We start from the raw sequence: 72089 nt of genomic DNA, 5'->3' as shown, positions 1-72089 counted from the left end.
CACAGTAAAGCTCTGGGGGCTTTCTACATCTGGTAAGAATACCAGAAGGCTAGCAGCTTTTCAAATCTTTTCTACTCACCCTTTCGTGATGGAAATACTCCCATGGAAAACTTGTTAATTTGTCTGCATCTCTGCTTTCAACCTCTCTCCACACAAAGAGGGAAAATACTGTCTTGACTGCTCTCAGTTGTACATCATGGCTCACGCTCTCGTAGCTTTATTGTACCTTTTGCCTCACTCTGTGATTTTTCTTCTGATTTTTTTTTTTTTTTTTTTTTTTTGCCTTAAGATAATAAGAATTTTACAAATACCAGAGCTGATAAACATTTTTTCCTAGAATTAGGACTTACAAACTATCATGGTTTACCAAACAATGATACAGAGCAGTTTTCAGCATGAAAACTCATGAAGAAAGATTGAGGAGATAGGCATGTTCAGTCTGGAGAAGAGAAGGCTCTAGGACACAGCAAACCTCAGCACAGCACACCACATTATGGCCTTTCAAGACTTAAAGGGAACCTACAAGTGGTAAATAGGCTGACTGTTTACATGATCTGACAGTGATAGGACAAAGGGGAATGATTTTACACTACAGGAGATTTAGGTTAGCTATTAGGGAGAAATTCTTTACTCAGAGTCCAGCAATGCCCTCGCACAGCTGCCCAGATGCAGTGCCCCATCACTGGAGGTGCTCAAGGCCAGGTTGGATGAGGCCCTGGGCAGCCTCAGCTGGCAGCTCTTCCCAGATTTTTCAGACTTGCTCTTTACATCGTCAGCTGAAAGCAAACTGGGGAGAACTAGGGGAAGGTAAAAGAATATATCTCCAGAACAGATTAGTAAATTGCCAAAGTATTTATATAAAAATTCCAACAAAAGAACAGTAGAAGTAAAAATTCCATTTACATAAATCTATTTCCTTGTATTGTTGGGCATCTTAAATGTTCACAAAAATAAAATTTATTAAAATTCCTTTTTCTCATGCAGATTTTTCAAGCAAGTGGGGAGATAATGTAGACCATAATTCTTAAAAAGTCTTCTAACTGTATAATAAATCAAGCAGACTTGCTGTTGATTATGTCTATTTCATGTGCTGCAATAATAAGGATGCTGCTTTTCTTCAAGATCTCTTTTGGAACTTGCTTTTTCCTAGAATCCTTCTAAGCTATCCTCCTTCTCTCAAGGAAAATGTAGCTGTTCCTGCCTTCAATTACAAAGCACCACTAACAAAAAGAATCAATAAATAATTCAAACCCACCGCACTCATCAGAATCAAGTCATATCAGCTGAGCACTCATTTCGCATGTAGATAAACACAGATGTCTGCGTCATAGTTATATAACTGCTGGTTCTGGGACCTCATAATCCTCTATTTCCTGGTGAGAGAGAGAAAAAACGACTGCACTGGACAGGTATAATTTTCAAATTCACAAAAGCAGGAAAAGCTTCTAGAAGAAGCTTGACTGTCCCGTGTGTCCCTTCAGCCACGAGGTCAGATGTCCCCTCTTCAGTGGGGCAAGGCTCAGGAGGAAGAGTAATTTTGTAATTCGTATAAGGGAAATTGAAACTCTGGTATCAGCTCTGACTCACATCACATGTAAAGTCCAGTGCATTGCTTACTCTCAGTGACTCAGCTTCTCTGTGAATCAAGATACTGCTCACTGCCTCCTCCAGAGGCAGAATGGAGATTAAGTTCATTGGCACTTCTCAAGAGCTCAGATATTCTGGGAAGGCACATCATCTCGGAAACAAACTGGTTGGAATGACTAAGTTCTGCCTTTTTTATACACTACAGTAGAAAAAACATGCACTTAAAAAATGTGATTTTATTATTATTATTGTTAATACTAGGTTTGTAAGCAGTTTATTTACCCTATTTGCATCACACACAATTCATTAGTACAGAAAGGATTGGTTGCTGCATACAGAATGAACAAAGTGAGACCCATCTGTTCTGCTCAGTTCATCCATCTGCAACAATGACATGCATCGTATCAACTAAAGAGACTTCATCACTAAGGATCAAATCCCGAGCCAAAGTGCAGTGTGCCATTTTTAAAGGCACATACTGTGTGCTGAAAAGGCTACAGATGCATTTCAGAAAGCTCGGCCAGAAGCAAACAAAGCTATTTTCATAATCTCAAAATAATTCAACCAAGTTGGGCTTAAATGTATAGTGTATACATTGTTTGTTTCCATTGACTGTAGGCAAACATAAGCAACTAACAATAGCTGAACTGTGCTTGGCCTCTGCCTGAGTTCCTTCGGTGCAGAGCTCCCACAGAGCACAGGCACAGCTGTAGGGTGCTTAGTGAGGTGAGAAACAGCATTAGTCAGGGCTTGACGATATGGATTCCTGCAGCAGCTCCAAGCCTTTGCCTTTTCTTTCCTCCAGCAATGAATTTGACCCATGGCACAAACAGCTTTATAGTTATACCAAGCCATGCTGGCAGACCTCCATTCACATTTGAAGCACTAAAGTCCCACAGAGGGAATTGCTCTCTTCTCACCTCCCACCATCTCAGTTACAGCAGGCAAATAGTCACTTCACTTCAGAAATTGAAAAATCTGGGAAGTTTATAGCCAGATCAAGCTGTCAGACATGTACAAGGACAGGTCCCTTAGGCACAACTAATAGTGATGGGTATTTATGATGGGCTAAGAGCAAGCCAGCACAAGCGTCTGTCCTATAGCCATGACAAGCAAAACTGTATTTGCACGATTGCTGTCTTTCAGGTTATCATTTTGCATGTTGGGAACAACAAAATTAAGTCCTTTAGATACACTTGCACACTAAAGACTTCTAGAGCTGTAAAGCATGTCACTGTAAGACCAATGGATGGAGTGATATTTGTGGAATTAAGTATTTCCCCTCTTTGTTCTTCTGTGGAGTCTTTCATTATAAAGAGCAATTATAGTAATGAACATCTAGAAGCTACAAGCATGTTGGTGGTCATTTATTCAGTTGGGGAAACTGAGGAACTTGGTGTCAAATGGACTAATCATTTTAGTGGAACCCCACAACAAATCAACTGAACTCAGAATCACAATTAGGCCAGCACTGTGAGCAAGTCATGGCAAGAGCACAAAACAGAAAGTGGAGTGTCTCTTCTGTGTTTCCTATTTCACTGCCAGATTGGTCTCTGAAACAAGACCGTTTGGAGGAGGAACTCTCTTCCTAAGAGCATTTCACGTATAACCATGAAAACTTTTGGCTGCTTCTGTACAACTTATTTCATGCTCCCATGCAGTAATTCAGAACCAAGAATACACTACCTGAATAGAAAGTCATACATAAAAAGATATTCATTTCAAAAGAGATGTCGACAAACAAATTATATCACTTGTTTGAAATATTTTACAGAAGTTCAGAGTCCACAGTGGTGGTTTTAAGATCTTGGCACAAGCAAAATACAGCAATTTGTGACACAGCTCTTTCTCCCAGGGTTCATCTAAAGCTTAAATGAAATGCGAGTTTTGAGGTTTGGAAGCTCAATCAAAACTTCTTTGATTTTATCCTTACTCCATCTTTCTCCATGCTGGAAAGTATATTAAAGTCAGTGAGATAATATCAGCTGCTACAAGTCTAGTGTGGGAAGACAAAATATACCCAGAATCTTCATAGGATCAGGCTCCACACCATAGAAATATTGGTAAGCACTTGTGTTGATTATTATTGATTGCAATCTTCCCTCTTGTGAAGGTAGTAGCTGAACGGAAAGTGTAGAACAACTCACAGGAAAGAGAAACTCATAGATCTAGGTAGGTAAGCAGAGGGGGATGAGGAGTTAATTACAAAAATAAACTGTTCCTTATGGCTCTGCTTAGTGCCTTGGACTCTGAATTGCATCATGCTCACTGTACTCATCTTCTTGTATGGCCAAACATTTAATAAGTTTGCTGCACTTGCTAGTGATAATAAATAAATAAATAGTATTGTAATAATTAGTAATTTGTCATTAAATGAACACTCTTCCACTATATACAAGGACTGCTCCAAAAATAATGCCTCCACTTTTATGATGTTGGCTCATAATGTCAGAGGCAGATATTGGTGGTATGGCAGTAGCGGTTGAACCTTCCCACCAATATCCCATTGCACGTTGCTGTGTAACAGATGGCAGCAGAGGGGCAGTCTGACAGAATGGTGTCCAGCATGGAAGTGCTGATGAAGCAAGGTGTGGAACTGAATTCCTCCATGTGGAAAAAGTGGCACACTGACTTTCGTTGATGATTGCTGAATGTTTATGGAGTCCAAACTGTGGATGTGAACACAGAGAGGCGATCCATGATGTGTTTCAGCAGTGGCAACAGCAATATGAAAGACAGGCCACACACAGCTGTCATACCATGTGTCTCAATCAGCTCATCTGCACAAATTGGCAGATTATGACCAGGGCACTGTGCATGGCGCTTAATTTTTGCTTCAGTGCACTTAGAATGACGGTGGCAACACTGGAATATCACAGAGTTTGCTACAGGTTGATTCCACAAATGCTTACACATGAACAGAAAGAACTCAATATGCAAGCTCATCAGTACCTAATGAACCAAAACAAGGCTGAAGGCAACATTACTGGTGACACGAAATGGTGTCACTACTACGAGCTGGAGTCAAAACAGCAGCCCATGGAGTGGTGATATGTGAATACCTCAAGGGACAAAATGTTCAAGACTCAGCACTCAGTGGGTACAGTGATGTCTTTTGGAATGGGAAAGGTACGGTCCTTCTGAATTTCTTGGAAACTGGACAAACCATTAACTCTGGCTGCTCCATTGCAACACTGAGTGAGCTGAAGGCTGTGGTGAGCTTCCAGAGTCAGCCCAGAGAAGAAGTCATTTCTCTTGCAATGCAGTAACTCCAAGCCCCATACCACTTTGAAGACTGTGGAGCACACTGTCAATCTTGGATGCTCTGTCCTACCACAAAGTTTCAATTTGGTGCCTTCTGACTTCCATCTGTCTGCGTCAATGAAAGACGGACTGCAACATATTCCTAGCAACAATGTTGTCACAGTAGGTGTAGAACAGCAGTTCACCTCCGCTGACGCAGATTTTTATGAGCATGGCGTGCAGGCTCCTGTTGAGTATTAAAATGATTAAAATATGTTCTCATTTTTAATGGATGTTCGCAGTAGAGGCAGAACAGCTCCCTGCTTACAGATGGTCATGAAAGAAATCCTTGTCAGAGACAGAAGGGAATCCACGTCAAGGCCCTGAAAAACTGAAGTTGACCATTCCATTACCTGTACTGAGACCTGGCAGAATGAAATATCATCCACTGAGAAGATCTCGGGCTTTTTTTAATATTCTGAGACCATGCTGGTTTTCAGGCATTATAACAGGATCCATCAACATTTCTTCTGTTACTATACACGACTTCAATCTCCAACTTGTGATGTGTACCGGCTGAAGTGAGGGCTCAGTTCTGCATTTATGAGACTGAATTTTGAAATAGTAACTCACTCCTTTGCACTGCCAAGGAGGACCTGTAGTGCTTTATTTCCCTTCACAGACCAGCAGTAGGGATCTTACTGGACAATTAGGATGTTACTGCGTTTCAACTCTTCCAGCTGCAAATGGTGAATCTCATGAGTTGCTATGTATTGCTGCTTCACACACCACCTGGGTGGGGGAAAGCAACACTTTGTAGTTCCGAGAAACTGAAAACTACTTTTGAAGGAGTTATTCAAAGCCCAGTTGGCTTTTCAGTCCTCTGCCTGGGGACATGAAAACATTTCTGTACTTACTTCTTTTTTCGTTTTTCTCCGCCTCTATGGAACCTAGCCTTTAGAAAGCTAGGAGGTTTCCCGCTGACAGCTTTCTTTTTTTTTTTTCTTTTTTTTTTTTTTTTAGACTTAATTTCCTGCCCTTTTCTCCTTTGGCTGCATCAGGGAGGGTTGTTGGTGCCTTACAGGAGTCACCAGTAACAAAGAGAGAGACACGAATGCTAATTTTGCCAGCTCTCAAGAGTTGGTCAAAGAAGGTATCTTAAATAGACTGGATGTCACTCTCATGCTGCTACTCAAAGGATCTAATGGTTGGATTAGGTCTGTGAATATAAATTACAGAATTTCCAGCTTCACTTCACCACCATCCCTATCAAATTGCTCTAGGTGCGAACTCAATGCCAGATGGCTCCTCAGATGTGTCAGAGGTCCATGCAGAAAATTCATTTCATGGTCACTTCTTTGTTTTGTTTCCTTGAAGACCCTATTGACTCCTGCTCCCCATGGAGAAGGATTTTATTGAGGGCTTGGGAAAAGGAATGCCGTTTAGATGAAAATGCTGAAAGATCAGATCCCTGAAGAGCAAGCAGCAAACTCAGCTAAACCAGACATGCAACATGTGAGAGCGGGGATAAAGAGTACACTCCAATTTGCATTCCTTTAAATTGGTTAAATGTTAATGAAACTCAATCAAGACTCAGGGACATGATCCTAATCTGCAATAAAGTTAATTGGCATAGACAGAAAGGTTTAGGAAGGCCATGGGACTTTATTTCCATGTTAAAAAATATATATATATATATATTTATTTAGTTAAAGAAAGGTAAATCTGTGCAAATATTTACATGTGCTGGCTAAAATAGGAGATTGGCTTGTATTTGTAAATAAAAAGTAACAATGTGAGTAAAAAAGGGTAGCAGAGATCTAAACTGCATAAAGAATGTTCCCTCAGGGGTTTCTGCATTTCAACTTTATCACAAAAGATGAACAATCTGTGTGTCTGGGTCAGATGTGATCATAACAAAAATCCTGGCTGTAAAAATCATTACACTGACTTCACTGTCAATAAAGGTTTCTGTCTAAGAGCCAATGGGAGAAGTAGCTCCTAAAATCATTTGCTGGACTGAGCTCTAAATATTAGCTGCCTCATTCTCTGATGATAAACATGGCAGGGACAAGGCACTTCTCTGTTCTGTGCTGCAGTGTCTTCAGCTCTTTGGTGTTAAGCAGCATCCCACTTGTAAGTGCATATCCGCATGCAAGGGCTTGTGAAGGCACACTCAATTGTCATTAAAGGATCACTAGATGAAGAGCAGAATTTGGAAATTGCCTGGAGGAGACAGGTTCAAATAAAAGCTATAGAAGATTAAAAGGATTCCACACAGTTAATTCTTTTCTCTGCATATCCTGCAGCAAGCTCAGTGCTGCTTCGGGAGGTCTGGAAGTCCATGTGCTCGCTGCAGTGTTAAAGCTCAAGATGAGTTGGATGGTGGGCTGCTAAATTTGTGTTCACAACAAATTTTATGTATGCCTACCAAATCCTATGAAATCAGGAGGACCTGCAGACGGTGCACACTGCTGACAATTTTGAAAAGTGCAGCCAAAACAAGTTTTGATTTCCTCTTGCTTCATTTTAAAATTACACTTTTTGAGAAAATAGATGTTGCATAACTCCTGTGAAAGTAAACTGTATTTATATTTATGATGGCATACTGCCATTATTAATGTGGCACTAAATATGAATCTAGAAAAAAACATGCATGTATTTACATCTCTACCTACATCCACATCTATATCCAGGTAAGTATATGTGGACTCATCTAGAAGATAAAGAGAAAAAAATACCACTGGTTTTCTACTTATACTATCCTACATTTAACTGCATTGATGGCTGTCTTGTCACAAAATTAATTTTATTTTTTTATTTAGATGTTAAAAGAATAAGTGGCCTCATTAAAGTTGACTTACCTAATTTTTAATTATCCATTATTGTATTTAAAAACAAAAATTTTTGCCTAAATAAAGAAAACTTTTAAAATACATGCTTGGAGCATCATTTCTAATAGGTGAAATGATTTAACACGATGAGGTGATGATAGCATGTGTGACATGTCAGAAATAATTGCGTACTGGGACTGCAGGAGCCATTTCTACAGAAGGGATATTTAAAGCTAAAACCCTGCTGTCAGCAAGTGGAGGAGCCCTGATATACGCAGGATGCTGTGACACCATTTTAAACACTGTGTAATTAGGCTTGTCCTCAGCAGGGTTCAGCCAGGGCAACGCTTCCAGTCACTCGGCTGTTACTCTGCCTTCTATTAACACTAAAAGGGCTGAACTGGTTTGAGCAATACCAGCTGGAAACATGAATAAAGTCATGTTTCTCTCTGTGCTCTTCCCTGTCTTCAAGTACCATTGTTCTGACTAGCGGACACAGAAAAATACCCTGACAAATAACACTAGGATGCAAGGAAAACATTTCAAATTGTGCCAGAGGAGGTTTCAATTGGCTGTTAGGAAAGATATTTCCAAGGAAAGAGTAGTCAAGCACTGGAACAGGCTGTTGGGGCAGTGGTAGAGTCCCCACCCACCCCTAGAGGTACTTCAGTGATTCATGGACCTGGCACTAAGGGTTTCAGTGTGGAGACTGGTATGAGGTTGATGGTGGACTTGGTGATCTTGAAGGTCTTTTCCAGACTAAATGATTCTACGATTCTGCTACTATAATGAAGAACAATTATATATTGTTATTATTGGTATTTGTGTGTTAGCTGCAATACTCTTCACATGCAGTATATAGCATAATGCCTCATCTGCAACCAGGCTTTTGTGCTCTGAGGGAAGGCTGACAATAATGCAGACTGAGATACAGACCTTTAGAACGACTGCAAATCAAAAATCCTCCAGAAAAGTAGCCAGAGATTACACTGCTAATGTGATGAATCATAGCTTCTTGTCACGTAGATATCTTAGCTACAGAAGTGCAGACTTTAAAAATAACTATTGCAAGGACATTAACTTAATTTTCTCTTTACTTCTTTTTTCTTGCTTCTTATTATGTCATTTTATCCTGTTTGGACTGAAGGCTGAGGGATGGGTGATCAAGAGCTGGGCTCTGATGAAGTCACATATGTACTTAGATTTCTATCTACAGAGGTAAGCTGACATTCTACTTACACTTCAGCTGCTGAGGTGTAAGTATTCAACTGCCTGAATTTCTCCCGAATGGGATATGGCATACTCTTGGTGCAGCATCTGAAACTGGTTAGAGTCCAACTCCTTCAGTGTATGGGTGGTTTTTTTCATAGTTAATTTCAGAAACGTTGTTAGTAAAGTCTGGAATGAAAGCAATCATATTAGGTAAACTAAAGTGGGGTGGGAAACCTGAAAAATGAGATAGAGTACAGAGTGCATGGCTTCATTTCATTAGCAACTGCTCACTCCTGAATCAAATGCCAAATTCTTTCAAGAGCAGATGAAAGTCAGGCACTTGAAACTAGGCGTGGACAAAAAGGATGCTCAGGTTACAGTGCAATCAATGCCTTACAAACACTACAAGGCGTGCCCCAGAGCCTCTAGGGCTAATGCTGAGTGAGATGTGGATCTGTGGAGCTGAAGGAGGTTCTCATCAGATGCACACCTGTCAAGTTGGCATCAGCACGCGTTTTGCATTCATGTCACAGTGTGGATTTGGGTTGATTTTGTGAGCCTTTGCCTGCAGGAACACTTTCCATGCCCATACTGAGACCGCTACCTTGCTGCCCACTCGCCTCCATTTTTCTGTCTGATCAGCAGCAATCCTTGCTAGAAGGCTTTCTGCTTCCTCTGCTTGCCCTGAAAGGAAGTGTGTGTAAAGTCCAGGTAGTAGCTACTAGATGAGGAGCTGGCAAGCCTTGCATAGCCTCTGCGAAGGAACAGGAGGAGCCAAGGAGCATGAGCACTGGCACAGGAGTAAGTGCTTTGGCCCCCCCACTGTGCTATTGCAAAGGAAGGACTCATGGCAGCAGTAAGGCTCATCTTAGCACTCTGCCTCCACAACTTTTTCCATTAGAAGTTATTTGTGTGATTTTAAAGATCAGAGCAGGGTAAGATAAAAGGATACATGCGTCTCTTATGCCATAGCTTGTAAAATGGCTGTAAAAATATTACAAATCCATTACAAAATTATCACAGTGTTCAGCTTTGCATTTCCCTCTTCTCAAGAAGCCAGTCACACAAAGAATGATAATGAGGTATTTAAGTGAAAGACATTTCTCCTGAATTAATCTGTGTAAGAATGAGGTGAGGCTGTCTAGCTCCACATTTACAAACTGAAGAACACACTTAAAAAACTGGTTAATGACCATGACGTGTAAAGGTGGTGGACGCAATACTCTGTAACAGAAAGTGTCAGACTCCAGTTGTACACAACCAAATCCAGAGACAAAAGAATTGAAAACAAAAAGTGGAGCTCTTGCAAATGTTAATTCAGGGTCTAGCACCTCAAAGGATTCCTTGCCAACAGAATCTTCAGAAGCCTCTCTCAGTCACTGTAAGCAAGCAGGCAGCCCTTTCCACCTGGCACCTGGATGTGACACAGCTGCCTTGCTGAACTCGTATCAACCCGTGCCAGATCTGGAACCTGGTTGCTCATTTTAATCATGCTTCAAGCTGTAGATGTATTCTGTGTATCCGCTGAGTCAAGACTTTGGTTGGGCAGATCTGGGAAGAAGCTTCTGAACACAGAGAGCTATAGAGAACTGTCTGTGCCTTGTATATCTGGGCAACAGTGAAGTTGATCCCTCTCTCAAAACTGCTTTAAAACTCTAATCAAATTCCCAGTGGAAAGCTTCTGCTCAAACTCATTTTTCTTAGTGAGATAAGGGTTTTGCTAAAACGCATCCCTTCCCTCATAATACCCTGTGTATTCTGTGAAATTGCTGTGCTCAAAGAAAGCAGTTTCATGAGCACCATAACTGATGGAGCCAGGCTCCTTACAGATCTTCATCTTCTGCACAGTGGACTTTGAGGGCAAGAGGTAGCAAAAACTCAATTTGAAATTTGCCCTGTCATTAGAAAATTTGCCACTTTTTTAATGGATTCTTCAGGATCTTGTAAAATATATTGTATCTAGTACAGTAAATAAAACTCGGAAAGGCCTCCCCACTTGTCTCACTGCAACTCTGCAATATCAGCACTTCTGTAAGATTTCTCAGTCTCGCTGAGGAATGCAAGAGTTGTGCTGGGCTCCTGACATATCTGATCATATCCTGGTGTAGGGAACCTGCTTTGGCAGGGGGGTTGGACTTGATGATGTCTGAAGGTCCCTTCCAACCCCCATGCTCTGTTTCCTGCACCTGCAACTTTTCTGTATTCTTACGCAGATACAAGTAAGATAGCTGCCTTCCCCAGAACTTATGATTATTTCTGTATATTCTCGGATCTGTAGGGTGACTCTCCAGTATAATAGGTTTACTGGTTCTGTATCGTTTGTTGCAGATTAAAAGCTGAGCTGCAGCTTTCCTTCAGAGTTCTGCCTGGCCAGGGCTAGGTTTTCTCCCTGGGGATTCTGATGCCATTTGGATTACTGCTGGATTAATGCACTCATCCAATTCAAAGGCAAAGGAGACTAACTAGTCTAACTTTCACCTTGCTCCATGCAGTCTGATGACTCCTCTGCTCCTCAGCTGGGGTGAATTGTTACTTTTATGCTGAGTTACTCATGTTTCAAAAAGAAGAAAAAAAAAATAAAATAAAAGGAATCTCAGCTTCTCAGTTTCTCAGCTTCTCAGGAAGACTTCAAGAGAAGTTTTTGTTCAGTGATTCTTTGCTTCACTATTTACCCATGTATGGCATACCGACTCATGTTTGTTTTCATCACAGTGAAGAACACTTCAGGACAGCTGTACCTCCACCACAATTGCCCAGACTGCTCCCTGCTGATGGTGGTATGACACGGCCAGCTACTTCCCCAGCACCAGTCTGTCCTTGTGGCTCTTCACAGACAAAGGCTTGGCTGGCTTGGAATTTCAGATTTATATTCCCCTACTGTCTGGGAAATTTTAAATTATTGGTTATCGCTTAGCTTCTGTTCCTTTCTTCCAAGAAAAAAATCAAAGTCACTTTAAAGTTTTATCTTGCCCAGCAAATGAAATGGATTCATACTGGCAAATCGGTTTTAAAGACAACAGCATCATGGATTCTAGATTCACTGTATTTCTAGGGACTGCTTAATTTTTAAGCAATAAGATTTGAAATCAAAATTGTACTTCAAGGATAAATGGTCAAACTCATGTTTGTCTGTGACTCATTTCACTTGGCTGTTCCTTGCCTCTTCCAGACAGTAAACAAGTGCCAGCAAACACCCAGCTGTTACTTAATTACAAGTAATAAAATTGTCTCTTAACACAAAACTGCTCAAAACACAAAACTGCACTGACCAGACTAAACCTGAATTCCTCTCTGCCAGCCATAAATGCAGTGGAATGGCCAAATACAGTTCTTCAAAATTATTTCACTTGGCCTTGCAAATGCTTTCACAGGACCACGGCCAAACCAAGCATTACCTGAGCAGTGTGATCTGCATGCTGCTGGGGAAGGAAGCCTTGCCTTGGGGTCAGAGCAAGGGACTGGCAATCAGGCAGCCTTCCTAATGCTGGAACAGACTCCCAGCCAGACCACGGACATTCCTGCCAGACCTTGTTTCCAAACTTTGCAACAAACCATTTTTTTTAGGCCTAAATTTAGCAACCCTAATCCTATCCACTACACAAACACCTAAACCAAACCTTAACCCCTGCCTTAACTCTAACACTAACCCTAACCCTAAAACCTAAGCAGAAAACCCTAAAATCTAAATCCTAACAAAAAACATAATACTACCTCTAAACCTAAGTCCTTACCCTGTAAATATCCTAAACCTCAACCCTAAAGCTAAATTCTAATCCTAACCAGTACCTTAACTCTAACTCAAGTGCTAATCCTAACTCCAACTCTAAACATAATCCTAGCCTTAAACCTAAATCCTAAACCTTAAGGAAGCCATAAAGCCCAAACATAACCCAGAAGTAAATCCAGACATAGCCTTAACCTGAATCGTATCATTCCTAAACCTAACATAAAATAAACTTAACATTAACCCTAAACTTATCCCCAACGTTCTCTCAATCCTAACCCAAACATTAACCTTAACCCTAAATTTAACCTCCACTGCAAGCCTAACCCTAACCTAATCCTAATCCTAACTCTAAACCTAAACCTAAAGGAAAACCTAATCCTAGCCCTCATCCTCACCATATCCCTGTCTCTATCTCTAACCAAAACAGTAAACTTAAACCAGACTCTACCCCTAACTATAAATTCTAATCCTAACCCAGACCCTAACCGTAGTGCTAAGGCATGGTGCACACATATGCTGTTGGAAGGCATCCCAGTTACAACCAGTGGTCCACCCCAGAGACCACTCCTGCAACTGACTGCTCTTCTTCATTAGCACAACTCTGCTCTGCATGCAAAATAGGACCCTGGGTTTAGCCAGCTAGCCAGCCTGGCCACGCTGGAACCTATTCTTGGCAAGGTGGATTATTAATAATAAGTGAGGAAGAGAATGCCTGTCTGTTTTGGAGGAATGAAATCTGGTTTATAGGATACTTACACAGCTGAAGGCTTACATAGCACTATTTTACTTGCTTTTAGCTTGGTAATGAGTGCTGATATCCACTTCAGTCATTCTCAAAGCACTGATAGCTCCAGTTCCCTCTCTTGTGGGTACCTGATTTGCACCCACAAGCTGATGGTCTGGCCACCCTCCAGCCCTGGCTGTGCTCAGGCTGGTGGCTGTGCTTCAGGCTGTTCTCCAGCTGCTCTGCTCCTTGACGCCGTTTATAACAGCACTTAAACAATATTAGTGATAAAAGTCATAATTGGAAATACAGTTCTTGCTGTAATACCTTTTAGATTGACCATGGAGAGTTGAAATCTCTCAGAAGGAAGGACTGCTGCAAGTCTCTGCAGTGGGAAATGTCCCCAGTCTTGAGGAAGGGTAACATTACACGAGGAGCTCGCAGGCCAGACAGCTCTCAGGCAGAGGTGCTCTGAGAGCAGGGTGCCCTCTAGAGCGTTCGGAGTGCAACAGGCATTTGGTTCGCATCGATCACACTTACTAGAAGGCACACATCCCTCATGTTAATGAGGAGCATATGGTGGGATTTAAAAAGCAACGGAATGAATGGAAATGTGACTGGAGCTTCAGCATGTCAGAATGAACAGCAGCTCGGTCTGGAACTCGATTCTCAGGCTTTCTTTCTGTGGGGCCAGCGTTCTGCTGTTACATCTTCAAGGTTTGAACAGTTTACCTCCTCAGCTAACAGAGGGGAATTGAAGAAGAGGTTGCGTCCAGACTACAAAAACCAGCAAGAAAGATTTTAGCTTTAGCACCTCTTATATATATATATATATTTTTTTTTCCTCCAGGAGAAAGTTTGCAATGTAAGTGAATGGGCAATCCCAACAACTGTGATCTGGATGTTTTATGCCCCTGGGTCCCGTGCTGAAACCACTAGCTCTGCAGGCTTTGGAGAGGAGAGCTCAGGCTGCCAAATCAGGGAGGAAATTGTCTATCTGATAAGGCACTCAACAGGATGTTCTTGTTTCATCTGATCATTTAGAGCATCTTGGAAATTGTCCAGTTGGCTGTTCAACAAAGGACTTGTTTACTGCGTGGTCTGTATATACTCAGATCTATATTACATGGCAAAACAAGAGTCTGGCTTTCAGACAGTGCACAGGCTTTTGGTGAACTCTGCTCCAGCATCTTCTCCAAACACTGTAGTCTGGAAGGCTTCTTCTTAGGAAATGGCAGTCAGAAATTTTGAGCCAGATCTGTTCTGTGTACTTGCCACAAATCCATTTTATCATATAAAATTCTTAGCTTCTGCATCTTCATCAGTGCTGTAGAGGGAGAGCTACTTCCCTTTTTCTTTCTCTAAATGTTTTAGTGTGGCTCAATTTAAAAGTTCTATAAAATAGTTACAATTTCAGCTTGACTATGCCTTAACAAGACTTAGTCCACAGAATTGAATGACATATTCTCTCAAGTGCAGGGTTTCTCACCACAGCCATAATGCCCACAAGCCAGCATCAGTCACAAATATTTTGTGTTTCTGTCCTGAATTCTGAACTTGTTTAATCAAAAAACACTTTATTTTCTACTTATGAGATTTCCACTCTCATACTTTGCACAATTCCTGGTGCAAACACAGCATATACATGAACATTCTTTGCAAAAAGAGAAAGAATAAGAAGGAAAAAGAAAGATCACTGCAAAGTACCCGAGTCTCTGACAACCTGGTTAGGTTCCAGATCTGCCTAGGAAATATGAGACTCCACTATCTCTCACCACAGCCCAACCATGTCCACGAGGTGGAGCTCCAAACAAGGAGATGAGCCTTGTAAGGATGGTTCAGTTCGCACAGTGATTCTCATTTATTTATCTTCCCTTGCACAGGACTGCAGAGATATGTTTGGTAATCCATTTTCTTATCTCAAAATTCAGCCTGAGGTTTTTCTTTTCCACCTCTTTCTCTGAATTTACCTAATATCTGTCTTTCTTGTTCAATTACAGAACCTCTTAAATAAACATGACAAAATCTTACTGTAAAAATAGGACATAAACAATAAATTAAAAGTGTTGGGTTAGCTTCACTCTACTCACACAGTGAGGTCAAGGAGGCAGAGATTGTTGGAAAAGTCAGGAGGTAGATAATGGTAGTTAATGGTAACAGATGGAGGCAGAACCATGTTCAAGGATTTCAAGTGTTTCACCAAAAAAAAAAAAAAAAAAAAAAAAAAAAAAAAGCAGTTTCAGCTAGCCAATTTCTGTGACTGTAGAAAGGATTTAAATGTCTTCTCTGTGGCCCCAGCACAAAGAAGTGATGATTACTGTAGAATATAGAAAAAAGAATCAGTAATTATAGAAATCTTACATATGTTTAGAAGGCATTGTTTGCAGCGGAGATTTCTGCTTGTTTTCTCTTAATGTCAAAGATGTAGTTCTGATTCAAGCATAAAAGGTATCTTTCTTACTGACAAGTATATAAAAACTCAAGTGTTTCCAAGAACAGTAGTGCATATAATCTCTATCCTTGTTCAATCTTCAAGACTCAGCCCTATCATCACATGGCAGATGTGCTTCATGAAATTTGTTTTCTTGCTGCCTGCCAGGCCTAGCAGACAGGTCCATTTGAGTGCAGGTCCATTTGGACATGGGTCTGAACCAATGCACTGAGTCCATACCCACATGGGTTTGGGAGCAGATGCTCTACATGCAACAGGCTCTATCCCACGTGGCAGCATTTTAGTAGCAGACTAAAATAAGAGCTAGTTTGATTTAAGTCATTTAAAATCTGGTGCGCAACCACCATCCTGCTCAGCTTCAGTGCCCTTGGACTCTGACTGCAAAGACAGGCAGACCTCATGCTGGCTCCTTAGCTGTGGGCAAGGGGATGAATGGGGCTCATTGCCAGCCCAAGGCTCTGGGGGCCTGGCAGAGACACACTCATGCCAGGAACATAATAAAGAAAGATTTCTTCTTCTTGCAACAACTTGCCTGCTGGCTTGCTGCCCAACGAGATGCACCTGAAATCCTCTGCTGTTTGGACTCAGATGATGACTTTCCTATTGCTTTTCGATGAGAACAGCCACTCCTTTGGCTAGAACAGCCACTCTGTGTTTTCATCTGGCTTTAGACCTCCCATTATGAGAGCAGTGACTCACTATAGGGAAGGAAGGCTTTGTGACGTGATGCCTTAGAGCTGTAATCTCGGTAACATCACCATTAGGGCTCATTAATTTACTTACATTTTCAATGGGTGGAAAACATTAAAATTCATTGCAGCCTCTGCAGAATGGCAGACTTCACTCTATGGACATGCCCTAGCTCCTAGTCCTATCTAATGACCTCTTTTTTGGGACCAATGTCTCAGCTCTCGCTCTACATCTCACCTTGTGGACCAGCTAGCCTCCCTGCCCATTATTCAGCCCCAAATCCAAACATTACTCATGGTAAATCTTTTGTTTCTCTCATCCTTAATCCCAGTTGCTTTGATCTTAGGGATGACTGCCCCTTCTACCTTTCTACCACCTGTAGTACTGCATCCAGTTCTGGAGCCCCCAGCACAAGGACATGGAGTTGTTGGAGCATGTCCAGAGGAGTGCCACAGAGATGATCAGAGGACTGGAACACCCTTCCTCTGAGGAGTGTGAAGCTCCGAGGAGACCTTATAGCAGCCTCCCAGTACTAATGGGGCCTACAGGAAAGCTGTGGAGGGACTTTTCATAAGAGTATGTAGCAACATGATGGGGGAAAATATTTTAAACTGGAAGACGGTAGATTTATAGTAGATATAAGGAAGAAATAATTTACTGTGAGGGTAGTGAGACACTGGAACAGGTTGCCCAGTGAGGTTGTGGATGTCCTCTCCTTGGAAGCACTCAAGGCCAGGCTGGATGGGACTGTGAGCAACCTGTTCTGGTGGGAGATGTCCCTGCCTATAGCAGGGGGGTTGGAACTATGATCTTAAAGGTCTCTTCCAACCCAAACCTTTATATGATTCTATGGTTTCAGGCTGCAGAATCATACTTCGCACCCTGACAGCTTCTGCTGAAGCCCCCAGCTGCATTGACGCAATTCAGCACCAATGGTCCTCAGGGACCTCTTTCTTCCATTGCTAGCTTTTGGTGCACCTACTGTTAGGCTGGATGTTTGCATGGAGCTTTTTTGGATTTGTCCATCAGGGATGGCCAGGTAGTTTTGCAGACAAAGCTTACAGTCCCAGTATACGGACTTCTGGAGTATTTAATGAAGCAAAGCAATGGAAAGTTGTTCCTCTGACCTTTCAAAATTACTCATAACTTGACCACATAACCTAGCTACTGGCTTGAAAAAACAACACTGACACCAAAAATCATCTCAATCAGAAATCAGATAAGGAAGACAAAGAGTGAAAGCACTGGGATAAAAGTTGCTTTTATCTCTTACACAATGCTACATACATCATACATCACAAGATTAAGACAGACAAATAATTTTCTAATTGAGAAGCTACATTTTGTGCTTATGGCACATTATGGCTTGAATTTTAGTACTGGTAAGTGACTTCTAACTGATGATACTGGCCATAAAGGAGATCTGGAAATGGCATTCTTTCCCACTGCTGAATCCCAGTGAAGCCAAGGAGTAAAAGCCATAGAGATTTAATGTCTGCAAGTACACTGAGCTCAGCAGTAGGCCGTGCAGGACAGGCCTGTGAGCAGTCTGGGTCTGGTGCAGCTCCTCCTGGAGCTCAGCATGCGTGCCGGGACACCAGGTGATTTTTGACAGTGAAGTGTGACAGGAGAAGCAGCAGTTCCTGGCTGGAAGCCTAATTGCAGGGTGGGAGATTGCTCTTCAGGGAGCATTTGTTTATTGCTTTTAATCCGTTTGCCTTTTGCAAGGAAGGCTCATACTACAGTCTGGGATGTTCTCATTGCCAAGTCCCAGATTTTCTGGACAGAATCAGACACCTCTCTCTAGACCTGGCTTAAGTGGCTTGGCTCCCACATGGCAGGATTTACAGCTAAACCGTCCCTGTGATTTTCTGCTCAGCACAATGACTCTGAGGCATCTCACCTCCCTGCCCTGATTCTCTCCCCATGTCTCATCTAAAGCTGTGATTTCTGCCCTGGGAGACAGCTGACTATAAGCAAGCTGCTGAGCATTTCAACATGCAGATTCCTAGGATCCAGCCCTAATTAGTGCAATTTATAACCACCTTGTTTTCATGAGGATTTTTCCTTCTCCTAGCTAATCAGAAACAAAACAAATCATTATTTTTCCTATGGAACACTGAGCAGCATGGCTCTCTGGAATAAGATGCTTTATTTTCTGGCATGCTTTTTTTTCTGGCACAGTTTTTTGAAGACTGTATTCAGTGTGATAGTCAGGCCCTATCATCTGAGGCCCAGCCACAAACAAAGCAGCTAACTCCGGATCTCAAACCAATAGCTAGATCTTGCTATGCAAGCAAAATTTTGTGCATTTGATCCACAACAGCAGCTATCAGTTCTGTTTGCTCCTGGTGGTTTGTTGTTGCTTTGAATAACATTGTATTTTACTTAACTCTGCGTGTGCAAAACTTCAGTAAGCCTCTGAATCTCTTTACTTATAAACATACCAACATGAAGTCTTGAGAGTAGCTGAAATAGGCCTACCGGCCTAGGAAGAACAAGCTATAGGGCTGAAATAGGAAGTCATTAGTACCACCTTCATTCCTGCCTTATTAGTCAAGGAAGCAAAAGCTGGTTAACATAAAATTATGTTAAGACACCCAGGGATGTTTGTCACTCAGAAAATCCTACTCACAGGATGGGATGAACACACTGTGAATGTGACATGTAGTTCCATCACACCCCATTATCTAATCAACATTTTCCTTTGATTTATACAAACAAAATTTCATTGTAACCACCAGCCCAAATTGTTAAAGGATCTGAAAACCTGACACAACCATAAAAAGTTTTCAAGTAAATATGTAATTAAGACACTGAATCAAATTCAAGTTTTAACATCACACAGTAGCTTTAAATTCTTTGGAGTGGGGCAGCACAGCTGAAGGAAAAGGGAAAAAATTTCAGCTTGCAGGAGACTTGTATGTCTTAGAGAGTATGGATGGATTAAATAAGTCATGACTGCTGTGTACCTAAGAAAGACAGGAAGAATAGTTCATGCAGCTAATGCCAAGAAAACAGTCATCCTTGCTGCAAGGTCATGCTTTAATTAGAAACAAAACATATGGTCTCAATGAGCCAGGGGAAAACAGGCAATGCTATGGAGAAATTCTTTCCAAAGGTCACAAGAAAGTACAAAAATTAAGAAGTAATTTTGTAATTCTTTACAGTAATATTGTTTTTTTAGGTATTTAACTAATGACAGAATTGACACTACCGTTGAAGTTGTATGATAGAATTATTACATCAGTAGATTATTTGGTAAATAAAAAGAACAAGACGTTTTCGTACTATTGGTACTTTACCATCGACTATTTCAAGCTTTTATTAAGTAGTCATAATCAACCTTTACTTGTTTAATAAATTCTTATCCCAAAGTGTTGCTTTTTGTGAAAATTACCTTCTCAGTGAAGGGTGTAATTTTCCAGTGCTAAAATGAAGGATGCTCTCAGTACTGGTAATTGTCTAATTATTTAGTACAATTTTTATGTTTTAACAAGCTCTGTGAGTTTCAAGGCAGGGTGAACACATGGTGTGGTTTATAAGCATGTTAGACAGGAAGGCACCTGGCAGCCTTTTAATTACATGTGGTCTTCTTGTTGATCACATTGGTTCTTGTTGAGTGTAAAAAAGACATCAGTTTTCACGCACCACAACATGAAATATTTTCCTATTCACTTTCCACTCACAAATAACATGTTAGTTTTGAAGTGCCTATGAGACTACAAAGTAAAACCCCATGAAAACAGCTCTACTGGATGCAAGGCTGGCATGCACCAAAGGGACCATGGGAGTTTCCTCTCCTGTCAGACAAATCTTTGATGTCAGAGAAGAGACAGGGAGCCCTGTGCCATGTTCAGCAGTTTGGCTGTGCTCACTTGTTTTTGCAGTATGCTTCACTCTCAGTGCAAACAATACAGCCCCTATGGCTGGGAGTGCTCCAAACCTGCGTCCAGATTGCACAGGAATGCTACGTGTTACCCAGGTTACTGAGGATTTATGGCATGCTGGCTGCAAAACAAGAACCAGAAATAGCCTGAAAATATAGTGTGAAATGATGCTAATCCAAATATGTACTGTAGTGGAAGAGACATCCATGTTTAGAGAGTCTGGTGTTCCCCTGGAGAGAAGGATGAAAACTGGCACCTTCCTTACGGTGTGGTCACTCCCAATACATTAGCTGGAAATGATGACAGTAGCAAAAGCAGATAGAAGACAGGGCCTGCTCACAGCAATGAAAAACATTTATTATGGGGAGTACTTTACCAAATCTGAGCTGCAAGTGCTGGGATATCCATGCATAACATAGATAAACATACATACATACATAAGAACATACATAAAACTTTCCTGTATTGACCTACTCATCCACCATTACATTTGCCTCTCTCCCTCCGGCCTCTGCAGCACTTCCTCCCCATCTTTTTTTCTGTTCTGTTCTTTTTTTTTTTTTTTTTTTTTTTTTTTTTTGTGTGTGTGTGCGTGTGTGTGTGTGTCTGTTAAGTGGAATGGCAAGGGACATAGTTAAGGCTTATGCAGCTGAACATACTGAGAAGTGAGCAGCCATCCAAAAAACAGTGTAGAGCTTTCCTGCTCTACACTCCATTGGTGCGGCTTCACCACAAGTACTGTGTGTAGCTTTGGGCACCACAGTACAAAAGAAGCATAGAATGATTAAAGAGAGTCTGAAGCAGGGCAACAAAGGTGAGGAAGAGTTTGGAGGGCAAGGAGTGTGAGGAGCGGCTGGGGTCCCTGGGTGTGGTCAGTGCAGAGAGAGGAGCTGAGGGGAGCCCTCATGGCGGCTGCAGCTCCTCCCAGGGAGCAGAGGGCAGCGCTGAGCTCTGCTGTGTGTGACAGCGACAGGGCCTGAGGGAACGGCATGGAGCTGCGTCAGGGGAGGGCAGCTGGGGGTCAGGGAAAGGGGCTGCACCACAGGGCGGTGGGCACGGAATGGGATGCACAGGGCGGTGGGCACGGCCCCAGCGCTGGAGTCCAAGGAGTGTTTGGACACTGCTCTCAGATGTAGGTTTGAATTTTGGGTGGCACTGTGTGAAGCCAGGGGTTGGACTTGATCTTTGTGTGTTCTTTCCAACTCGGATAATGGTTCTGTGAGTCTTTGATAAGCATTTTATCCTCCTCTGCCGGTTCCCTTACAGATATTATACCTATGCCAGGCTAAGGAGCAGCATGCTGCTGAACTCCAGCACAGGAGCGAAACACAGACTGTCCTCTGTGATTTGTACCACTGGCATTTCAGATAGTCACAAACCCCTGAGCAGCAAGAAACAAGTGTTGCTTGGTGGTATTATTGATTTTCTTATTTTGAGAGAGTTACCAAATTAGCACCAGAGGGCAAGGTAGGAGGGGATCAAAAAACAGCCAGATTTGTACTGCAGCAAAATACTTGTCACGTTAAGAAAATTTCCTTCTCACAAATTGATGTAAATCATGCTTAGAAGGAATGGTCTCATTTTAAAGGTGGCTGAAATACGACAAAGAGAATCCTAAGTGACAATATAGCAAACCGAGATAGTTTGTTCAACAGAATAGCAAAGGGATAGGTGTCAGATCTTATTCTATTTAACATCCTCATTAATGATCCAGAAGAAAATAACAGTATGTAATGAAATTTGATACTTGGGAGCATTATTTAGCATTGGTGAAAGCTGCAAATTAATGCAAAGCAACAGACATCTGAATCACAGGCAGAGAACAACAAAAGGCATGGAGCACGTGGGTAGCAGACAAATCTAATAAAGGGAAATGTGAGGAAGCTGATGCCAGAGGAAATGCCGCTGCATCACAGGCCCCGGGGAAAGCCTGGCAGCTCCCCTGCCATCCTTTAGCTTGGCAAAGACAGGCTGAGTGTGGCTGTCGAGCACAGCCATCCCTGGTCAGAACAGGTCCAGAAAGGTGAAATGTGCCCAGACAGCTGAAACCATGGTTCTGCCTGCCAGGTCAGGAAAATGCAGCACAACACCTTCCAAAGGGTTTGGAAATAACAGCATTTGGGAAAGTGAGAACAATTTCAGCAAATTCTAGTGAAGACAAAGCCCTACAAAATCTGATGTTTTTAATGAGATGGTAATAATGTAACATTAATAACTGCTTGAAAGTGAATAAGATATATATGATAAAACCCGGGTTCAGAAAGGCAGTGTGATATGACCCGGGGGTGGGGGGGGGGGGTATTCCTGTTTGTTTATGGCTGCCTAGAGTCTGGACGTATAGCTCCAGAAATACAAAAGGCTTTCAGATGCCTTGCAAGCACTGCCTCAGCTTCTGTTATGAAACAGGACATATTAAATCTCTTGAGGAGCTGTGGATTTCAGCTGTGTTTCCTCTCTCATTGTTCAACCACACACTCAGTTGGTCTGCAGCTCTCTACTCCATCCACTTTGCAACACTGCAAACCCTCCTTGGAAGAGTGGCTTTGAAAATACTGCTGAGCAGCACCCACAAACATATGGGACTGTGCTGGGAATAGCAGACTGTAGGTACAGGGTATCTGAAGCCTTCTGTGCAATTTGCTGGGTCAGCAGGGCGGGGACTTGAGATGAAGCAAGAATTAGGTGTTGCTATCCCATTTTATTAGGGCTATCCCATATTATTAGTGTTACCCAGGCCTGTTGGAGCATGTCCAGAGGAGAGCCTCAGAAATATTGGAGGGATGGAAAACCTCCCCTGTAAGTACAGGCTGAGAGAGCTGGGGCTGTTCAGCATGGAGAAGGCTCTGGGGAGACCTGATGGCCTTTCAGTGTCTAAAAGGAGGCCATAAGAAAGAAGGAAACAGACTGTTTAGCAGGGTCTGTGGTGATAGGACAAGGGGAAATGGTTTAAACTAAAAGAGAGCAGATTTAGATTGGACATAAGGAAAAAGGCTTTTACAGTCAGGTTGGTGAGGCACTGGCACAGGTTGCTCAGAGATGTGGTGGATGCCCCATTCCTGGAGACACTGAAGGTCAGGCTGGATGGGGCTCTGAGCACCTGATGGAACTGTAGGTGTCCCTGTTCATTGCCGGGGAGTTGGACTAGATGGCCTTTAAAAGTCTTTTCCAACTTGAACGATTCTGTGATTCTATTCTGTGATTATATGTTCTCTTTGTTAGAAATGTCATTAAAAGAAGTCTTCCTGACAGCATTATCAGATAACCAAGGTGTATCATAAGTTCCTTTCTAGATATACACCTTAACTGACTCTGTTCTCCATTTCAACAGTACAGCAGCATGAAAGCAGTGCCTCAGCAGATACTCCACATGCCCATGCACTTGCAACAAGATTAAAATTATTAAAAACTCTGACAGGAAGGCAGAAAACCCGTGAGGTATTTTTTATCTCAACAAGAAATAGAATTAGAAGCCTAATATGAAGTAATCCATTGATGTTCACAGCAGAAATTAAGTAATGCAGAGAGGTAATTCCCCCACCTAGTGTGGCCGTGCGGAACAGCTCTGAGCCAGTTATTTGCAGTGTCAGAAATGCATGTCTGCCAGCCGACTGTGCCATGGCATGGGTACAGATGCAATGGAGAGGATTGGGAGTCATGCCAACATGGAGCCAGGCCTCAGCCTGTCCCGAGCAGAGAGCAGAGCTATGTGGAGGAAGTGCTGAGCAGCACCCAGGAACAGAATCCCTCTGGGAGCTAGCAGCTTCCTGTCAGTCTTTCAGTATTTCTACTTGGACCAGAAGAAAGCTGATAATTTCTGACCATATTCTGAAATAAAACTTCTCAGGCTGATTGTACTTCTTTGGAAAAGAAAAAATGTTTTCTCTGCATGTAAGGGAGCATGACAAAAGTACCGAAAGTGAATGCCATAATCACAGACGTGGTCTTTGCCACCACAGATTGTAAAGAACAGCTGTTGGTTAATGGGACAAACAGGATGAACTGTGATTATTGTGATTACTGCCAGGCTGACTGGGGTCAATGTGCACAGAGAAATCTATGCCAGAGCATGCCAGTGTTCCCTGACACTTGCATCTCCCCTTTCCCTTTCATCTTGCTGCATTTTGCTCCTAACTGCGATCTACGCAGCAGCATGACGTAGCTGCTGGCTGTCTCCTGCAATACAGCTTTATCTTTGTCATTCTGTTTTTATCTCTACAAACCCAGAGTATTATTAAGCACAGAAAGTAGCTGCTGTGGCTTCACACAGGTTAAACCTAAAAATACCTAAAAATACCACGAACACTTTAGAATCTGCTTGAAGGTCTTCCACATAACCTATTTGTTGACAGCAATAGTTGGAGCACATTAAGAATAATCCAGAACCAGAAGGTTTTGATTTGTGTACAGATGGCACAGCAGGTACTAAGCATGCTATGTTCCTGAAGATGAGTCGGCCATTCCTTCTTTCAGAGTAAACAAAAGGTGATCTTGGCTCCCCTGCAAAACTATTCCAGCTAGCTGTGGTGCTAGTGCTTACCTCTCTCCTCACCATCTTCAGACTGGAAAAATTTTAAACCTAAGCTGGTGGGCAGAATAGAGCTGTAGCCCTCTACTCTTCCATTGTTGTTTACAAACAAGTATAAAGCATTGTCAGTGAAGGAAAACTGACGCTACCCAAAAGAGGAATTAGTGATGCTTATCTGCGTAAGGTTTATATTGTTTATGCATTGATATGTCTGTGTTTGTATGTATATATTATCCAGTAATTCTAAAGGAGAATGGCCATTATCTTCTAGCTGGGCAGTGCTGTTTCACATCTCAGCTCTTGGCAGACTGGCAGCTTTCTAGTCCTGAAGATACCCTTATTTCAGGTTGTTACCATCTACAGTCCTCTTTGCCACTAATGAGTCTTGATTAGGAACTGATAAATTCCTACATGTTATGGGACCTGCAATCTTTCACACAATGTGTGGATTCCATTGACAGTAATGGGACATAAATGCATGAGATAGTGATCTTCGTAATTACGTTTACTGTATCAAATATGCACTGCAGGAGTAGAGAAGCAGAATACATTTGCAGGCTGAGCCTCATTCTTGTTAAGAGAAAATGGTCGTGCTCTTACTAGTCCATAATACTCTAGCCACGTCTTGCACCCTACACAGTGATATTTGTGCCAGTGAGAAGCTGGCACAAATAGAGGTAGAAATTGAGGGGTTGAAAAAATTCCAAGGGATTGGAATACTCAGGGATTGGAACTGGGTACTCAGGAGAATTGAAAGATGAAGAGATTTATGCTCCTTCCTCTCCGTGTCTCCTTTCAGAGTTTAAGCCATGACAGACTTCTTCATCAACTCATAAGAACAGTATGTTGAAGGCATGTTCCACGTACAGGCTTTCTGAACTGAGCATAGAATCATAGAATCATAGAAACATCTGGATTGGAAAAGACCTTCAAGATCATCAAGTCCAACCTGAACATATATAACTGTTACTAAAATCATCTCTAAAGACAGGAACATGTTGATGAGTGTCCCTAAAAATGGATGAAGGCTTGAACTCCCGGTTGATGAAAAATTACAGGCACGAAATCAAGGAACTGAGCTGATTAATACGAAGCAGATGAACCTTGAACATGTGGAATTGCTGTCCTCTGGATTCTAGAAACAGCAGCGGCTCCAAAAATAATGCCTTGTATTTTATTATGCTGGCCCACGGCATCAGAGGCAGATCTTGGTCATATGGTGGTAGAGGTTGAACCTTCCCACTGATATCCCATTACTTCATTCACCACTGGTGAAAAGTACAACTAATGGTAGTGACTGTACTGAGAAAGTGTGTTTGGTAGCTGAGAGTTTGCAGTATCCAACTGTGTCTTTGTATCTGCTGCAGTCTCCATGGAAATAAATATAAGGCATTATTTTTAGTCAGACTTATGTAGAATTCTGGTAGGGAGGGAGGGATGAAAGATCAAGAAAGCAATGAATTTTGTTACGAAACAAACCATATCTGACTCATCAGCATGAGTAGCACAAAGATCCTTATAATTTCTCTTTTGAATACAAGGTAATGCAATTGAAAACTGCTTGAATAAAGAGATTAGAAAAGCACAAAATTCAATCTTTCTTAACTTTCATTTCTCTTCCTTTCCACAGCTGTGGAGTAACACCTGACTCATACTATTTTTGTCTGGCTCACTTATATGAGACATTTGTAAAAAGCCTATAAAGACAGAGGAATTATTATAAACTTATGTCAGTGTAAGTAACAGGGCTCATCTTCAGACTCCTTTCCAACCCCAATGCACTTGAATAGCAATGTAATACAAAACTTTAATAAATAAACTTACCAAATAAAACTCATATAAATTAACTGCGTGTTATAATATACACCAGTCTAGCTTCTTGTTAAAGGGATGGAATTCTCTGAATTTCTTAAGAATGCTAAGGTCACATAAGTCCTAAATTTCCAAACACTGGAAATATTTAGTGGCAACATGGGACTAACCTGCATAGAAAATGCCAAACACACAGGTCTTGCTTGGGGCTTTGTGAATATTATTTCCCTGATAAAGAAGGACTTGTATGCACTTCCCTAGAGGAGAGTGATTCACCATATTAGTTGAGAACCAGTACAGTGCAGTGCAAGCACACTGTATGGAAATCCAGGCATGACTCATGACACTCAATATAGAATCGCAAGCAGACATTTGCAATAACTAAAAAGGTCTTTTAAACTGCATCCCTTTACTCTGTGCAGAGGGGCCCTGACAGAGCAATCCTTTTGGATTCAGCAAGGTGCTCAGTAAGGTGCTTAATACTGTATGTATGCTTACACAGGACAGGAGAGCAGTTTAAGGGAGTTAAGTTGAAGCATGTGTTTAATGTTTTTACATCACCTACAGTATGCTCTTATACAACATGCTAAACTGGAGACAAAAATGGCCAGCGTTCCCCTCCCAGACTTTTCCTTAAACTTGAGGGTCACACAGGGTATTTACAGACAGCAATATTCGACTGAAATCTCATATCCCTGTGAAATTTTCATTAGTGATCACTAGATAGGAGCACATCGTTATCTGAACGGATGCTAAATCTGGCACAGCTTCAGCGTGGCTTCTCAAAAGCACTGAGCAGCTGCACTGAGACGTGCTCAGCACCACTCACTGACAGACTTGGGGGCAGGGGGTACAGAGAGCTGAGGACAACTCTCACCCTGCCTAAGTTTAGATGTGTAAATGCAGTGCCTGGGGTAGGCTCATGATTCAGAAGGGAGCTGCTTACGTATCCATGAGGCAGTCAGTCTCCTCCACAGCGTGATGCAGAGAAACCTCTGAATCTCACAGCAGCTCTAAAAGGCCATTTCTATTAGTTGTAAAGAAGTCGAAAAGGAACACTTTTTCTACAAATAACTTTCCATAAAGAATTTCAGATATAAAGCCGTGAAGGAACTTTAACTGCAGTGTTTTCATGAGACACGTAACACCCCGCTGTTACAGTGCCTCACACAGGTTTTACCCACTGTCTTACAAAAGCAGTGTTACTGAACTGTCTGAATTGCTCAAAACTCCCTGTACAATTATGACCGTTTTTTGTCTAAGAGCAGGTTTATTTGTCCATTAATGCAAGTGCAGCCAAACAGGATTCTCTGGAAAACTGTACTCCAGATGTTTATTTTATAAATAAATAAAAATCCCTTCCTTCTCTGCCACTCTCCAAAAGAGCTTGCAGTATCAGTTCTACTTTGATGAAAAATCTGAGTAGAAATTTAAATTCTGCTCTAGCAAATGAAGTCTGCATCTTCTTTCATTCTGTCCTGCTCAGAGTTGCTAAGTTCTGCCTGTCATGGTTCTATTTTTTTTGTTTGTTTTTTGTTTTTTTTTTCTGGGGGGGGGTTCAGTATTCCACATCAAAACATCATGTAGTGTACGGGGCATTAAAATGCCCTAATTCCAGGTACCTATCCCTGTACATTACAAAATAGTACAAAGTAGAACCATGACACTGCCATTAAGAAGTGCTTAGACAGAATCATGTAGAACATGTGTGCAATCTTTCTTTTTTAATTGGTTTCAGAAAGTCTGATATAGTTACTGGTTAAACAATGTTTTCAGTATTTACAAGTATTTTTCGACAAGCCTCATGGTGAAATTGCTCTAAGGCAGAGTAATTGAAATACTGGGTAAAAGAGGAAAAGCTGTGGGTTTTTCCTAGATGTATCTTTTTTAATGTCTCCTACAAACACAAATGCACACAGGTAGCTGAGTTGCTTATTGAACCCTGGTACTGAGTGTTGCCTTTACTTTCTGGATGTTTGCGCTGCTCTGCATTGCACTATCGCTATTCTTCAATGTAGGACTAATTCACTGCAGCTAATGGAGCTGACATATGGCTTTGCTCTTTGTCTAACCTTTATAGGTCCATTTCACATCAGCACTTCATGGACTGGCATATGCAAAACTGCACTTTCTTAGTTCCAAGTTCATTTCCTTATCAGAATATATGGCGCTGCATTATGCCGTATGTTCATGATTTGAAGCACTGACTGATAACACAGGCACAGTCAAACAAAATGGTATGGGGAATAGCAAGCAATTCACTTGTTTTGGGGGAAGAATATGACATCAAAAATACAGCCATAGCCCAGCTAGATTTGATTGGATGTAGGCAATTAGCCGAAATTATAAAACCGTTAAGATATTTTTTTCCTGATAACTACCCATATTTAAGTATTATTTGTTTATTTTTTTTTTCTGGTATCTTGGTGTAACTTGGAACGCATTTGACATTATTTTCCAGTGTGCATTTACTGCATTGTTGGATGTAAAATTTCTCCTTTCTGGTTACACTATCCTCATAAGTTGCAATAAGAGAAGCAATATTTTTAATGAGTACTCGTGTCATTAACCATAGAAGTGTTTACTGAAATGATTTCTAGCAATGTCTGTTAGGGTTGGAGTTTGAACCTTTTCAGTCTGCAGTCAGAAATATTTGTTTGCTTAGTAACTGATTCAGGGAAAAAATCCATTTTTTGGATTTAGAGATGTGCCTTTCTGAAACACTGATACAGTGGGAGTTTTGGACACAGACTTTGTGAAAAAAAAAAAGGATGTGATCAAACAGTTTCAGGTTGTGTAGATATTCTGTGTAACTGCATGAGCACAGAAGTGCTGTTGCATAATTAGAAGTTGAAAGGTTTTTTTCCTCTAAGTTTTGAATTTTCAGAACTGGAGTAACTGACTTGCCTTGTATTTGTAACATCTGAAAGCCTGCAAAGGTAGCAGTTGGTTTGCTTTTGCAGGAAGCATTTAAAATACAGCACTACTGTGATATACAAGGATGTAAGCATGGCTGTCAGTCTGGCAGGGTGCGATCTGTGCACAAGATATGTATTAGTTCATAAGCAGTGTACAGATGCTTTTTTATAAAGAGATTACATTCACTCCTAAATTCTAATACTAACAAAATTCCAAAGCCAGTAACATGTTCTTTACACTGAAGGTGCTTATGATTGTCTTCAAATGACTTCAGGAGAAGTAAGAGGACACATTTTCCAACACCTCATTTTCTGAGGTTGGGTCTACATCAGTCTAAACAGAAATTCTGCTTTGGTAACTCAAAACAACTAATGCTATAAAGCTTAAATGCAACATGACTTTTAAAAATCATGCCATATTTTTGAGAGAAAACCCATTATTTAGTGTGGAAATTAGTTAATATGGCTTGAATGTAGACTAAATTTATTTCATTTATGCTGCTTTGGAAATGTATTTTCTGCACACATTTACTTCAAAAAGATTTTTGCTGTGGAAGCGTTAAGTTACTGAAAGCACGGAAAGTATTTTGACAACATAGGAAGCATTTGATGAAGCACGATTTGCTCTGCAAGCTGTAGTTAAGCAAGACCCTGGGAACAAACCCAAGGTGAGAATGACCGGTAATGCTTTCAGAAGCCAAAACTCATTCCTCTCCATGCAGAGAAACATTGCCCCAGCACAATGTCCTCACATAAGGGTCTTTGGTGGAGATAGCTGCACCTCTCTGGGCATCAGCACAGAGCTCAGTGCGGGCCAGCAAGCATCATCCTCAGAAGAGCAACTCTACTGCTTCCATATATGATTGATAGTACGTTAAAGGCTTTTTTCTTACTGTGTTGAAATGTGTGTGGTGGGGAAAAAAGGACACGTGTAACTATTGAGGCTCTGATGCAAGAAAACGAAGATGTGAACACGACTCCATGACTGATTCTTCTGTACTATTTCATTGTAGTGCTTGTGACACATCTGTATGTGAAACATGCAGAATTTTGTCTTTTTGGCACACATCAATGAGCACTGCTGCTGCTGCTGTCAAGCAGCAATCCTTACTCCATTGCAGTCGTGAAAGATGCAGTGTTTCTCCTTGTGGAGAAATTCTCTGCAGTTCTTCTTACTCAAGTAAGGACACGCTTTCTGCACCCAACCCATTATTTCTTTCTAATGCCAATGCTTTCAATTCTGAGCTATATTTCCTTGTCATTTTAAGTCAGTGGCTTGACATGACCTCTTTGTTTTCTTTACAAATGTTAAGACCACACACTCTGATCTCTGCTAACACACTGTATTATGCTATTAGACAACTTTTAACATCACATCACATACATATTGCAGTTGCTGTTGGAACATGCCTTTAAAAAACACCTTTATTGGATGAAATTGTCTCTTCCCCAAGAAAAATCTGGTTCTTCAATATAATTTATTATGCCTTTTAAAATTCTGTCTGTTCAATAAAATCTTTGCTACAATACAAATGCCTGTAAAGAAAATATAATTTAAAATTCTGAGAGAAAACATTTCTTTCCTTCAACATTTTTCACAAAACCCACACAGGCACCAAGGAAAGACTAACAATAAAAATAATTTACTCCTGTACAACCTTCTCTGGGTTGGAAACATTCAAAAGAGAGACTTCAAAGTTGTCCTCTGATAAAACTTTGGCTACAACATAGGAAACATCTCAAAACAAAGGAGAGTCCTATGTTTTCCACCCGTTTAAATCTGAAAACATGTTTTCTGAAAGCTGATTTGAGTGTTTGTAGTACTTTCCTCACTTTAACATACCTGACTGACGACTGGTTAAAATCACTGTTATCTCACAGCCTCTGCGCAGGGCTAACAGTGGTCCATTATCACCAAATGGAATTATAATGGTAAAGATTACACTCCCAATTCTAACAATTAAATGTTAATAGATACAAGTTAGTGCTCTCACTAACTCCTACAGTAGCAGCAATTAGAAATTTTAACATTCTGCTTGTTCAGTAGTTATGTATCACCCAAAAGCTTGTGTATTAAAGGGACAACATAAAAAAGCTCTCTTATTGCAAACAATTAGCTTTTTTTTTTTACTTCTCATTCCATTCAAATGCCTTAGTAGAGAGTAAACAATTTAAGTGTAAGATACATTTACTCTTGCAATTGTTATCTCTGAAGTATGGACAGAAATATGGAATAATTCTTCAAATCAACTACGCTACGTCTATCTAAAGCTAGCAAAAACACAGACTGAGCCACAGGTAGACATCAAGCCACTAAAATCAAAGCAAAGGTTTTTAAATCTTAAGTTCGGCAAGATAATTTTCGAAGTTACCTTTAAGCAGTGATTACAGAATTTAGTGTGAAATTTGAAAAATCTCTATCCAAACAGATGAAATATGAACACAATGTTAAACTCCTCTTTTAGAGACACTTGGATCATTTCAAGAAATACACAACAAAGGAGGAACACATTTTTCTAGAATATTTGGAAAATATTTCCAGTCTACACTTCTACAGCAGATGACAGAGAGGAAAAAGTAAAACCTAGTCAGCACTTGTTTGGATTATGTTTAGCACTGCAACTAGACACTAGGAGCTTTCATTTCCTTGTACTAGATCATGCCCAATTTCAGAGCATCCAGCACTGCATTGTTTGTTGGTGGTTTTTTTGGTTTTTGCTTGTTTCTTTGTTTTTTGTTTTGTTTTGTTTTAAATTATGAACAACAAAATATTATTTCAATCTTTACTCTGATTTTAAAGAAGTGTATGCAGAAAACTACTTGTCTAGTATGCTGCCATTCATACCACTCTACTGTGTATGACAGCACATATAATTTTTTCCACTTTAGATAGGGTGATAGATCTTTCTGACCAGTCCACTTCTCCCTTCACTACTTGTAATTATACTCCAGAGGAGCCTCACCACTATGAACTTTCCTTTTATCTTTTCATTCTTATTTTCCTATCACTGCTGCAGGTAAGCAGCAGCCTGTCCTTGCTGCTGATACTACTTTGTTCCCCACTCCATCACATTCTTCTTCCTTTCCTCTCCCTCTTCCACATCCTATTCTGTCCTTCCCTCTATTTATGACTCCCTTCTGGGTATTTTTTTTTATATTACACCTCCCTCCATTAATTTTGCCTTGACTTCCTAGATACTTGGGAGGTGTTACAATTCACCAGACACTTGAAGATGCAGTCATAGGTTAAGGATGGGACAAAACAATCCCAGCTTTGTTGTCCTGGCTGCTGCGGACGTGGACATCTCAGAATGCATTTATATCACTTAATTCTAGAAATCTGACAGAGGCTCCAAAGGCAGGAGGTTGGTTCTTCAAAGTTCACATAGTCAATAAAAATAGATAGGTACTCCACATTATGTAATTCTGAACCAGCGCAAAAACTGGTCAAGTGCTTTTAAGTGCTATCTGTCTTCATTAGCTACATACAGCCTAGAAAAACTAAGCTCATAATTCAGGCACTTCATTTAGGCAGTTTAAGTTAGGTGGTGAGAATCCCCATGGTCTGGAATGCTTTGTTTGGAGCTCTTTTATGTTAGAATATGACTGTCTCTAGTCTAAACCATTAATAACTTAGTGATGCTCCAATTCAATTCCAGTTTCCCAACTGCTCCTTTACACGAGAACAGAAGGGTAAGAGTGCATTGTTGTTCAGAAAAAAAAAAAAAAAATACTATGAGGGAAGAAGTACTTGCTGCAGGTGTTAAATCTTCAGTAAATGCCAAATATAAGACTGCTCTACTCATTACAAACACAGAGATGAGAGTATCTCCCCATAGCTTCAGCTGTTGTGTTCAAAACTGCTTGGCAATTCAGATTTTGAATCCTACTGCAGGCTAAGGGAGTAGGGTAGAAGAATAAATAATGTGAAAATGTTTAAAATAGAGCATTAGTATTTTCAAGGGAATACTGCTGCATTTCACGCCTGAGGGGGCAAATCTACTCTGATGGTAATGAAGAAAGTCTTTGAAAAAAGCTATTACTAAAAAGCATCAGCTTACTGCCTTATCATCCCACATTCATTTTTTCTTCTTGAAGTTTGTGTTAAATATGAAGCAAAGCAGCAATCACACAACTAGAGCATACAATAGAGTTCTGAAGAAAAACCCAAAAAAAATGGAGGTGGGGTGGGAGAACGAGTATTTCCAACTCAGTGTCATATCCTATAGTTTAGTTTCCTTCATTTATAATATCAACCAAGGCTTGCAGCAGTCTGTCATCTCTATGCTTGTATGGTTTGGCATTGTAAAAAAGATCAACATAGTCACTGTACAGACTTTCTTCTGAGTCTTTTAACCGGGAGGGCTTGTTTAATTTTTCGAGGGCTTGATAGAAGTGCTCATATGGAATGCTTAACTTCTCACTTGCAGTCTTCTTCGGCAGTCGCTTCTGAGCCATCTGTCTGCTAAAAGCACTTCGCAGTAAATGCAGCATAGCCTCTGATGGGAACTTATCTTCTGCTTTGTTCCTGGTGCTACCGATATCTTGTGTTCCTTTGTTTTTTGCACTCAAATTTTCCTGTGTGGTACGATCCTGGAATGCAGATTGGCATAAAGGAGATTAGGCATCACTGGAATAAGAGTTGCTCTGATTAGTAATTTTCATGTACATGTTTGTAGATGCTATTTTTTTCAGTTAGGAGCCACTAACATCTAAAAAAGAACTAAATCACTACATGTCAAAAAGGACTTCAAAAGGACTTTACTGCATAAAGAATCAAATCTCTCCACAAGTTATGAAGATCCCACAGTGGAAGGATGCAACTTCTAATTTTACAGCGACATTTGTCTCAGTCTCAAAATACTCCTAACGGTGCTATGAAAGACAGTTCCATGGCTATCCATCTGGAGGAAGTACGCACTGTGGTGATGGCAACTCCAGATGTGCCATATACCCTTTGTGGAAAGGACTGAACTAATGTTTCCATGTTATCTGCTCCACAGTTGCTCTTGCCTGAGAAGACAGTGAACTTTGGCTTATCTGTGGCCATGACAGGTAACTCAGTAAACTTTGGAAGGCTAGTGCCAAGTACAGATGTACAGAGAAATCAGTCATGCACAGCCTCATTTGAACACTGTTATGGCTCAAATGCTGTAGAATGAGCCTGCATGATGTCTTTCTATTGGAACATTCAGTTCATCTTGAGCTGATTTTTATACATGTTTCCACCAAGTTTCTTCTACAACACCACCTGAATCCAGTTTTATTTTTCTTCAATTTTATTTTACTGCATGTGGCTGCCACTATGGACACTTAATTTTATGCCTTTAAAGTCCATAATCATGTTTCCCTCAATCTTCTTTGTAACCTCACTGAAGAAGGTTAATCTCTTTATACGTTATGGACGTTCTAATTACTTAAAGGGGAGATGAATAGATGGGATGTAATTAAGTATTCTGCAGACACTGACATAATCAACAGTACAAGGGCTGCTTCAAAAATAATGCCTCCTCTTTTATGATGTTGGCCCACTACATCAGAGACAGACAGAGGTGCAGTCATAGAGGCTGAATTTCCAACCAGTATCCCTTCACATGTTGTTGCTGTGTGACAGATGGCAGCAAAGGGGCAGTCTGACAGAATGGCAGCTGAAGTGGAAGAGACATGAAGTAAAGGTGAGTCACTGAATTCCTCCACTGGGAAAAATAGTACCCACTGACAATCACTGATGCTTGCTGAACAATGATGGAGACCAAACAGTGGATGTGATCAGAGGGAGTAGACAGGTCATGCATTTCAGCAATAGTGACAACACCGTGAAAGAATAGCCATGTTCTGGCTGGCCATGAACAGCTCTCACACCGCAAAATGAAGAGTATTTTGATCAGTTCATCTGCACAAATTGGAGGATTACAACCAGAGAACTATGTAAAGAGCTGAATACTGGCTTCATTGCCAGTGGCAACATTGGGATAATGCAAAATTTGCACCAATTGGGTGACACAAATGCTCACACAGGAGCAGAAAGAACACTGTACACAGGTTGGTCAGGACTTACTAAATCAATATGATGTTTAAGGTGACATTTTCCTGCATCACATCATTACCTGAGACAAGACATGGTGTCACCACTACTATGTCAAAATGACAATGCATGGAGTGAAGACATGCAAATTCTTCATTGAAGAAAAAGTTAAAGATGCAGCACTCAGCACATGAAGTGATGTTTTTTTGGGACAGACAAGAAAGCAGTGATCCTTCTGGATTCCTGAAACCCAGACAAACCATCAATTTTTACTGCTGCACCATGACACTGACTTAGCGGAAAGCTCGAACTTCCTGAGTCAGGCCAGAGAAGAAGATTACCTTTCTCCTGCAACACAGTAACTTCAGGCCCTATAGCAGTTTGAAGACTGTGGAGCATGTTGCCAGGCTTGGTTGAAGTGTTGTACCACACCCACCCAAGTACAGTCTTGATACAGTGACTTCTGACTTACACTTTAGGCTGATGAAAGATCAACTGTGTGGGCACATATTCTTAGCAACATATTCTTAGCAACAGTGCTTTCATAGCAGCTGTGAAACAGTGGTTTACTTCTGCTGATGCAGATTTTATGAGCATGGCATGCAGGCTCTTGTTCATCACTGGCAAAAATGCACAGCTAATGGTGATGACTGTGGTGAAAAATAGTGTTTTGTAGCTGAGAAGGTGGTCCATCAAACAATGTTATTGTAGTCTTTGTATTTGTTATCATTTGTTCTAAAATAACAGAAGGCACTACTTCCAGAACACTGTGAATATTTGCATCCAGAAAACTACTGCTATTCTCAGAAGCCTCAAATACATTCATTTTCTATGAAATGAACTATGCCTCAAAGTTATGAAGGGGTGAAAAAGGAGATGGCAGCTCCTTAACTGAACTGTCTGAAGTGTTCTAGCTTTTGTGATGTATTATGTAACAAACCTGCTTCAAAACTCCCTAAAAACATATCAGCAGATTCTTTTCAGATTCAATATTAACTTTAACTAGAATTACAAAAATTTATTATGCATTCCTCCCTCCTGTACCATTCAACTGCATAAGCTGTTGAGTTCAAAGCTTTAGTATCAGCATCCCCTTTCAATACTAAAACTGTAAGGTATTGTAGTATTTGAGACTAATAAAAATATCAATTGTTGATATGTTGACAAAATTACAATACTTGCACAACTCAAAAGTGTTCTGGAGCTAGAGAAAATAAATGCAAAATGTGTATGTGTCTTATCACTACAAAAAAGGAAAAAGAAAAAAAAAACTTAATTTTCTTACAAATTTGAAAATACGTTAAGAAAATGATTAATGAGACACTACCTCTACAAGGTCTGTCATCTTCTCCACTCCTCTTCTGTCATTTTGCACAGCATTGTAAGATGTGTATACACGTGGTTGTTTCATATGTTCAGGCTGGGTATCAGTGCCATGCAAAATCAATTTCCAATTTACAATCCTTCCTTCATTTTGTATTCTTTTGGACTAAAGGACAAGACAGCATTAGCATAGGTTCTCAGAATATAAGAGGAATAAACAGAGGATATTTGATCATAAAGAAGTGAGAATTCACTAAAATAAAAAAGGACTCCATCAGTATATAAATTTAGACCATGACTTGTAAGCCCCAACAGACTGACAAATTAAGGACAGAACTTACCAGAAGGTGGGATTTAGTACAATGGCTTGACTAGCAACATGTCGACAAAACATAATTATTAATTAGCCTTATAAGCATCAATGGAATTTCATAACAATACTAAAATTACTGAAGTAGTATTTTGTATTATTAATGTTAGTTCACTAAGCCATCAAATGACAATTTTCTTTAAAAAGTTACCTATAAAATGTTTGGAATAACATTCTGTTGTGATGTACAACAGCATTCTGAATCACAGCTTGTGGAAGCAAGAAACAAATGCTTTGTACATTAGTTTTGACACTGATCTTCAAAAAGTAGAAAGTGGAAGAGACAAGTACAGAAAACAGTGAAATTTTATTTTTCCAAAGCTTCTTTCAGATTTTTTGCTTCTTTACCTAGTGGCTGAAGAGAACCTTCTTTACTATAAAAAATTTATACCAAAGTTACATATGAAAGTTATATGACAACTCAATTATCAGTAACTCTGCATGGTGGTCTGTTATTCCAATTAGTCATTAATGGTAAACTTATTTCTGGAACCAAAAAACTCTAAACACTGAGGAATAGTACATTATTTCTTGCGGACAAAAGTTTGCCATACTGTAGGTTTTAAGAACTTACTGCAATTGGAAAATGAGAGAGAATCAAAACCAAAATACCCTTTTTGTTTTTTTTTCTAAAAAAAAAAAAGCATCATTTTAGTTACAAAGAGCAGGATATCTGTAGCCATAGGGTTATCCATAAGCCCACACAGTATTACCACTATACAGTTGTCAGTAATATTTACTTCTACTGCCTTGTCCACCTGTTCAGTATTAAAGTCATGTTTACAATTCGAGGCCAATAAGGGTTGGAGACTCAGTGTCTGATAGGAAGCATTCAGTTTCTTGCATGATCTGATCCCTAATGACAAGCTGATTAACAGACAGTTTCAATGAAATTCTCCAGAGATGAGTGAGCTCTTATTCTTTGAAAAGAATGATTTTTTCACCTGCCTATCAAACAGCACTCTTCTGATTTTAATAAACTTACTTATTTTATATCTGCAGATTTCTCGGCTTTAGTCATTACAGGTTTTCCAGCAGTCATTACTCTTGAGAAAGAGGTTAGGGGAAGATATATAACAGAATACTTCCCCAAGGTCATCAGAAATTCATTAATTCAGAAGGTTTTGAGTTAATGACAATTATGCCCATGTACCAAGAAGAGACTAGGTATATCCTGTGTGCTTTTCTGCAGAAAAGAACTAATTTGCAGTTAATCATATGCAAATTTGATTACATACTTCACACCATGAATCACAGAAAATTACATGAAGAAGTGATCTCTTTCAGTGACATACAATGTGAGAAAAACATAGGCATGAAATGTCTTTTGACAGGTACATGTCAATGAAATGAGTACAGTGCATTGCATTCGTGTAAGAACAAGAAAATCTGTCTGTCTTTTTCTGCCTCAGATGAGCCTTTAATCTTTAATCCAATGGTTACTTAGTTTAAATAAACTCTTGTTGTAGCTTGCTTAATGCATACTCAGTATTCAACACATTTGATAGTGGTTGTGATAGGGTTAGCGATGGGTTAACTTTCAAACTTAGCCGGTTGGCATGCAGACATACTTACCACATCAGTAATTCTTAACACCCAAGTGCCTGTTGGATTCTCTCCCCATGTGTGCACAGACATGAAATCCCAGTTCTTAAAGCCATTGGGAGATTTATCTCGCTCTCTCTCAGCCAGTAATACAGTGCTGGTCCCTGTTTTAGTGCAAGATCAACAGCAGAGACTGTTCATGTTTCCCCTTCAACTTTCACGTTGTTTGTTTGCAAATTACATAGTGTAAAGGTAACCTGAAAAAACACTATTCAGCAGTGGCTTGGTGAACGTGGAATGTGCTAGTTCTGATCACTGGTTACTTCAACAAATGAGCTTATGCAGTATACACCAAGGCCTTACCCTGAATTTATCACTGTATATTTTTTGGTGAGTGTAAACCGTTACAGTCTGGAACTCCAACAGGGTGAAATGTATTTGCATTTTTATTACTATTACAAAAATGCTGTACTTCACAAAGCAATTCTGCAGCAGAAGAGATTCTACTGGAGAGCAGATTTGTTGTGCTGATTTGTATGTAAGCAGAAAACAAGGGAGCTCTATTTTATGTAACAAGGGGAGCAGAGAAATGCCAGAGAGCCTAATCACTAGATAAAAATACATCACATTTGAAAAGTCATGGCTGTCAGGCAAAGACCCCGATGACTGGAAAAAGGGAAACATCACTGCTGTTTTTAAGAAGGGTAGAAAGGAAGACCTGAGGAGCTACAGGCCAGTGAGACTCATGTCTGTGCTTGGGAAGATCACAGGCCAGATCCTCCATGGAGCAGATGGAAAAGATGTCAAGGCACATACGAGATGAGGTGACTCAAGATAGCCAACATGGCATCACCAATTGCCAATCTGAGCATTCCATATTCCATAAGGATAGCTTGCCATGTTGCAGTATGTTTTGTAAAGTTGTACTAAAGTGTCAAACAGAGACATACTTTTTTTTTTTTAACATACACCAGTGGGGAGACAAAGTCAGATGAACTCTAGGGAGTCAGATTTCCTCAGTTTTCCATTAGGTCATCAAATCACAGTAAGGTTAATAAGCATTATTAAACTATAATTTGATACCACCAGGGGCTCTCAATTTTTAAAGGTCCTGCTGCTTGAAGGCAACATATTAGAAATAGTGCCTTCATCTCTAAATCATGATTTACTTTCACCTTACAAAAATAACCCAAAACACAAGAATGAAAAAGGGATTCAGAGAACCAGTTCCTTCATTTCCAGGATGCTCTGTTCTCACACTCCTCTGTTCATTGTAACTATATTTGTATAATTCTGTATTTTCAATCTACAAAGAACACACAGATAGTTTCTAATGTTTCCCATACCTGACGGAGACACCAGAGTGACATGAAGATCTCCTCTCCGGGAATATTCAATTGTTGCTTCAAGCTGCACATGCTCCAGAGATGCAATTGAGTTCTCTTGACCCTCACAGGCTTTTGTAGGAATTTCAATGATGACCTCCTCATTTGCTCTTAATAACCTGGCAAAATTACAGAAGTTTTATTTACAGAAATATATGATTCTGGATTAATATGTGAAGTGTAGAGATGAGTTTAACAGTCATTCTAGAATGGGGGCACAGCATAAGCAAGTGTTTTGCAACCCACCCTGGAAGCAAGCAAGCAGGTCTGATAACTGAGTCTCTCTCTGTATTTTGTTGTCACACAGAGACTACAAAATTAAGTCTTTGCAGCCAGATACACCACATAATTGTCAGACCTACACATAGTTGCCTCACTGAAATATTCAGGAGAACTGAGAGTTAAAACACTGCAAGAACCTGAGTGCTTTTAAACTTTTGTAATTCATGTAATCTCTAGAATAAAAGCATTACTTATTCTGTACATTCTCAGAGCACTGTGCATAGTATTCTCTTCACATTTTCCATTAATAGTAATGAGAATGCAGTATCCAAATCTCCAAAGAAATGATTCAGAACCCAGTGTATTGAGATCTTTGTTTTATAATGTAACAAAGAAGACAGCAATAAAAATGCATAAACAACAGATACAACGTACATCACGAGATCAACATTCTATGGAAAAGAGAGGGCTCATAAAAACAAATTGATAGTAAAATAGCATAAATAGTAAGGTTACCGAGCAGTTACAATCCAAAACAAAAGGCAATCCATTTCTACAGAGAGATTTTTAGTGCACTCACAGTGTAATTTCTATCTTTGAAATACTGTATTTATTCTACAGAACGAACATACATATGAACAGGTAGAAAAAGAAAGGTCTTACTGATTAACTAGTTTAGTGACTTCTGATATAAGCTACCTGTACATTGAGCTCAGCTTAGGCTTACTGTGCTGCAATCATTAGTGATTATGGCTTGTCACTCTTTTCAGCGAGCCTTAGGGACTCTTATTTTTCATAAAAGCAGTGCTGTAGATGGGACTAAAGCTAAGTGTATCATCCTGGCTTACATTATGCGTGTCATGTGAGAGAAGTTGCTAAGACTTATTACAGATGTTCCTTTTAAAAACATATCTGAAAAACTTTGGTATCTTTTTCTTCATCCACTGATAGCAGTCTAAACACTGCTACTTGATCAGGTTTGGTCTCACAGCATTATCCACCCATACACTGGCTGTGTGAAGAGACACAGTGATCTTATCCTATGTGAGGGTTCATGCTATTTATTTTAATCAGTTTTACACTGAAAAATAGCAAACAAACAAATGTTGCTTTCTCGACCCTGGGGAATGTAGCTGGGCAAAAAACCAAATCAGAGACCAAAGATACACCTTAATTCTAATTTGTTTTAGAGCAATCTATGTGCAACACTATCTTTCACGCTTTACTAAGCCTAACTACTGCTAATGTCTTACCTTGGTGCAAAGCTTCTGTCTTTAACAATACACTTTCTCTTTTCTGGTACACCTTTCCACCTTTTGGGATCAGCTAAATCCACCAATGCATTTGCATTGAGTAGTCCAAATCCAAATCTGCTGTTCACCATCAGTCCCGCTCCGTTCTTCTTCCATCCTGGATTGACAGCCAGTGGATCGTATTCCGAGGTCCACACTACCAAGTGCTGCATATCCCTCCATGTTAGATTTGGGCTGTTGAGAAAATGATCCTGGTTAATTGTTTTGGTACTAACCATCACTTTTCTCTTAGTTATTATTTTGCAATATAAAGTTTTTGAAATGTACCTAGTACTGAATTATTAAAAAACAACAACAACAAAAAAAAAAAACAGTGCATGCTTATGCTGACAACACTTTGGGTAGACAAGATTTCTATGTAAATTAAGAACTGGTATCTAGCAAGATTAGAGTCCAATCACTCAAAATCCCGTAGGCATTTAAATTTATCTAGCAAAAGCAGTATTTCCCACCAGTCTTTACAGAAGTTGGGTGTGAATATTCACTGGGCATTTGATTCTATCTATGATTATACTCCAATCCTTAAAATATGGTCCTAGGTATCATGGGTTGTATCATCAAAGGAGTACACAATAGCATATGGAGCAAAACACGTACTATTCAAGTGCTAAGCCTACATCTTAACACCTGAAGTGAAAAGGCCATTGCCTTGTCTTGTCCTGTCCTATTCTTTATCCCCGCCTCAAAATCATACTATCTAACTATCAGGCCTGCAGGGCCTGAACATATCTTCTCTCTGCTTGCTTTGAAAGTCAAACTTGTGTACCTTCAATTATATGTCTCATCATTGCCAGGAAAGATTCTGCACATTGATTAAACATTTCACTCATACTCCTGCATTCTACCATATTCAAAATATGCTCTCTTGACAGTACAGCCTCAATTCTTTTAAGTCCTATTGATTGACTCAACAAACAATTATCATCAATGCACTAAATGGACTGAAATTCCTTGGTCATTACATGTTGCTTTTGTAGGTTCTGATTTGCTAGACAGGTGTTGAGGCAGATAGCTGTTTAGTTTTGTCATCAGGTAGAGCAAGACTAACTGACAAAAACTGGAACTGCAAAGTGATATGGTTTAATTTGAAATAAGCAGCATTTGAGGGAAGACAGTAGGGAAGAGTTTCAATTGTAATTTTATGACATCTTACTTTACTTCCAGAGCAAGAGCAAAAATTCCTGCTGCCAATGGTGCAGATGCAGAGGTCCCAGTGTGAGTCTCTGTACATTCATTGTGAAGATCAGCACTTGTCTGCCAGAAAAACAACAAAAAACAAATTGCATGAATAAACAGTAGTAAATACAATCATATCCACACTCACAAACGTAGCCATGTATCTTCCACTTGGTGCGTATTTATACATTCCTTACCAGCAGAGGAAGGGATGTTTAAATTTGTTCATATTTCATTCTACTCTTTTTACTTCAACTATATTTTTTGTATCAAAATGTTTTGTGTTTGAACAAAATACTCCCACACTGAGTATCTTTTTTTATTCTAAGGTTTCGCAATAAGTGTTTCAGGCCTACTGGTGAATCATAAAAACAGATCATTGTGTTGGGTCTAGAACATTTAAAATTACTGCTTGCTAGAAAATTACTCATAGGATTAGTATTAGTGTTCTGCTCTCTCTTCAGCTGAAGAACTATAATTTGCAATGAAACATGTGCTTTATTTGGCAATTAAATACCAAACTCATCTGCCCATGTATCTCTAGAAACAGAAAGGGAAACACTGAGACCTTTATAACTCAGATCTGAAGAGTAATCTCTTAGGAAGTATCGGTTCCTCAGCTAAATTGCAATGACGTTGTTTTAATCACCACTCATATAATTCATTCTAAAATTACCACCAACCAGAGCTGAAAAAAAATCATAGGTCCTTCAGTATTATTTAATCACAGCAAATTTCTTTCATACAAGTTATTTCTTGCACAGTTAATGAAGGTACAGGCTGATCTATCCACTTACTGGGCACCTTTCATAGGTCTGCAAGCACCACTGTTGTTGTCATTTGGAACATTAGGAACTGAGGGATTAAAAATATTACAGAAAGTGTTCGAGTGACAACATGCACAGAGATGCTAACTTGTATGGGCACATAAAACTCACTAGTTCTTTTTGCATATGCTCTATGTCTGTCTTTGTGATAAATTGAACCATCTTCATGCAGAGACATCTGTCACACTCAAATGTCAGAAGATTTCAGCATGCTAATTTAAATGCATTGCTACAACAATTAGCCAATGTTTTACAAAATAGTAGGTGTTCGGAAATACAAACATGTTTTGTACTATAAACTCCTCACTGTCTGAAAATGAAATCACTAAGCATATGAAAAGTAAGCAGTAGAAACAAAGCATTTAAGAACTCTAATTTGTTAGTTACATTATATATTATAATATATATATATATATTATTATATATTAACACATTTTTATGTTTGTTCTGAATCTGGTAAAAATAACCTACAATTCTTTGGTCAGTATAGTCCCCACTGCTGTACGCTGTGGCCAGAGTTGAAGAGCACTTCTCTGCATACCAGGGAGAAAGGCCTTGCTGAGAAGCACTGCTAATGGAGATAGTGTAGATACTATCAGTGTAACCATCACAGTCACAGTTGTCACCCTGACGACCTCCATTCCCTGAAGCCCACACAAAAATGGAGCCTTTTCCATTTCGGCCCTGGAGGAAATGAAATGTGCGGTTATAAAAGAGATTTCAGTCGTCATAATACATCCTTAACAACTCCTCTTGTCTCTACCATGAGACCCTAACACATCTAACATTTTCAGGTAGAAAAAGACAATCTTCTGTAACATCATAGAAGACATACAGAAAAAAAAATGCTACTTGAGGTGTTCTATCTCAGATCCTATAGTACATCCTTAGTTTGTCTGTATCTTTTAGTTTGACTGGTCTACGTTTAGTGTCCAGAGACAGTAATTTTCCTCAAAACAGGCATTAATGTTAAAAACAGGATCTGTGATCAACAGGTAAATTTTCCCTACTTCTCTGCATTTAGTGCGGAACATTTGTAGGAAGAACACTCTTTTTATTTTTTCCTTTCCTGTTTCCTTTTTTACTTTTCCCTTTCATTTTCCCTTTCCCCATCCTTTTTTCCCTTTTCCCTTCCCTTTTTCTTTTTTTTTTCCTTTTCCTTTTTCCCTTTTTTTTTCCCTTTTCCTTTTTCCCTTTTTTTTTCCCTTTTCCTTTCCCTTTCCTTTTCCTTTTCCTTTTCCTTTTCCTTTTCCTTTTCTTTTTCCTTTTCCTTTTCCTTTTCCCTTTCCAGTTCATCAGGAGTTATTTCACTTGCACTTGAATTGTGGGTAACCAGTGAAAACAATATACTTAATATGACTCTTCCACCATTATTTTTGGAATAAAGTCTTTCACTGTTAGTGCTTGCTGAAAACCAGAAAACCAAAAAGCACATCTGGATGAAAATCCTCCTTTCTCTCACAAATCCATGAACCAGCACCAGCAATCTCAGGATGTAATCATTCTTACTCCCTTCTTGGGCCTTCAGTGCGTAATAAGGTACCAACAGCTAACGACTGATGCTGACAGCTGACAACAGAGTGCTGCAGCAGCATGTGAACTATCACAGCTATCAAAGAGAAAGCACACACCAGCTATTCAATTCAGTCTTATGCTGAGATGGTCCTTTAGAGGAGACAATACATTTTGTGTGAGGAGCAAGTTTGTATTTTATTATTTGTTAATATATGTATATTCACTGGAACCTGCAGTTGAAATACATTCTCACTCAGATTTATTCATGCAAGCACTGAGTGATACTTGCAGCATTTAAAACATTAAAAATAAAGAAAAGAAAACAAAAGCTGCACTCTTTTTGATACAGTTGCAAAAATACGCAGGACAACCAACATCCGTTACAGAAAATGAGATAATACTTTGTTTTGAGAATCAAGGCTGCAATCCAGAAAGGCAATGATATATGTAAACAGGTGTTTGATTTCTGCTGGAGTGCTCCTGATGGTGCACAGATGTTTACGGCTATGCATATGCTTAAGTGCTTTACTGGGCCAGCAATAAAGGGGTCAGGGATTAAACTTAACTTTGTTGGCAACCCCATCTCTAAGTAACTTGATGGGGAATGAAGCGCATTCAGATCCTTGCCAGAGGAAGCCTGACAAATTATGGGTAAATTTGATCCCCTCATTAAACAAAAGAAGTTGGGGAAAAAAAGAAAAAAAAAAAAGTACATTCTTTATCAAATAACCTGTTTTTTTTTTTTTCCAAGTAAAACCATTGAACACTGGTTCCCTAACTGCTGCTTTTCGCTATCCCTCTTTTCTTGCCGTGTACATACTGGATGCTTGTTACCATAAACCCATTCCACAACCTCCACTCTTCCCTCAGAGCATGTCACCTGTCAGACTTGCCTTTTTTTTCCTTTCCTGTCTGCTCTGTTTCCAGTATCCTCTTTTGCTCTGCTCCTGTCCTTCATGCATTCTCCATTTTCCTTCTTTCTTGACCTTGATTCACATTTCCTTTCTACATTAGTGCCTGTCCATCTTTAGATATCTTTTTATCTCACTGGCAAGAGCAAGAGCAGTTTTTTTGATAGATCCCCAGTAGCTCTGTTAGTATCCCCACTCATCATCCAATGAGATCAAAAAAGCATAACAAAAAAAACCACACCTACTTGTAAAACCACTGTTTCCATTACTCTTCATTATGCATTTTTGCTATCTTCACTTTAATTGTAATGTGATACGCATTTATTTATGAACTAATGCAACTAACACAATACAAACCCATCCACAGGGCGCTAAAATGCATCAGTATTTCATACAGCAAAATATTCATGAAGCAGAAATTTTGTATTAAATTTTTATAGGCTTTCAGTGCAGAAATCCAATTACTGTTCAGTGCAAAATAAGCGGCAGAGCAGGGTGGGGGTAGGGTGAGACAGCAGAAGTAAGGATGGAAGAAGAAAGCTTTTCTGTGGAGAATACCAGCTAAAACAAGCTTAAGAAGGCTCTAATCGCACCTTTTTGAAAGTCATGTTCTAGCTGGCAATTTCTGACCAGTACTATTAAAATGTCTGCTCTGCTTTTCAGTTATGTGAATAGAGCACAAATGGTTTTCATTTCCTGCCTGAGACAAACCACTTTAAAATTCTGTCCTCTGTCACGTTTTATTGCATTTTTTTTCATAAGTATAATACCTGTTTTATCCCATATTCAAAAGCTTTCTGTGCCAGTCTCCCAGGTCCCTCAACAGTTTTACCATCATCATTTGGGCCCCAGCTTGCACTGTAAATATCCACGTGTTCCGGATTGAACCCAATTGAACTGGCCTCAATAGCATCAGTGACTATTCCATCCAGCATGCGTATACCTTAACAAAGAAAAACAAGCAGACTGTATTAACTTTCTGTTTCCCTCTTCCTCTTTGTTACCTCACTGTTGCACTTCCAGCAAAATTAATCTAAATCAACTTCACCATAGCCTATTGCTATTTATTTAAATAATACTCAGGTCAGTGCAAAACAGTATACTTACTCTTTTTGCAGAGCTTGGGGCTCTATACACATTGGGAAAAAAAAAAAAAAAAAAAAAAAAAAAACACAAATATCTTGATTGCACCTTATTAACTTCTTTTTCTCTTTTTGCAGAAAGCCAAGAAGATGATGTTCCATTTAGTGTTCCTGTTTTCTTGTTATTACATTGAGCTTTTTTTACCTCATTCCTTTCCTACTAAATCTGCAAAAGACTTCTTCACTGAAATGGCTATTGTATTGTTAAAACTACATAGGTTTTACCAACACTATTTTTAAGAGTTAATTATGACTGTGCCAACTGATACACTCAGTCCTCTCTGCCATTAAGCTTGTACTGTCTTTGTGATCCTATTTCACCAATTCTTCATTCTTTATGACAAAAAATTCTCAATGCTGTTTTACTACCACATTTTTTCCAACTGTGAGCAATCCAGAGAGACTAGTGATATCAAGCCATTAACATTTTATTGGGAACTGCCTGATCTAATCTTCAGAGCAAGCTTGAGATCAGTGGTACTTAAAATTCAGCAGCAGACAGTGGCTCATCTGCAGTAGATGACTCGCTCTGCAAACTCTAGCCTTCAATAGGATTGCTATCACTGTCCAGGACTGGATGAGAAAAGAAACAGCAACAGTCTGGCAACCTTCCCACTGTGGTACCCTTCTCCCAGCAACAGTAGCAATAGATGAGCTACAGGAGTCAGGACTCAGCCCATTTTCAACAAATAAGTATTCTCCTGAACCTGCCAAGCTTGTACTACAGCAGTGTGAGTACCACAGAATTATGTGTACTCATTTCCGAGTATTTTCCACTAAATGGGAATTTTTCCAAAACATGTCAAGAAGAATGTGACTGCTCTAGAAAAATGAAAAAGAAAAAAAGCTCTTCCTCTTGCATCTATGTGTGTCATTCTTCATTTTCACTACCAATCATTAAAAAAGCATAACCTTGTGCACAGAGAGGAACCCCAAGACTCCTAAAATCATTTGTGAGAAAGCTGAGCTTGATTATTTAATAATATTTACAAGGGGAACTTACAAGCAGGAGGGAGAACTACTTTTTACACAATCTGGTTGCAATAGGACAAGAGGGAATTATTTTAAACTAAAAGAGGAAAGGTTTAGATTAGATGTGAGGAGGAACTTCTTTACTCAGAGGGCAGTGAGGCCCTGGCACAGCTGCCCAGAGAAGCTGTGGTGCCACTTCCCTGAAGGCGCTCAAAGCCAGGTTGGATGGGGCCCTGGGCAGCTGAGCTGGTGGGGGGCAGCCCTGCCCATGGCACAGGCTGGGGCTGGGTGGGCTTTATGCTTCCTTTCAACTCAAACCATTATATGATTCTATGGTTATTTCACATTAATAAGTGGCAAAAAGAGGCAAGGGAGTTAATTTGCTCAACTACTGATACCACTATCACTCCTAAAGCTGAGAAAAGAATCAAGGCATATCCTGTGCCTCAGGTTCTAAAAATACCACTTACCCTTCAGAGGCTAAAGCTTGTAACATTTTGAGCACTCCTATTTCAGGTGGTTTAGAATTGTGAGATGCAGTCATAGCAGTGCACTGTGAGCAAAGATCTGCCTGTGTGAAAATGACTGAAAGCTTTCGGCACTGGGTTGTAACACATCATGAGATAGTGGGAATGCAGAGAACAGTATACAGATATTTCCCAAACAAACCAAGCCAACGCAACTGACAAATAATGTGGTAAGGAATAAAACAAAATCACTGGTAACACAGTGATAAAAATGGCTCAAGAAAAAAAATAAATCATTGCCTTATTTTTGTAACCTCCTGAAACGCTGCATGTTTAAGCCAACCCAGAGATGTGATGACTGCAGTAATATTTCCCTAAGCAGATTCCAATGATCTTCTCTTGCATAAATTCTTCCGCATGCCTTCTCTCATCATCAGTCCCACAAATTGACAAGCAGGCAAAGCCCAAGGTAATTTCAGAGATGTATACACATTTGCATGGCAGAAGGTTATTCTTAGCAACACATCACTGTGTGGGAACTCTCAGCCCAGTCCTTTGTAATATCGAGCTGCTTCATCATTTGATTTCCATGGCAGCACCAGAGAAATGCTGTAGCATGGTGTGATGGTTAGATATGTATGAAGGTATATAAACCCTGCTTTACTCCATATACACACGTTTCTCAGCTCTATCCAAAGCAAGAGGTTCATGTTAAAAGAAACTGACATTAGTAAGCATTTGCTTCACACCATACACAGAAAAGCTTCACAGATACAAGGTCTTAAAAAGACTCGTGCAGATTTCAGAACAGGGCCAGACATTAACATGACAAATTAGAACACCCAAGATTGTTAGTACTTTCTGTTATTATTTTCATGGAAAATAAGGAATTATTAATTGACTATTTTACATTAGGACAAAGTTAAAGCAGTCTCTGCTGTTGAAGAGAACAGCATACTCCAAGTGTCAGTCTCTTTCTTTAAAGCATATATTCCTGACTATCAGAGAGAATACAGTGGCTCTGGACCAATGGATTCATGCAGCATGGCAACTGATACAAGGAAATAACTGCTTAAAAAAGCCATCCTGAACTGACATCAAATAGAAGTGTGAAATGCATCATTTCAAGCATTTAATAAGAAACAAAAAAAAGAACAAAACCTGTAAAGAAATAAATCCTGCGTAGCTCCCATCTCAAAAAAGCCTTCCAGTGACCACTCAGAGCAAATCCCAAATGTAGCTAATCCTTTGAAGACTCCTCCTATTGCTCTTCAAATGAGTTTTTTTCAATCCTAACATAATTGAGGTAGTCATGCAGGCCAGCTTACTATTTATTTCAATTTTCCTAATTTTCACCTTCCTTGTCCAATTACAAGCAGATTTCTGCAATTTGGAGTGCTGGATTGCTTTTCCTCCTGTTATTTTCCTTTTGCAGACAAATCACCCAGTACGGAATTCTAATATGCACTTGCAAATGAAAACTGTGGAAAAACCTTCTGTGTAGATATAAGTACCTTAAAATAGTGGCACAGCAGGAGTTCAGACATCACTGCAGCTTCATCCATTTTGCCTTGCTTTGAAAATCTGGCATCTTCATCTTGTGAGTGAGATATTTTATTTAAACAGAGTATGACAGCATAATGCATTGTGGCAAAGGTAGAATGCAAAGCTGACAGCTCAGCAAAGTAAATGGGAACCTATGAACGTAAGACTAAAATGGTGGGAATGGCAGTTAAAGGTGTCAATTGCCACTTAACATCCCTTTGTTTAAAAGAAAAAATGGAAAAACCAGGGCTGTAACAAGTATCTTCCTCTGAGCTAAATAACCATTTACCATTGATACTTCGATTATAAGTATTTCATAAATCACTAATGGATTAAACTTTTAATCACCTCTTCAAAAAATGAAAATACTGACTGATGGACAAGAATAAATATCTATTTTCAAAATTAATTTATGATGATAATAACCACAGCACTATGAGTATCTGTACTGACACGACTTCTTGAAAATAACTGTGTTGATGAAAATAATATGCTGTAAGCAAAGGTGGGTATAAATTTGGATGTATTTTCTTCTGTTCTTCTCAAATCATTCTCCTCCCCCATGCCATCTTCTCCCAAAACAACCAGCTATAAGAAGTGGATCTGTCATTCTTTTAAAGAAACAACCTTCTCTCTGGGTACAAAACAGATTGTTTTTACTACCCATATTATTTTCTTGTTATTATTTTCTTGTTACATATTATGTGATTTACCTATATTGAAGTGAAAACCAGAATCCAGAAAATATGTTGGAATTTAAGAAACAGTGTCACTCTATCCTCTAGCCTGTAACCGCAAGTGTGATGCCTCCTGGTTTCCATTCACATCACACATCTAACTATTCTTGGTTTCTTACCTCCAACTTTAGAATTGTAGGCTACTCCAACTCCACATTTTCTATTGTTGGCTTGCATGGCAATTTCTCCTGCACACCGTGTTCCATGCCTGGATAAATATAGCAAGAATAAATGACTTCTCATAACCTAGACGCTTCCATGTAACACATACAAAAACTCATCAGTGACTTTCTTGATGTGGTGGATGTCTTGAACTGAATGTAATGCAGCTATTGAACAGCTTTGGTATTATATTCACATTATACAAAAATATTTGTTTGCCTTAGACTTCAGTCTCTATAATTTTACGTATTTAATTGTCAAATAATCATCATGACAAGATGATAAATAACTAATCTAATCTCACTAACCTATTAGTTACACTTGTTTTAGCAGAGAACAAGAGCAGTGTAAAATTATGTGGCAAGGTCGTTAATTTTTTTCAGAACAAAACATGAAAGAGACTTCTTTAACCACATTTTTAGATATTCTCTTTATTTTTTCTAAGGGCTGTCTTTATTTCCTTATTTAGAAATTTATTAAGAAAGTTAGCCTGTGAAGTATCTTCACCAATGCTGAATTTTTCTTGTAAATACATACATACTATGCAATTTTTTTTTTTTTTTTTTTTTGCTATAGGCAATTCTGTACTCTTTGATACAGAAAATCTTCAGGTAAAGATAATTGTACAAGAGTTTTATTACTTAATACTACAGATTGTTATTCAATGAGCTGTTTAAATGCTTCTGGGATGAATTCCATTTACTTATTAACAAAGATTAGTGATAATACAGGTAGATCTAAGAGATAATATCATCAGAGCAAGAGGATAATGTACTCTTGCTCTTAAATAATGTTGTAGTAAAGTAGAAATGTCATTTTTCAAAAGACTTGTTCATTAGACATTTATCCATTGATTGTTTTTTTCCCCACACCATGATTGATATTGTTGTGGATGCTTATCATACTCTTTGACAGACAATAAAGAACCGGTGCTTTGGTTTCTTACTGCATCTTCATTGAACAGTGGCATCCCAATTGGTTTAATAAATTGACTTATTCTTTGCACCAGCTTTTAAACAGTTCCACTCTTTTCTCCTTCTGAAGGACAAAACCCTCACAGAACTACTATGAATACTCCCACAGTAACAGATTCACTGTGATGTTTCACTGAGTACCAGAGTGGTAGATCAAGAGAATTCCCCACTCCTTCCAAGACACACAAGTCCACAAAACGAACTGGCTGGTGCCTGTGTTCAAACTTTCTGAAACTTCCTAAGTTATCACCTTGAAGATGCTCAGGCCAAAACTGGTCTACAATGCTTCCACACACACTTTTTGCCTGAAAGATTTTCCAGGAAGTGAATGTAACCTTCTTCACAGTCACAGCCATAAAAGAGGATGAAGTCAGAAGCATGGCTGCACCTGTGCCCATTTGCACTGAGCTAGAACACATGCTATTAGCCCAGAAGGTACTGACAAAATCACAAAGCTAAGCTACAAGAAATGACGAGGTGGGATGAGATTTTTTGGGCAGGTTTCTAGATTCCTCTAAGAAACAGTATCTTACAGAGTCCTTCACAAGAGATGTATTTTAAGTTTCCCAGTGCAAAGCAGGGAAAGTCAAAGTCTGCTCAAGCAGATATTATTCTACAAACAGACAAGGGGATCTGAACAGATTTTTCTGTTCAACTTACAGAAATATATCAGACTTTACACATACTGAGATATGGAGAAGTTCATTACGTGAAAATTTAATTTCTTTAATTTCCAGTGTCTGTGAAAACATTTGTATGAATGAAAATACTGGTGGTTCTGTCTGAGCATTAGGAAACATTTTTTAATGTGAGTGCTTCCTGAACACCGGCACAAACTGATGAAAGAGGTTGCAGAGTGTCCATCCTTGGAGCACTCAAAAAGCTTCTGGACAAAGTTCTGGGCAACCATCTCAAAGGGCACCTGAAAGAGCAGAGCTTGTACTAAACTAGTCCAGAGAATCCTTCCAACCTCAACCATTCTCTGATTCTGTTGCACAAATTTTCCGTTCATATATAATTGCAATAGGGGTCATAGATACTTCCACACTTGCATGTTGTAACACACAAAGTACTGCACTGTTTGGTTCTCTTCACACGACTGGGAGGTTACTCACTTGTTTTCGTTTGTTGGGTCATATCTAGGAAATGGATCGTGGTCATTGTCATTGAAATCATAACTTGCCCTCGGATCCTGCATTTAAAATAACAGAATTAATTGGGACAACTAGGAAATAGATATTTAAATGCGTTACAAAATGGGTTCTAGAGCCTGTATTTATTCACTTGGTGTGCTTCATACTGCACAGTGCAATCAAGTGCATAGAATTTGATGAACATTAACAATTCCATAAATTTTTCATGGAGCTTTAATAATTCAGCATTAAACCACTGTATACAAACATGTACACAACTAAATCCACTGAGAAAAGAAGAAGTTACCTTTGCTAAATAACACTGAACTTCCTGTGACACAGATCAGGTTCCAAATAATACCTGAGACAAACATTTCATTCTCTGTAATATAGGAGCTGCCTTACAGAACAGAGAGCAAGACAGAGACAGCAAGAGCATCTGCATATCAAATTTACAAATAGTTAACCTATTCAACAGCAATCTAATACCCAAACTTACATAGTTGGAGTAGATGTCAGTGTGATTCCATTCCAATCCATCATCTAATACTGTGATGACAACACCCTTGCCTGTAATCCCTTTTTGCCACACAGGAATAACGTGGAGATCCAGTTTGGGAAGAGATGGAGTTATTCTTGTATCTTGCTGAGGAACAGAATGGATTACAAATGCATTAATATTTCCATCCACTCACAACACACAGATTCAAAGACATATTCTAAAGGTTCTTTAAACCATTCCAGGCTGAATTTGTGTACCTTGTTCAAACTTCGAAGAAATAAAACAAAAACCTGTAGTATGTTCAAATACCTGTAGTATCAAAAGACAGCACCCCGGTCGCCTAAGCTTCCACCTCTGAATAAAAAGCACCTTGTATTTATTAGAGGACACAACAGAAAGATGGGGATAGTAGAGACATAGCCATGATCCTTGGAAAGCTGAGTTAATAATCAGACCTACTAACTGTTCTTTTCTCCTGATGAGAAGACAGTAAGTAGCCCACAGCACAGTAAGCTGTATTTTCTCCAAATGTGATTTCTCCTGTGATGTTCAAGTTAGCCAGAGCAGAATAATTAATGGCTAAAACAATTAAGGCAGCCGTTTGGCTGGGAACAACTGTGCTGAATCACAACTTTCTGTTTACTACCCTCATTACTGTTCCTGTGGTAAATCAGCTGAAAGCGTGAATCATCTAGAGCTTTCCTTCCCACAGCAAGTGGAAGTGCTCTCAGAAGAGCATTTCCTAAGCAGGTCATTTTTCCTCTCTAATATTAAATGTGCAGTACATACATTGAATTTTGAAGCTTTACTTATTACACTATAAAAACAGAGACATAAAACACAGCACTTTGTTTTTTCCTGTGCATATTAACTTAGTTGATCACAGGTTTTTAATTTCTTTGTTTCCAAGAGAATATTGGACAAAATATGAGGCTCAGAGGAAGAAATACGTTATGGCAATTCTTTCAATTTATACTTTATTTTCTGACTGCTGCTATGAGGGAGTTTTTGAAGTTTCAGGTTTTGTTCTCTAGAATCCATAAAAAATCATTTTTTCCCGGTGTTGGTTGAAGGCACATAGAAGTTAGAAACTGTTGTCATTAATCAGATAATAAGAAATTTACCACAAGGCAACGATAGATTTTGGAAGGAAATATTTGATGCATTTATGCATTTAGTCAGAAAAAATCAGTGTGTACTGCAAACAAGAGTAAGCATCATGCTTTCTGCTTCTCATATGGGTAAACCGGAGTGAAAGAAAAAGGAGTGAAAATCACAGGAAGGTGGGAAGTGAAACTCTTAGAGAGCAGGATTTTGCTTCTTTCGAAAAAAAAAAGAAAAAAGAAAAAAGAAAAAGAGTTTTTGAACTCCTGTGCTTGTGCTTTTGTCCATTAGTCCATTACAGACATCTTGGATATCTCCTGCTTCCTATTAAAAGCAGGCAAACAAGCAAGCACATTCCCAGCTTCAAAGAAAAGTAAAATTCTTAAAGATAACCATTTTCCACGTTGAAAAGAAATCTGCAGTAATCTTCAAGGAAATATGTTATGCCATGTGTTTTGAAGAAAACAAAGTACTTCCAGTCACTTGGGTTGTGTTTGCACTTTGAACATCTTTCTTGCTATACACCTTTTAACCTATCCCCATCCAGAGTGCAAGAACTGACATCTAAACTGAAAGTACAGAGAGATGCCTTGTGGAAATACAGAGTCTCAAAAGAAATTGTACAAAATATAAGTGATTAACTGTATTTCTGACTTGTCATATTCAATCTAGAGAGGTCAGGAGATTTCTTTTTCTTGAGGGTTTGAACATGTGAGCTACAAAGAATCTTTTCTACTTACAATCTTGACCAAGAGGTTCAAGGTGCCTGTTATACGTGCACACATGCCTTTGTTTTCTGCTGGAGTATGCTCTCCACACTATCAATTTTAATGAAGGAATGTGCACCCAGCTTCAGACATGATAAAGGAATTCTTACATGCTGACAACAAACATTTTTAAGCTAAAGGTAGATTTTAGCTAATGTATCGTGTTCTACTATCAAGCCCTCGCTCTGTTACTAGTAAAATAGTACAGATGATAGCACAACCGAAATCCATTGCCCCCAATTCCACAATAAAGCAAATTCTTACCAGATACCACTGCTTATTCCACATAGGATCATTGAAGAGATTCTCTGCCGAGTCTGTCACAGCAGCACGCTTAGTTCGCTTTTTTTCATACTGCTGCTCTGCCCATGACACCTGCAGTTATTTACATAGATGCGAGAAGTAAGCCATATACACAGGGACTTTCTTAGCCTAAAGGGTAAGAGTTTTTCTCACACAGAAAAATACTGATGCCTAATGCAAAAAAAAAAAAAAAAAAAAAAGCAATGTCTGATGCAGAGAGGAAGATTATTTATTTTGTAGTACAGTGCACTTTAGAAAAGGGGATATGGTAAAATCACAATGCAGTGCAATTAAAATCATTAAGTTAGCAGTTGAGTCCCAGTGAATGCCAAGCAAAGCTGGCTTTTATATCAAATGTGCTGTATGGTGAGAAGGTTATTTAAGAAGCAAATCTACAGCCTGCTTCTTTATCCTACCTTCATTTTAATGCCCATCGACCACAAGTGGGAATTCAAAGAAAAGATGAAAGATTATCTCAGGTTTTAGTCTAACAGTCATATCTACAATGTTATCCACAGCCCAGCTGGACCTTCAACTCTCCTTCCCATTTGTGTTTTGAGGTATGATCAGTTATTAAGCTATGAATATGGGTATAATTTCATCATGTAGTTCCACTTAAGGCAACTGAGCCAAAATGTTTCAGTGTGTTTTGTTAATGCATCCTTACACCAAATTGAGTAGCATTTGTGCATGAACACAGCATTCTCTAAGTCACAGAGCTACATTTTAAAAATGTTTCTCACTCTTGTTCCTTTCAACACATTACTAAATCCAGTTCAAAACATTCTGATACCCATTTCTGTTGTGTGCTCCTTTTGGAAATGGTAATAAACGTTACCCACTGCTGGCATGTGGACAGTCACTCTGACAGAGACCCAGGTGATGTTTTCCCAATTTCCTAACAAGCAAAGCAAGCTCGTGTTCAGGAGACTGGCAAAGTCCTGCTGTGAGCCTCAGATGGAGACTGCCTTGATTCTAAACCTTTTGCTTTAAACACCGGAATAGATTTCAGCATTTTTGTCTGCTGCCATGCCATAACTTTATGCTCCTGACGTCTACCACCAAATATAACATGAGTGAGTTGGAAACTATTGTAATAAAGATGTACTGATTTGATTTAAATACTTTTTTTTTTTTTTTTTTAAGGAGAACTTAATGAGAATTCACCATAAGAACATAAACCGTTAAAAAGAGAAGCTACACCAGGCACGTGTACTGAAAGCTAATGACATTCCCTTTGCAATATATTTAGAGCAAAAACCCCTAAAAAGCACCATTAGTCACAGAAGACGAATATGCCAGTGCAGGTGTAAGCATTCTAAATTGCATTACTGATACACAAGGCTGTGTGTACTTGTGCCCAGGTTACAACAATTACCTTTATCCCTCCTCCATGCCCACAGCAAAGCTTGGTCTCTTCATCAGCGAACAGTAATTAAGAATTGACAGCTTCCATGCTCACCATTTTTTGATGCGGACAGCTGCTCTGAGAGAAATGAGCTGGAACTACCGAGCACATATGTCTGACAAACAAGCCAAACGTTTGTCACTCAGCAGCTGAGCCAGGTACAGGCTACCCATCCACTGCAAGAGCAGACGGCCCTCTGCCAGATCTCCACTCACTGGTACATAAAGCAGTGAAAATGATTGGGATCCAGGTCCCTACTGCAAGAAGTGAGGAAACCACATAACTGTATCCTTTTGAAACATTCATTGCCATCGCCTGTTTTACTGTAACACTGGGATGCCCATAGCAGATATAAATTTTCAGGTTAGAGGCAAGCTTTGCCCCCCAGCTGTCACTCTTAACGTGCTGTAAGAATCACAGAGGCTCTACACAAAGAAAAGCAGGACTGTCTTCTTTCCCCCTCCCTTTTTTAAGAATGAATTTTAATCTTTTTAGTGGGCTGTTGCTCTTTGGAGGAAAGGTTCGTGTATAACTACACAGCACTGCATGATTATTTTGTATTTGTATATTTACATAATGACATAATTACACCTAATTCATTCACATCGTTAATTTGCATATTAGATGGTAAATAAAAGGGAAATTGGAATAAATTTAACAAATCATCTGCAGTACTGCAAAGCCACTTTTGAAGTCTAAGTATGTAAGTCTACAGCAGTGTATAAATCCCCCCAAAAAGACAGAACATCTCAACTTGAAAGGGACCCACAGGGATCATCCAGTCCAACCCCTGGCTCCACACAGCACATCCAAAAATTAAATACTGTGTCTGAGAGAGCATTAATCAAAATGCTTCCCGAACTGCAGCAGCTTGAGGCAGTTGGTAAGAATTAGAAGACACAAACTTTATTGATGATTACTTATACTGGAATATGGCTTTGAACACGCCCATTTTACAATGATTTCACCTCAAAGATTTTAACTGTTGCAACAGTGTTTGAAAGGAGGTAGATGGGAATGGGCAGCTTGAACCAGAACACGCAAAATAAATACACAGCCTTTACCCCTCCCTTAATTCTTCATAAAATCTTTTCTCCCAGGTGACATTTGCAGCCAAAAACTTCACTCAGATAACCAATTATTTGCCATCAAGTGATTTGTCCTTACATGACTCAAAGTGCTCACAATGGAGATACTTGACATTTTGGACCACTGCTGCAATAAAGCTGATCTGAAATTCAAATGTCAGTGTTCTGATATGTGTCTGATATTGTTTGACAGCATCTTGCTCTGTTCCTTAAATTTGCCACCCACTGCATTTTCTCACCACGTTTACAAGCAAGGAAAAATCACTCTTAAGCAGAGGCAGAGAAATGGGGAGTCTGCTCCATGGGTCATGCCTTAGGTACAGTCCAGAGCAACTCCTTTTTTTTCCCCCCAGTGTTCAATCACATTAAATCAAACCTGATTTCCACAGCTATTGGACTGCATCATTGTTTGTTTTTTTTTTCACTTTAAACTCTGTGGTTCCTCATTTATATTTTCATCAGCTACAGATCTGAAATTCCAAACCTCTGCAGTGCTTCATATCTGAAATCTGCAACTGGAAAGCACTTGCAAAAAACGTGTTGAGAGGATCAGACTCTGCCTATTAATGACAGAATAATTAAGTACTATTCAACACAAGCCAAACGCTGAATGCATCAGACTTGCAAAGTGAAGAAGGTCTGCCAGTGACCTCATCAGGCAGTAGCATTACACTGCCAGAACGGACAGAGGAGAAGAAGGGATACAATACTCACCCGCTCATCATCAGAAAGCCTCTTGGTGATGTGAACGGCACTTCTCCGGGACCGTCGTGGATGGCTCTTATGTTTGAACAGATAGTGATTTTTTAGCGACCCAATCTGCAAGACAGAGGTGCACCTTCACTCTGGAAAGGTGTTTCCTTACAGACAACACATACCAGTACTCACAACCAACTTTGTGCCTGAAAGGGCAAGGAACCAGCCTTCTGCTGTGTTAATCTGAAGTAAAACCTTACTGAAGTACTTTGTGCTTATCACAGCCTTATCACAGAAGGTATGGAGGAATAGTTTTATTTACAGTAATGAAGTTGCACTCATTAGTAACAGAGCAGTCAGCACGGCAGTGCTGCTCCTGCAGTAATGACCAGCACCACCACAGACAGACTGAATGACTGGTAAGACAGACTGACAGACTGACTGGCTGACAAACACTGGATGACAGACTGACAGCCTGGCAGCAGACCGACAGACTGACTGAGACATTGACAGACCAACCGACAGGCGGACCGACGGACCGATCGACCGACCGGCTGACGGACCGACGGGTACAGTCGCACTCCCACAGGAGCACAGTTCCACCCGCGACACTTCGCAGGGCCGCCCCTGCCCGTGGCCCAGGTGCGAGAGCTCCTTGCAGCCCCAGTACCCGCGCCGCTCCGGCGCTAGCCGAAGGGGCGCTCTCGGAGCGAGCTGTCCCGGACCCCGGCCGGAGGAGGGACAGAGCCGTCACCCCCGGGCGGTTACTCATCCCTGACAACGCTGACGTCACGGCATCCCGAAAAAGCGCCGGGAGGGCCTGCGGGAGAGCGGCCCCGCGACGGCGCTCCAGGGCGGGGAGTCGGGGGCCCGGGCCCCGTCCCGCCCGAAGCAACCCCCCCACCACCCCCGAGCCGCTCGCGGGGACTGCGCCCGCAACGTCCCCGAGCTTCGCGGGCACCGGCCGGAGGGCAGAACCCCGGGGGACCCCGACCCGCCTCCCGCCCCTACCTGCCCCACGAGGTCGTAGTCCAGCTCCTCGGCGATAGCTCTGGCGGCGTCGGGGCCCGCCGGGACCTCGGCCGCCCACTCGTTGAGAAACTGCCGCTCGGCGCCACCGCCGCGGGCCAGGCAGCAGGCGGCCAGCAGCGCCAGGGCCGCGCAGCGACCGGCTCGGCGGGGCCCGTCCATGGCTATGGGGCGGCGGGACGGCGTTGCTAGGCGAGCCCTGCCCGGCTCGGCTTGGCTCGGCTCGGCGCGGCGCGAAGCGGCACAGCTCAGCGCGGCGCGGCTCGGCGCGGCTGCCCGGGGCTGCGCGGCTCCCAGACCCTCCGGTGCCGGAATGGAAATGAGTGTTTACACGTCAAAACGACGACAGCCATCCTGACGTCAAGTGTACCTGGCCCCCGAGCGGGGTGGTGATTCCCCACGGGGCGGGCGCTCGGACGGGCGGCGGGGGCGACGCCCCGGGGCCGCGGGGGGGGGAGCCGAGCCCGATGCCGTGGTGCGCGCAGAGCCCGCGGCGGGGCGGCCCTGGGGGGGTCGGGAGTAGCCGCGCTCGAATCTCCTCACGATCCGAGAGAATGGAACGTGTGTTTGAATGGAGCTCCCGACCCGGGACTGCCGGACCGAGCGATGGGCGTCCCTGCCTCCGGCTCCCATAGGGATGCGGCTCGAATTGGCGCTTGCTGCCCAGCCTGGCGGGGTGACAAATGTCTTCCCCCTGAAATGGGACTGCTCTCTGAATTTAACTGTTATTCAACTTTTAAATTGGACGTTTGAATGTCAGAGCTTTAACGCTGCTTATGGTAGAGTAGCAAGTACACCTACCCAGCTCCTCCTTGGCTTTTAGAATAGGAAGAGCGTGGAAAACATAAATGTGAAGCGAAGACAAGTGAAAACAAGGCACTTTTAACAGGCTGGCGTTCCAGCAAGTGGGATGGGCACGGACTGATAGCTTCGGGAGGGCCCTCCCTGTGCTCCCGCTGCGAGCGCTGCGGGTGGAGCACGGGCAGGGCACCCATGGAACAGAACTGAGTGGGAGACCAAGAGGGGCTCGAGGGAAGCGTGTGTCCAAAGCACCAACATCGCTGAATGTCAGTACACAATGTCCATAAAATTACGCTACACCATCCTGACATTCAGCAGCACTCGCTTTCTGCAGCATTCTAAGGGCAGCCCGGGGTTTGTCAAAGTCAAGCTAGGGACTGGATGTGTTTTCTGTTCAATTCAATTTATTGTATTCACCACAAGATTTTCTCAGTGCTTACTGCCAACAAATGTATTTTCGTTACTTTTCTGGACAGATGCCATATAAATCCCTCAGCTCCACTTCTAGCTGTGTTCCTGAGGCTGCCTTTAAGTGTGCTCTTCCTGTCAAACTGTCTCTGGATCCATGCAGGCTTTTTTCCTGTGTCAATTCTGTCAGTACTGTTCTACTCAGAACACAAAGGAATTTTCACCTCTCAGTTCTCATCACTGTTATTGCACTTTGGCTTCAATTATATATTTGATACTCCGCACCTACATGGAAACATCTGTGTACAGAAATGAAATGAAAGCCATTTATCAGGATAGTGATGATTTATATTCACAAGATTCCCTAGGACTGCCTTGAAAATCTGCTTTTTCTTTTCCAAATTCTTCATTCATTTCACTGTGCTTTATTCACGGGGAAAATCATTTTGTTCAGGCCTGGAGTTAGGTGTGCACAGATGTCTGAGCTCTGGAGAAAACAAGCCACATGCTCTGCAGACTTGGCTGTCCTAACCATTAATGAGCGCTGCTGTCCAACCCTCTCTGCTCCCATCTAATAATAGCACAATGAAAGGAACAGCTTGCTCAGCAGCCTCAGGTGGAGCCAACAGTAATTGTTCCATGCTCCACAAGCACTTCAGGTTTGTTGTTTACCTCTGGAAGATACACGTAACTCCAAGTCCACCCCATATTCCAGTGAGCGCAAAATCAGACATAAGAACAATTATGAAAAGATTATTTCTACAGTATCGCCTACATTTAACTTGGTTTTCCAGACAGTTACTTCTAAGTGAGTTGGCTTCTGGTAAGGATTTCTTTTCTTCTTGTGGAGAAATGTTAGCAAAGAAATGCTTGGTTTTATTATTAATGTGATCACTGAGTGGGAGTCACTTGTTGATATTCAGGATTCTTCCCATGCAGGGCACCCCCCACCTCGAGGGTATTTGGAAGAGCTTCTGTTCATGTTTGGCTCTTGGGTATTTAGAGAAAGACGATAATGGACATCTCTTCATACATCCTGGAACCCCATTAAACTACTATAGGAGACAGTCACTATACAGATACTATTTCTTGGAGCTTAATTGGTTTTGTGTGAATGTTTGGGGATTTTTTTTTCTTTCCTCCTCCTTCTCAAGAGGCTTCTACGATTTCAAGCTCTAGCTGTATGTTCACACTCTGATTTCTGATCCTTCAAAAAATGTCCATGAGAGAGGGAGACAGACCAGCTTTGAGAAGCCAAGTGCTTACACACAAAGTCCTATTCTCTGCTTTTTAGTAGGGCTAAAATACTTACACATGATAGCTCATGTTCGAGCCCCGAGGCTGGCACTGAGGAATATGGTTGGTGACCATGGTGAGGATAGGCTGACGGTTGGACTAGATGATCTTAGTGTTTTTTTCCAAACTTGATGATTCTATGAATCTGTTATTATTTTTGAGCTTGACTTGTTGCTTAGCTGGTATGGCATCATTCAAGACACCTGGTTCTGTTTGCTGCAGCATGTGCTGGTGAGAAGACTCTGCTGGATGCCTGGCAAGCAGGAGCCAGGAAGGGAGCCGTGGCTGGGGTTTGCTCTCTGCTCTAGTTGGTGGTGCTTGTTTTACCAAATTCCCACCGGTAACAAATCCATCCTGCTACATTTCTCCTTGGGATCAGTCAGAGCAGTGCAGATACTGTTCTGCCAGATGAGGAAAGGCTGGAAAGTTCAGAAGCTTCATCACCTCTGAATGGCAGCTGGTATCCAAATAAAAATATTGATTATAAGGTAGGAAGCACAAGCACAAAACCCTGAGACTTGTGAAGTGAGAAAGCTGTTGCTCAAATGAAACTTAAAAGAGAAACTTGTATTCCTTTATTTTTGTCACCTTGTAGAAGAGGATCGATTGTCTTAGACAAACAGAGAAAAAGCAAAGGTAAAAAGGAACAGATCAGGTTGGAAACTCCATCATTTTATCATTTTCATATTTGAAAGATTTTTTTTTTTTCTTTTTTTATGAAGAATGGAGTTGTGTAATTACATTTGCCAGAGAGCAAATTCATCTGATGTCACTTCCTAAAGCTGGCCTTCTGATTTTTCAGAATGAAACTAAGCACCAGGACCAGCTGGGAGCCACCCAGCTGGAACGCAGCCTGGAAGAAACTGACCAGGGCATCCTGGTGAACACCAAGCTGAGTATGAGCCAGAAATGTGTCTTTCCAGCAGAGAAGGTTGATGATGTCCTGGGCTGCAGTAGGCAAAGTATTGCCAGCAGGTCAAGGAAAGTAATTCTCTGCTCAGTTTGGTAAGTACAGTGCTGTCACTTGGAATACTGCGTTTTATTTGGGTTCCCAAGTAGAAGACAGACATGGACATACTGGACAGAGTCCAGTGTAGGACCATCAAGACGACAAAGGGAATGGAGCATGTCTCCTGTGACAAAGGTTTGAGAGAGCTGTGATGTTCTGTCTTAGGGGAGGGTGCGCAGAGGACAGAGCCAGGCTCTTATCAGTAGTGTCCTGTGCCAGGACCAGAAGCAATGGGCACAAACTGAAACACAGGAGGCTCCCCCTGACCATCAGGCAGCACTTCTGTGCTGTGCAGGTGACGGAGGCACTGGGCATCCTGCTTTGGGTGTCCCTGCTGGAACTGGGGTTGAGCTTGATGGACACAGAGATCCTGCCACCCTCAACCTGTCTGGGATTCTGTGATTTTTTGTTTACCTGTAGAGCTTTCTTTCAGTAAGCATAACTAGGCTAAAATATTGGAAGTTCTTCATGAGTAAACAAAAGCCATCAATATAATAACACTTGAAAACAGAAGGAATGCATTCTGGAGGCGTTACTGCTTCTCTGCATTCTGCTGCTACATTAACAATGAAAGATGAGACCAGAGCTCCATGCTCAGGAATGCTCCATGACTGACAGCTGGAATAGAGGCCTGCACATTGCAAGCTCTGTGCTGAAAGAAATTGGGGTGAAGTGCAGGGACACTTGCTTTCAGGGAAGAGCTCAGTGCACAAGGATCAACAATCAACTCAAGCTGAGTTTGTTTTGAATACTCTGTGCATTACAGGCTTCCATTGTGTATGAGTGCCTTTGTAGGTTTCCCCTGGACAGCACCAGATCTGCAGCATACCTCTGACTTTCACCGTGACCAGCTGGCAGAAGCAACTCCTCTTTTGTCCTTCCTCCTTCTGTCACTCATGCAGGTGTATTCATCAAGAACAACCCACTGTAAAACGTGTGTGTCATAGAAAGCAGCCACTGACATTTCTACCTGCATCTCATAAAATCATGCCTGCTGGTAACACTGCAATACCATCAATCTTAGCAGCTATCAGGAGCTCACTGGTTCTGCAAGATGAAACTTGAGACTGCACAGTGTAAAAGCAATCTACTAGAAGATGTCAATGTTATTTTACTGGTTCTGTGTGAAAGCTCCATCTTGGGTGGGTTGACAACATCTAAGTGGCATTTTGCGTTGCATTTGCTTTTAACACACTAAGTCACACACAGTACCACACTTTAAAATGAGAATTGCTGGAAGCACAGTTTGATGGCTAAAGTAGCTGCTGTGGTTTAATTTTTTAAATGCTAAAGAGGGCTGCACCATATTTAATTTGGCTGTAGACCAAAGAAGACTCTTGAAACCCACTCTTTTTTGGTAACGCTATTTCTTTTTCAGCAGAAGCCAGTGCTCCAAAGTCACTGAAGTACGATATAAAAGCCCCATGTGTAGGCAATCACAAAGAATATGGGAAACACCTGTTTTTCCTTCAATTACTGCCTGCAAACTAGTGGGGCATGTTTATTTTGGGGGCATTACATTTGCTTGGGTAATAGTGCATGACACATTTTCAGTGTTACTGCAGACGAGCTCTGAGAACAGCTAATCATATCTGTTCAAATGAAATGCAAACATGCCCTCCCAGCCATACGTGCAGCTAAACGGGACTAATGACACCACACATTACCTGCTGTGCGCACTTATGCAAGCAGGAAGCAGTTGGTGAACAACCATCCATTTGTAGAAACCTGGCTAATTCTGTTTACTGTATGCCTCAAACTAATCCAAGCAAAAAGCCTAGAAAATGCACAAGCAGACCTTGAGAAGACAGAGAAAAGTCTGGAAAAACAGCAGTAAAATGAATTTTTGGAGGGGAAGAAGAAACCCCAAAGTAGTATTCTTCTGGCAATAGAGAAAGAAGGCTGCAAGTTCATGTCTTATCTTAGTCCTGATAGCAAAGGTGATCAAAGAAAGGAAATATTTTAAGGAAATGCTTTATTAATTCCACCTAAATGGATAGAAAGCCCAACACTTTAAAATTCTACATATCAGGGTTATACTTTTGTCAATATTTTTATTGCGGTGAAGGACCTTATTGTCCTCACTCACACACCCTTCAATAAAGCCTAGGTGAGGACCAATACATGTTGATGTATTTTAATAACAGTATAAATATCATTCGGTGTTGATGAAAACATTTCTTAGAACTCAATGTTTTCACTGCACATTTAATTTGAGGGGGACATTTTTCTAGAAGCTTTTTTAGAAGACTAAGTACATTGATTAATCAATTAAAAACAGCTGTTATACAGTGTTCTCCATTTACCATTTCAAATGTGCTTTGAAAGGGAAAGACAGGAAAGAACAGAGAGCATGAATGCATGAGATAAGAGAACCAATACACAGGTAAACAGATTGAGCTACATTCAGAGGAAACTGGAAGCTATTTTTAAAATTATATACATTTCTTCTGAATTTTTTTTTTTTTTTGGCAGTTAGTTTGCAAGCTATTACATACATGAATTGTGATTAAGTAACAAAAGGTGACAACCAGCAACGATTTTAGGTTAAAAATCCAGAAAAGTTTTCCTCTGTGAGATAATGTCTCACTGAAGTAAATGAGAAATCAAATTACAATTTCCTCTTGCCAAAACACATACTGGGCTCATAGTGTGAGCACATAAGGGAAAAGAAGATATCTTTTAGAAACCACACATTTTGTTACCTTTCTGTGGTAAGTAGGAGCTTTTTTTCCACGTCAGCATATTGCAGAGAAGAGTGCCATGCCTACCACCTACCTGTGCACCATTTGCATTAACCAAGAGCAGGTGAGCATCTATCCATCCCCACAAGACTGCTTCATGACCGACCTGTCCAGGCTCTAGAGCCATCCTTGTTTCACATGGTACTTGATTCCCCTGATGAGGCCGTGCCAGTGCCTGAGGCTACCTCAATAGGACATGCACTCAGCCCTACAAAAAACTTGCAAGAATTAGGCTGATCTGCTCAAATGGGGGCAAATTCCACTCTAGTCATTCTTTCAGTTTAAAATATTTTACTTGGGCTTGGATTAGGTCAATGAAGAATAAACCTAAATCTTGGACCTTGAACTGAAATTAAAATGCCCGGTGTTGGATTGACAAAAACAACCAAAGCAGCATGTGGCCATGCATAGACTTGTGCCTGTTCTTCGCTCTTTCTCAGGGCAGTATACAAGTGCCTGTGTTACCTGACCAAGAGACAGCCACACACAGTGGTCTTGAATCAGTGCTTCCAAGTGCAACCTGAGTACTTTCGTCCAAGAAGTCAAATACTAATTTACATCAAATGAATAAAAGCCATCTGGAAAAGGTGCAAATGTTTGAGTTACTAGAGCACCATTGCATGTTGGAAAAGAGATTTAAAACATTACTTGAGCTCAGGTTCAGCTATGATAAAGCAAGGGCATTTCAAAACACATCAGTCACCCTTGACCACAGCTGCTGTTCACGTGTTCCAGCACTTTGTGCATGCGTGGCATTTGTGTTAGTAGAAGGCATTACTAGCTTTCAGTGGTGTGCTAGCCAAAGCAAATGTAATAAGTAGGGATAGGACATGCATTTTAGACAGTGCTATAAAGATGCACTAGTGAAATCACAGGTTTTATGAGAGGTTCGCATAGGAATAGATGTCCTTCATCTCATAATGTCCAATAGCAGGCCCTTACACTTTTTAGAATCATAAAAGCCATTAAGATTGGAAAAGACCTCTAAGATCACCTCCAAGGGACGGTGACTCTACCACTTCCCTGCGCATCCTGTGCCAGCACCTCAACACTCTTTTTGAGAAGAAATTGTTCCTAATATCCAGCCTGAACCTCAGGGGTACTATTTACAAATTATTTTCATTGGCAAAATAGAAGCAACTTGAGTAAGAATAACAATTACTTTCCATTTAGTATCAAGAGTTCCAGTACACAGTAACACAAGTACCTTTTAAGAGAGATCAGACAGAAGGTTTATTTGCTATGGCTGCAGTGAGACAATGCTCATCTCCCCTCTGCAATCCTTTGAACAGTCCTTTATATGTTGATGAAGCCTAGTACCTGTGCCTGGGAGGGATTAGCTCCTTACTAGGCTGGGCACTAGGCTGCAGTCTGGCAAGCAGGAGTAAGAATCTAGTCAAGAGATGGAGATCAGTATGGTAACTGGCAGAGGTAGCATAAAACTGGGCTGGACACTGTCAGAGGATGGGATGACTGTGTGGGAGCCAAGAAAAGACACAAATTCTTTCCCAGTCTTTACTGCCTTAGCATCACATGCTGGAGTCTGAGAGAGCTAATCTCCACAAGCACTTTATGACTGGTAGCCATCTAAGGAGAAATGGGCTCCTTGTGCTGATGGGGCATGAATGGAGTCACTACCTTCTTTAAATGGACAGGAAAACTAACCCTGCAGCATATGCATCATTACTACTAAACTGAGCATGTAACCTGAGCTGAGCCCTATGACTGCCTTTTTACATATTAAATGACACAGGGTGACATTTGAAGAACTTCAATTTGTCATTTGAAGAACTATCACTTCCTTTAAAACTTGTAAGAATAACAGTTTGTCACTAGATAATTTATTCTCATCCTGTACATGAGGGAAGCCATTAAAGAAGGAAAAGGAAGTATTTATTAAAAGTATTCTTTTCCTAAGCCATCTTCCTCATGCCAAATATTCTTAAAAGTTTATTTCTCCCACATACAAAAGACATGCTGTGATCTCTTTCTTTACTGTTGACAAGTGCAAGAGAAAACCTAATCTCTTCACTAAGAAAATACAATTCAGGAAGAGTAGAATGTCATGGGGTGGGTATGTCAAGACTGCAGAGCCATAAAGAGCAAAAGAGGTTGATTATGTAAGCAAAGAAAGTACATCACACAACAGTCTAAGCTTAATTCCGGTGACATCAGAAAACACTATATTCTGCATCTTCCAGAATGATCATGTCTCACCACAGGCAAAATTATGCTTTCTTGGGAATGCACTCATTAGAAAGGGAGATAGAAAAGGTTACCAAAATCAAAGAAATATTTGCTTCATCTTAAAAATTATACCATGGTTAATAAGCCAATTTTTTTAAAATGGGTCACTATGGATTGTTCATTTTTCTAAGATGTTTTCCTTCTCCCCAACTTTTTATTCTGTCTTCTGTTGACCATGATATACATTCCATATAAAGATTTATTTAAATGAAGTCAAAGCCTAACTCAAATACAAGAACGTGATTACAATAGTTTCCCAGTTTATTTTTTTATCACTTGAATCTTTGTATTCAGTAACACTTCAACACAAGATTGACATCAGTATTATTTCTAGATCAAGCTATGCCAAATCTTCTGCCCTCCCTTCCCTGCTTCCCTTCTTTTCCTCCTTCCTTGCCTTCTCTCCTTCTCTCCCTCCTTCCATCTTTTTAATTTTTTACAACAGCAGGAGGGTATTTGCAGGTTTCTCTAGATTTTTATGGAACCAGCATTAAGCCCTGTTGCTAAGCAGAAAGCAAAATCAATGTAGAATGCAACCCATACCATCTCATCTTTGAATTGCTGTAGACATTTTACCTTTTTCTTTTAACAGTTTTCTTCATTAGAAATCTGGTAAGATTTTTTAACTAGTATGTTGCACTCCACTATATTTCCAGACTATAACATCATGCTGTTTAACTTAAAGGTTCCATTCTGACGAAATTACTAAGACAGCTTCTAGTATTAAATGACCATTCCTGAATACAGAGTGAAGCACACTGAATTTTAAGCAGATTCCTTTCACTTACCTGCTGGAATTTGTATGGATCTTTCTTTTTTACTCAAGTCATGACAATGAAAATTTCTTTGGCATCAGAAATTCTATAGCATTGTAAATTGCTTACATTCACTGTTGCAAGAACTGCTTAAAAGCCTGGTCTTTGTGTAAAGTCAAAAAGAAAAAAAAAAAGAAAATCTTTTCTTGCATTCCATTTCCTGTTATTCAGTTGTAAAGACTCCACTAATAGTCAGCCTACTGCCCCACTGCCATGAGAAATGGGGATGTCTCCTAGTGCTTCACATGCATCTGAAAAGGACTGTGCAGAGGCATGAGGCTTCTTACCTGGCAGCTCATCCCTTCTTCTTGCAGTGAGTCTGACAGCAGCACCTAATGCAGGTCAGCACTCAGCATGCAGGTCCAAAGCTAGCAGGACCAAAGCTAGGTCCCCAGCAGCTTTAGTGTCTTCTCCTTCAGTGGGAAATCTGTATTTCTGGATATCTGTTGTGCAACTTTTGCTGCTCATCCCAAGCAGAACAGTAAGTACATGCCAACCTGTGTCAGTCAGTGGAGCTGGGAATATATGGGAGTGTATTTCTCCATGGTAATACTGGATGTTCACTATCTCCCAGATTTTTAACATATTTCTCTTCATCCATAAAGCAGGAATGTGCTATTCCCCAGCTTACAAACAGATAGAAGCAGCCCAGGCAGATTTGAGCCCTCTCAACTGATTCACAAGTGCAACATGCATGCCTGCCTCAGTCATGCTCACAAATGGCACTCTGCACTGCATTCTGCATTGTAGAACTGTTTTAAATGACCTGTCACAATTCACAGTAGAACTGGCAGCTGCATGATGCAACAAGGCTAACGACAACTAACAGTCAACTGCATCCCATTTGAGTTGATGCCACATGGTGAACCAGTTGTCTCATCAGCAACAAGGAGAATTGATGGGCTTATGCTCCTATTTGGTGTACACATCCAGAATTTGAACTGTAGGGCACTCACACTGCTATGCCTGTGTACCTCAGTGTTATAAAAGTGAAGCTTATTTTCCAGTGAAGCTCTGGAAAATGCAAAAAGCAGAAGCAGCCCCACTTTCCCACTCTATGGCGCAGTATTTCTGCTAAATCTTCTCTGCACTGCTGTCTGCCAATCTAAACCAAACTCAACAGTTTTAATTATTAAAGCTGGAAATTCCTCTTGACAAAAAAAGAAAATACAAAAATATTCCATTTTATTCAGCATCCTAAACACCCAGGATAGAAATAACTATCTTGTGATTGAACAGTTATAGCACAGCTGTTGCTGGATTAAAAGGATGATTAATTCATACACTTTATACTTAAAAGTTATTTTGGAGAACATGTGAACAATATATGCCTGGAAATTCCCAATTAGATTCAAGAGCATGTTGGAGTGAGTAAGCACACACCCACTGAAGCAGATGTTTGTTTGCACTATCACAGTGCATGTATCACCTACTCAGCTGACTTCAGAGACGTGAGGGGGTGATTTGAAGATGCTGCTGAATTCAAAATGTCCCTGTCATTCATTTTATTATTACACTTCTCCGAATTAAGAGTTTTTGGAGAAAATTTCAAAACAAAAGTCAAGCAAGAGAGAGAAGACAGCCCTAAAACTATTTCCTTTAGCAGGGGATACTTTGCTCTTCCCCTTCCCTCCCTCTTCCCTCCCCCTTCCCCTCTTTCCTTCCTCTTCCCCTTCTCGTTCCCCTTCCTCTCCCGCTTCTCCTTCCCTTTCCCTTTTCCCTTTCCCTTTTCCCTTTCCCTTTCCCTTTCCCTTTCCCTTTCCCTTTCCCTTTCCCTTTCCCTTTCCCTTTCCCTTTCCCTTTCCCTTTCCCTTTCCCTTTCCCTTTCCCTTTCCCTTTCCCTTTCCCTTTCCCTTTCCCTTTCCCTTTCCCTTTCCCTTTCCCTTTCCCTTTCCCTTTTCCCTTTCCCTTTCCCTTTCTCTTTCCCTTTCCCTTTCCCTTTCCCTTTCCCTTTCCCTTTCCCTTTCCCTTTCCCTTTCCCTTTCCCTTTCCCTTTCCCTTTCCCTTTCCCTTTCCCTTTCCCTTTTCCCTTTCCCTTTCCCTTTTACCCTTTCCCTTTCCTCTTCCCCTTCCTTTCCCTTCCCTTCCCATCCCATCCCATCCCATCCCATCCCATCCCATCTATTCCCCTTCCATTTTTAAAAGATTTTGGAACAGAATCTTGATATTTTATCAAATTGCTTCCATCAGTAATAATCCATCCTTTTCCTAGAGTAATAAATATTCATTGACATTATCTTATTTATCAGCGTGATGCTCCTCAGGCACTCACATGTCAATGCCATGTTTGGAATCAAGCCCCATTCTCTGCCTTTCTGAACATCATCTTAACTGCAGTTCCAGCGCAAGTGATTTTCTGTGGGAAGTCAGCAATGAGAGAGGTTATCAATCTCTTTTTTTGACAGGAGGCTTCCACCTCGCTTTTTGACTTGGGCAAACAGTGAAACAGAACTATGAACAGTACAAAGAAAGAAAGCAGACCTAGGGATATGGGAATAAGAAGTCTTGCAGTGT

At 40.5% G+C, this 72089-nt stretch overlaps 1 protein-coding gene across 1 annotated transcript; it reads right to left on the bottom strand.

Annotated features, from left to right (window-relative positions):
• Nucleotides 1-33844: 33844 nt before the first annotated feature.
• PCSK1 (proprotein convertase subtilisin/kexin type 1) lies at nt 33845-60417 on the bottom strand (the record flags this gene model as incomplete). Its single annotated transcript, XM_079548079.1, has 14 exons — nt 33845-34207; nt 36967-37128; nt 38908-39041; nt 40224-40381; nt 41738-41971; nt 42951-43051; nt 44272-44484; nt 46997-47169; nt 51209-51297; nt 53341-53417; nt 53858-54004; nt 55996-56106; nt 59245-59349; nt 60238-60417. The coding sequence occupies 14 exons, from the start codon at nt 60415-60417 to the stop codon at nt 33845-33847; spliced, it is 2247 nt and encodes a 748-aa protein (XP_079404205.1).
• Between the last annotated feature and the right edge of the window lie 11672 nt (nt 60418-72089).

The sequence above is a fragment of the Tetrao urogallus genome (assembly GCF_951394365.1).
Source record: "Tetrao urogallus genome assembly, chromosome: Z".
Taxonomy (NCBI): domain Eukaryota; kingdom Metazoa; phylum Chordata; class Aves; order Galliformes; family Phasianidae; genus Tetrao; species Tetrao urogallus.
Note: the sequence above shows the minus strand (reverse complement) of the source record. Positions and strands in the feature narration are given on the sequence as shown.